The 50693-nt window shown below is 37.8% G+C and overlaps 5 protein-coding genes across 7 annotated transcripts; 1 reads left to right on the top strand and 4 right to left on the bottom strand.

The window, feature by feature from the left end:
- Positions 1-12095: 12095 nt before the first annotated feature.
- Positions 12096-15234, bottom strand: LOC110681951 (putative FBD-associated F-box protein At5g38570). Its single transcript, XM_021858137.1, is given in 7 exon segments — positions 12096-12428; positions 13099-13242; positions 13325-14001; positions 14098-14214; positions 14217-14328; positions 14439-14502; positions 15021-15234. Coding segments are annotated over 6 exon segments (1401 nt in total). The 5' UTR covers positions 14484-14502; positions 15021-15234; the 3' UTR covers positions 12096-12122.
- A 1574-nt stretch (positions 15235-16808) lies between these two features.
- Positions 16809-22062, bottom strand: LOC110681950 (choline-phosphate cytidylyltransferase 2-like). The gene is made up of 8 exons (XM_021858135.1): positions 21741-22062; positions 20889-21002; positions 20479-20574; positions 20264-20306; positions 20000-20155; positions 19800-19868; positions 17551-17661; positions 16809-17468 (listed from the first exon to the last, which is right to left on the bottom strand). The coding sequence occupies exons 1-8, from the start codon at positions 21875-21877 to the stop codon at positions 17166-17168; spliced, it is 1029 nt and encodes a 342-aa protein (XP_021713827.1). The 5' UTR covers positions 21878-22062; the 3' UTR covers positions 16809-17165.
- Positions 22063-24113: 2051 nt separating this feature from the next.
- Positions 24114-31309, bottom strand: LOC110681949 (protein SUPPRESSOR OF FRI 4-like). 2 transcript variants are annotated; one of them, XM_021858134.1, is made up of 7 exons: positions 30833-31309; positions 29069-29169; positions 28002-28125; positions 26050-26465; positions 25633-25784; positions 25471-25524; positions 24114-24748 (listed from the first exon to the last, which is right to left on the bottom strand). In XM_021858134.1, exons 1-7 carry the CDS (start codon positions 31024-31026, stop codon positions 24677-24679), a joined length of 1113 nt encoding a protein of 370 aa, XP_021713826.1. In that variant the 5' UTR covers positions 31027-31309; the 3' UTR covers positions 24114-24676. The 2 variants fall into 2 exon arrangements, with proteins under 2 accessions (XP_021713826.1, XP_021713825.1); XM_021858133.1 differs by having other exon boundaries at positions 24114-25524.
- Positions 31310-32583: 1274 nt separating this feature from the next.
- LOC110681947 (protein FAR-RED ELONGATED HYPOCOTYL 3-like) lies at positions 32584-38844 on the bottom strand. 2 transcript variants are annotated; one of them, XM_021858131.1, is made up of 8 exons: positions 38553-38844; positions 34720-36921; positions 34556-34612; positions 34317-34388; positions 34166-34234; positions 34014-34079; positions 33662-33712; positions 32584-33558 (listed from the first exon to the last, which is right to left on the bottom strand). In XM_021858131.1, the coding sequence occupies exons 2-8, from the start codon at positions 36889-36891 to the stop codon at positions 33502-33504; spliced, it is 2544 nt and encodes an 847-aa protein (XP_021713823.1). In that variant the 5' UTR covers positions 36892-36921; positions 38553-38844; the 3' UTR covers positions 32584-33501. The 2 variants fall into 2 exon arrangements, with proteins under 2 accessions (XP_021713823.1, XP_021713824.1); XM_021858132.1 differs by lacking the exon at positions 38553-38844 and adding an exon at positions 37030-38524.
- A 2965-nt stretch (positions 38845-41809) lies between these two features.
- On the top strand, positions 41810-49065 carry LOC110681942 (probable protein S-acyltransferase 19). The gene is made up of 9 exons (XM_021858124.1): positions 41810-42209; positions 43004-43117; positions 44316-44720; positions 45356-45424; positions 45526-45597; positions 45678-45806; positions 45923-46003; positions 46101-46307; positions 47458-49065. Exons 1-9 carry the CDS (start codon positions 42165-42167, stop codon positions 48523-48525), a joined length of 2190 nt encoding a protein of 729 aa, XP_021713816.1. The 5' UTR covers positions 41810-42164; the 3' UTR covers positions 48526-49065.
- The last annotated feature ends 1628 nt before the right edge of the window (positions 49066-50693 follow it).

Raw genomic sequence — 50693 nt, 5'->3', positions numbered from 1 at the left:
GAGAGGTTTCTCTGCTCCCGTCTGCATAACAACAAGTTTCAAGCTTCCGAGTGCTAGCAGTACATCCCCGGTTCACCGGCTGTAGCGGTTTTCAGATTTTTCAGAGTTAAAGCAAGGTAACCGCCTGTACCATTTTAGCTTTTCTCCCTTTCAATTTGCATACCATTTTTTCCGCCTGTATACCCGGCTTTCTTAAGAGAATATAAATGAGTTCCCAATCCACCCACTCGGCACTGCCTAGGACACTCAGCCGATCCCCCGGAACGGTTGAGTCTAGAACAGGGGGTGCCTCTTCTGGACTGTCGGAACCAATATGCTCATCTCCGAATTCCTCCCTCTCTGTGTCTGTGCAGGACACAATGGCCAGAACGAAACAGACGGTCAGGCGGTCTAAGAGCCGGCGCACTATGAGAGTGCCAGCCGACGAGGTTTTCCCAGAAGGGGAACAGAGGGATTGGGAGGAGAGCGGATCTGACGAAGAGGCTCCCTCTACCTCCGGGAGCTCAGGGGTAAGAGAGGTAGACGGCGAGGAAGCCGCCTCCTCTAATGAAGCCGGCGAAGCTGAGGCCGGCCAAGGATCAAGAGTCGAATCCTCCGGCTCCGACCAGGGTGATTTTGCGGCTGACTATTAGCAGCCGCCCAAGGTTGCTGACAATCCCAACCCCAAAAGGACCCGGATGCTGCCGAGTAACATTGCCCTTCTTAATAGCGGGTTCAGGGCCTTTAAAGAGAAACATCCATTTGGAAGGGGTTGGGAAGTTATTGTCCCTCCGGCTGATGCTGTGATGGCCTGGGGGACGACATTGACCATGCAGATGATTACTTCATCTGCTATGAGGCGGTTATCGAAGCCGGCCTCCGGTTCCCCCTCCACCCCGGGATTAGGAAAATCCTCAAGGGGTATGATCTGGGGGTTTGGCAGCTCACCCCTAACTCGTGGGTGAATATATTAAGTTACATCGCCGCCTGCGAGTTTCAGAACTTGAACCCCAATTTCTCTGCCTTCGCTCACATGCACTATTTGAGCAAGGCTCCAGGCGGCCATGGGGCATGGTATACGCTGACTACCTTGCCCCAATACTTAATGACTTTGGACAAAGTGTCCAAATGGTCCGGGTGGAAGGGCAAGTTTTATTTGATTTCCTCCCCCACCCTAAGACACAACCGGACACTGCGCCGGTACAATCCTGAACCGACTCTCCTTGGACGTAAATGCCCTCTCCCGGCACTATCTACTAAGGCCCGGGAGCAAATCATGGAGCCGGGATTCTTTGAAACAACAACTGAACCCATGGGGGATGGGACTCACATTATTGTACCCAAGAACTGGATCCCCCATCCGGACTTCTTCAAGGACGAGTGCTTCTTGTCCGCCTGCGGGCTAAGTACCATGTTTCCAAGGGGTATAATTCTTCTTCATCCGGAATGATTGTTATTTTATTTTAATTGCGTACTTGCCTTAATTCTCTCTAACTTTAAATTCTTGTTTTTCCAGACGAAGCCTTGAGGATGGTTGACCAGGAGAAAACTCCGGCTAAGTCCGCGGCGCTGCTGCGCAAGGAGGCGGCACTCGCCAAAAAGGCAGCCGTCGAGGCTAAGGACTCGAAGGAAGGCGGGGTAAGACCGCCTGACTTAATGTGTTTTTTTTTTATATATATATATATACCGGTTGGGTATACTTACATTTTGCTTATTTCTCAAGAGTCCGTCAAGAGGATTCCACGATCATTCTCCAAGCTGCTCAAAAGGCAAGGAGATGATCTGGAGAAGGCTCCGGCTGCCAAAGCCGCCAGGAAGGATTCCCCCCCAGAAACAAACATCTACCAATCCGGTCGTCCAACGACTGGGGGCAAATCCCCTGCTGTTCTGAAAAAACTCAGCGAAAGCTCAGAATAGCAGAAAGCGCCGGATGTCTCAACGACATCGAAGGGTGGCGAGCCACCTAAGGTTGCAGGCGGTGCGGCAACCACTGGGGAGGAGAATAAGCTGGAGACCCATCCGGAAGCTCAAGGTAAGGAACAAACTAAAATACCTTGGCCACTTGATTTTATGAGAATCAAGACCAAGGTTGATCCTTCAAAAGGGCCAGTCAGCAGCCGGCAACGGATGAATGCCGACTACGCTGCTTCTATCTCACAAAGCACTACTTTTGATGCAGATCTGACTTCTGACCAGCCGGATCTTGCAAGCTTCGCAAAGCGGATGGTGAGGACCCTCACCCGGTCTGAGAAGGCCTCCATACCTGATCTGCAGGTCGTGGACTTCGACCGGATAATGGGTTCTCTGGCTGAGGTAAATGATCCCTCTACCTTTATATCTTTAATCTTTTATTTGGCTAACTCATAAACCGGCTGTTATTGTCTCAGGCCATGGTGAGAGTGGACAGTCTCCGGGGCCCCTTCAGGCGGAAGCAAGAAGAGGTAAATGACGCCAAACGGAGGGCCCTAGAAAACCTCAACTTTGCTGAACATTCTGATTATATGTGTAATTTAAAGATTAAAGCAGTAGAGTTGAAACAGGAGGAGCTGATCCGGAGTTTGACAGCTGCAAACGATGAAGCTAACAGTCGGGCTGATGACCTTGACAAGAAGCTGAAAGATGCCAAATCAGATCTCAAGGCATTGGAAGATGCTGACAAGGAGAATGCCTAACTCCGGATAGACAATGACCGCCTGAAGGTGGAGCTCATGAATCTGCGCAACAAGCAGTCGGAAGAGCTGGCCCAGGAGCAGACCCGACTGACTGAGGAGAATGAACGGGACAACTTGGCCCGGCTGAAAATCACCTGGGGCCTCCTCTACCCAGAAATAGACTTTGAGGTCTATAAGCTGAGGTATGATTACGCCACTATGGTGTATGATGCCCAGCAACAGGGTGATGCTCCACCGCCTCGCTTCAAGGACTGGCTGCTGAGCAGGGCTATGAAGTCTCTGATGATGAGGAGCCAGAGGCGGATGATCATCACGAGGGCCAAGCCAGCCAGACTCAGCTGGAGAAGACTCCACCTCAGCATTAGGCGGGCCTCCCCAATCTCTGCGGCAGTATGCCAACCATATTATTTACCGGCTTGTATGCCGTGTTTTGTTGTATCTTTTACCAACCATGGGGTTGGATTAACATTTTATCTCTTTCTTTCTTCACCGGATGTGTCCGGTTAACACTTATTCTGGCCTTTGTGCCATTTTAAATATAAATGAAGTATTCCGACTCAGTCGGTGTTTATATATGTCTTTGTTTTGAGTTTTAGTAATTTGAATTTTGCATCTTTTTGCAATTCTTTAGTATTTTGCCTAACTTAAAAAAGCATGCGGCAATTTGCAATCCGGGTGCTCTTGCCCCTGGGTGGCTGTGTGGTTGGTTTAATGTCAAGCTGATTGATTGGCTTGAAAACACTTGATACTTGGAGAAGTATGGAGTGTTTTTAGGCCAATCAATCACAATAGTGATTGCCCCAAACCAAGTGCACAGCCGGCCATAAAAGCGGGTGCTTTAAGCTTCTTACCCAGGCGGTTATATTCCGTCCGGGGTTAACGCGTAGCCATTACACAATCTTTTGCCCCAATAGGGGAAGTGAGTGCTACTTTGGAATAAATAACCCAAGTAAGAATTTCAATCAATGACCGACTGATGCCTTAGGGCATCCGGTACTTGGTTACTTAATTGTTCTTCATAGATTATTCTGGTCAGACAACTATGATTTGACCAATTTGGTCGTTCAATTTTTGCAGTCTGCATGGATACGTAGAACCGACAAATAGTCTGTTCTCTGCGACGATTGCACCCGGAGGAGTGTCGCCGGACGCCCTTGTCCATGTTGGGACAGGCGATTTTATAAAATAAGCAACCATCCGTCCATATTGGCCTTTGGTCTTGTTTGAGACCGGTTGTATAGCTACTAAGAATTTTTGTGCTTAGTTTTTAATCGGATCATTTGGCCAAGCATAATTACAACATTGAATTTATACTAAATATCAAACTTAGTTTGTTGAACGAATACTCCGTCTGAGTATTACCTAGGCGGTCCAACAATTATTGAATTACATTATCAAACGTAGTTAAATAAATAAAGAGTCCGTCTAGGCTTTACCCAGGCGGTCAGGCAGTTATAATATCAAACTAAACTAAGTATCAAACTTAGTAGGTTAAACACAAGGTCCGTCTGGGCATTGCCCCGGCGGACGAACAATAAAAATGGCAAAATAATTCTGCAAACAAAGCCTGAATTTTCATTAATTGACTTACTGTTTACAAAAATTACACATTCTCAGAAGTAGTACTTTTTTAGATTGTCTACATTCCAAGTTCTAGGCAAGCGGCGTCCGACCTGAGTTTCCAGACGGTAGGTGTCGTTCCTGACTTCTTCATAAATCCGGTAGGGGCCTTCCCAATTAGGGGTTAGCTTCCCAGCCTCATTGGCCCTACCGGTTGCCTCCATTTTTCACAACACAAAGTCATCCACTTTCAGGGGACGATTGTGCACTCTCTTGTTATAGGCTCTGGTCATCCTCAGACGATATATCTCATGGCGCAGGGCAGCATTGCCCCTACGTTCCGGGAGGGAGTCCAATGCCAGCCGCATGGCCTCCCAATTCGCCTCTTCATCATAGAGCATAACTCTGAGAGTCGGCTCATAATGCTCAATAGGCAAGACGGCTTCAACACCGTATACCAAGAAATGGGGTTTCTCCGGTTGCCCCTTTAGCAGTAGTCCGGATGGTCCATAGGACATGAATTAATTCTTCTGCCCATAAACCACCGGCCCGTTCAATTTTCTTTTTTATGCCGTCTGAGATGAGTTTGTTGAAGGCTTCAACTTGGCCGTTTGCTTGGGGTCGGCCGACTGATGCAAAACAATGTGAGATACCCTGATCTCCCAACCAAGTCTCGAGCTAAGGGGTCTCAAACTGAGAGCCATTGTCAAACACCATAGACATAGGTACCCCAAACCGGGTGATGATGTTCTTCCAGATGAAGAAGATGACATCCTTTGTCTTGATGTTTTTAACCGGCTCAGCTTCTACCCATTTGGTGAAATAATCCACAACCACCAAAATGTAGCGCTTTCCGCCTGGAGCAGGCGTATAAGGACCCAAGATATCCATGCCCCATTTGGCAAATGGGATTGGGCTGTGGATTGCCGTCAGATCAGTAGCCGGGCGGCGAATCAATGGGCCAAACTTTTGGCACTTGTCACATCTTTTGACCAACTCTTTGGCGTCTGCTTTAAGAGTAGGCCAGAAGTATTGTCGCCTGGCTCTGACGGCTAAAGACCTGCCGCCTATATGAGAGGCGCAGTATCCGGCATGCAATTCTTCGAGAATTTCTTTTCCCTTTTCTAGGGTAACACACTTCAATAAAGGTTTGAGGATACCTGCCTTGAAGAGTTCTCCATTTTTCAACTCGAAGTTTGCTGCTCGCTTTTTCAGGACGGCTGCCTCCTGTGATGAATCAGGGAGCGTACCGTCTGCTAAATATGCCCGGATGCCATCCATCCAGGTAGAGCTTCGGTCAAAGGTTCCAATGGGCTCTTCATGTATGCTTCTCTTTTCAAGAACTTCCCAAAAGACCGACCGAGGAGTATCACAACAGGCGGATGAAGCCAATTTGGACAATGCATCCGCCTGGTTGTTATCTGACCTGGGCACTTGATTCAGACAAAATTCCTCAAGTGCCCCAGTCTCTTCTTTGATTGCCTGAAGGTATTTGATCATAGCCGGATGAGTTGCCTCATATGCTCCCTCATACTAGCTAACGACCAACTGTGAATCAGAATAGGCGTCAATTTTCGTTGCCCCTGCTGCCTTACACATGCGGATTCCGGCTAGCAGGGCTTCATATTCTGCCTCATTATTTGAGGCTTGAAACTTAAACCACAATGCATATTCAAATTTGTCTCCTTCAGGGGACTCATATATAATTCCTGCACCGCAACCGTTCTTTGTTGAGCTTCCGTCTACATACACTTTCCAAACCTGGTCAAGATTATCCGGTTGCACCGGTCGGGTCATTTCAACAATGAAGTCAGCAAACGCCTGACCTTTCACTGCTTTTCTAGGCTCAAAAGTGATTTCAAGACTTTGCATTTCAATAGCCCATTTCAACATTCTTCCGGATGATTCAAAGTAGACATTGGACGCTTGAGGGGCTGGTCGGTGTAGATTACCACCGGATGAGCCAGAAAGTATGGTTTTAATTTCTTGAAAGCCATATACAGAGCAAGGCCAAATTTTTCTACCATGGGGTACCGGAGCTCAGCATTTTTTAAGACATGGCTAATGAAATAGACCGGAAGCTGAACACCGTCTCTCTCAGCAAGGAGAACGGCACTGAGGGCATGATCTGAGACGGCTAAGTACATGTATAACGCCTCCCTAGGCAGTGGACTAACAAGTCTTGGCAAAGAGTGGAGGTGTTCTTTCAGCCGTTGAAAGGCCGCCTCAGCCTCATCCCCCCATTCAAATCTGGTCTTCTTCCTGATTGCTTGGAAGAAGTAAAGGCATTTGTCACCTGACCGGCTGAGGAATCTCCCTAGAGCAGCCAGGAAACCGGTTAGTCTTTGTGCTTCCTTGACAGTGCGGGGTGACTTCATGTCAATCACCGCCTGTATCTTCTCAGGGTTAGCCTCTATCCCCCTTTGATCAATCAGGAATCCGAGAAACTTCCCAGACTCAACACCAAAGACGCATTTCTTAGGATTTAACATGACCTTATGCCGCCTGAGTGTGGTGAAGGTTTCTCGGAGATCAGCAAAGTGATCCGCCTGCTGTTTGGATTTGACTATCATGTCATCAATGTATGCCTCTACATTCCTCCCAATTTGATTTATAAAGACAGTATTAATCATCCATTGGAACGTAGCCGGCGCATTTTTCAAGCCAAACGACATCACCGTGTAACAGAATAGCCCCTGATCAGTGACGAAGGCCGTCTTTTCTTGATCTTTCTTCCACAGGGGTATCTGATGGAAGTCGGAGTAGGCATCCATAAAACTCATCAAGGCATGCCCGGCTGTTGAATCGACCAGACTGTCGATCTTAGGAAGCGGGTAACTGTCCTTGGGACATACCTTGTTGAGATCCGTGTAATCAACACACATCCGCCAGGTACCATTCGGCTTTTTTACAAGCACAACATTCGCAACCCAGTCGGGTAAATTACATAGCCGAATGAACCCAGCATCCAACAGCTTTTTTACTTCGGCAGCTGTCGTCTGACTTCTTTCCTCGCCGTGATTTCTTTTCTTTTGCCGGATGGGCTTCTTTTTAGGATCCACGGCGAGTTTGTGGACAGCAAGATCCGGGCTGACGCCTGGCATCTCTTCCACTTCAAAGGCAAAAATGTCTTTGAATTCTTTCAGCAGAAGGTGCAAGTCTGCACCTAACTTAGCAAAGGCAACCGTCCCAACCTTCACAGTACGCTCCGGACGACTGTCGTCCAGAGGTATGTCAATATGCTCACCAGCCGGTTGGGGACGGAGCTCCTCTGACCGTTCACCGGTCAGTGATTGCTATTTTTACTCCTTCTTTACCTCCACCAGCGTAGGTGCCTTTCTTTTCTTTCCGGCTGCTGGTGGGGCAAGCGCTGGCTCAGCATCCTTGACATTGTCAAGGTCTATTGGTTCCTGGACGCCTGGGGTTACAGTGTCTCTGACGGCTGAGAGATAGCACTCTCGGGCCGTCTTCTGATCCCCATTCGGGGAACCAACAGTGCCGTCATCCCTCTCATACTTGATGAGCATGAGAGAAGGGATGATTACTGCCTTGGCTACGTTGAGGGTTGGCCTGCCAAGGATAATGTTGTAGGCGGTCAACTCCTCAACGACCAAGAATCTGACGACAATATGTCGTCCTTGGCCCTTCTCTCCCAGCCGGATGGGTAAGTCAATTCTTTCGGCTGGGTGGACCATCCCACCCCCAAAACCAACCAAGGGGTGGGTGACCGGATGCATGCTGCTGATATTGTATTTCAGCTTTTGCAAGCACCGGAGGCTGATGATGTCTGATGAACTGCCGGTGTCAATAAGGATTCTTCCAACCAGTTGGTTGGCAACCTTACATTCAATGACGACCGGGTCATCATGCGGACGGCGGACGCTGCCCCTGTCCTTCTCAGTGATCAAGACGTCTGGGAAGGAGGTACTTGCAGTCGTCTGCTCATCATCATCCTTGTCCATCTTTCGAAGATGGCTCTTGGTGCCCCGGATGGTAGGGCCACCGCATGAGAACCCGCCTGCTATTGTGTAGACTGGCTCCTTGTCGGTATCCGAGCTACTAGCAGGCTGGGGGGTAGTCTTGGAGGACTGACCCTTATTCTTCTTCTTAGCCCCGGCTGGGGACTTAGAAATATAGGACTTCAGCATCCCCTTGTCAGCCAGACGGTCCAACGTCCGTTGAAGGCTGAAGCAGTCGTTGGTGTCATGGCCAACTTCCTCATGGTATTGACAAAATTTATTTTTGTTCCTTGATTGAATGGAACTTTTCATTGGATTCGGCTTCTCTAGGGACAGCCGGTCCTTAATCTCATGAGGATGGAGTTGCAGTCCTTGTTAAACTCGTAATTTGGGACGTACGGTTTAAATTCTTTCTTCTTCTTCTGGGACGGCTGGTCAGAGTCACTTACCGCCCAGATTTCTTTTCTTTTCTTGCTCTCTTCTTTCTTTTTAGCCGGCTGAGAAGGCCGGTTGTCTTTCTGCTTGTCAGAATTCTTAGAGTCCGACTGGCTACCAGGCGAGCAGAGGTCGGTAGCTTGAATGTAGCTTTCCGCCTCCCTCAGGGCCGCCTGCAGGGTGAAAGCCCCTTTTCTGACTAGGTCGAACTTAAAGGTCGACCCGTCTCTCAGACCTTTGAAAAAGTCTGTAAAAGCTACCTCATCAGACAGTCCCTGAATCTGAATTCTGATCAGATTGAACCGCCTGACATATGAGCGCAGCCCTTCTCTCTCTCCCTGCTTAACAGTACTCAAATCAAGGCTTGTTTTCTTAGAAGGGATGTTCATTGAGAAGTTGGAAGCAAACAGGAAGGCAAGATTCCTGAAACTATCGATGGACCCGGCTGGCAGATTACCAAACCATTGTTGGGCAATGCCCTTCAATGTAGCCGGGAAGCATCGACACCAAGTGGCATCATCCAACCCCTGCAAATACATGAGGTTGGTGTAAGCCATGAGGTGGTCTTCCGGATTGGTGGTACCATCATAGGTACCAACCAACACATTCTTAACCTTGGCCGGCTGGGCCGCCTCGGTTATCTCCCGGGTGAACGCGGAAGACTGTTCACCCAGGCGCAGCAGACGAAGCTTCCAGTCCAATGGCTGGACATTTGGATATGTCGCCTGACCCCCAAAGAAGGCCGGCTGCATGAAGTGAGGGGGATATTGTCCGTAAGCCTGAGTAGGCACATACGGTACAACTCCAATCATGTGAGGGCCGGAATGGACGGTATTACCGCCTGTCTGACTCTCATGCAAGGAGGGTGCACTCCCTGCAGAAATGTTGTTGAAGCTGTCTGGAAAGTTCGACGTTGAAGCCGACTCAGACAGCGATTGGTTTCTCTTCCGGTTGATGATCTCCCGGGCATCAAGAGTTGATTTTTTGCTTCCCACCGGCTGTTGAGTCCGGCGGGTGTTGTTGTTGTTCCTCTTAGGAAGGAAATTTTTTTACCAATCAATGGTCCCGACTGCCTTCTCCTTTGGATGAGGAGTGGGCTGCCGGTCTCTGACTGACTTCCCCTTCTTGGAAAACTCTTCTTCGCCGATTGACCTTTACTTAGGCCAGCCCGGCTTTTGGTGATCAGCTCTTTAATTTCACCCTTGAAACTTGTCATGAATCTCATGAGTTCGTCTCGAGTGACAGGGGCTGATCCAGCGGTCGTTTGGGTTTCCCCTTCCGGCAGAGTGTCTCTAGGCCGGATGCGCTTGGTTCTGATAGAGCCATCTTCGGCTGTAAAGGTTTCAACCTGAAGATCTTCATCCTCATGGTCTGTAAAGACTTCTGGGTCTTCGCCCAGACGGTTAGGAGGTGGTACAGACTCTAGAACCATCTTCGAGGTACTCTCCCCACAGACGGCTCCAAATGTTTTGGGGTGTTTTTTGTCCTTTGGGAGAGTTACGTCACGAAGTCTGATCCGGCTGAGCTGTACCTACAAAATAACGGAGACTCCGGGTGGTCGGAGCTCCGCCTCCGACGGTCAAGTTAGTAACTTGAAACGGAATAAAGAGAACGGAAATTTAGGTGGGTATCTGCTCGGATTCCAAGCTCAGGTCTTTCTCTGATGTAAGAGAATAAGGGTGTAATAAATGATTGAATGTGTCCTCAAAATGGGGAAATATCTCCCTATTTATAGGGTCGTTGGAGAATGTGCCCCTACCTAGGTCACTTGACCTAGATTTTAGTGGGCTGCGCCGTTTTATGGCGCTCCTAGGAATTTTGGCCCTTGAAGGCCGCCATTTCAAAGGCATATCTGAGGGCGCCAAGTGTCAAGAGGATGTTGAGCCACATGGGTCATCTTGAGCTCGACACATGGCGGCCTCTCATTGGTCCACGTTTCTAGGGTAAAAATACCCTAAACAGGTACTGTACAGTTACTAACTGTACCACGGGGTTACAGTGTAGAATTTCTCAAAAGGGTGGGCACACCTTAGAAAACCCAATACCACAGGATTACTATGTAGAAAAACCCAAAAAGAAAATATTAGGGATAAAGTAATATTAATTACACCAATTTACGCGTGATTTTGTCATGAATTCCCAACTTGATTTTATTTTAGGAAGTATATTAAATGCTTATATATAGCCCTAAGGTAAGGGCTACATATATCATTACCCTATATTAAAAGACAATCCTAATAACGTCCATGTGTCAATGATCAAATTAAAATGTTATTATATGCTAAATTAAATATGCTCAATGATCAAATTATGTTCATTAATTTCCTCCATTTGCTCAATTTCAGTACAATTAAAATCTGTTTAATAACCAAAAATGAGATTATGTTCATTAATTACCTCAGTTTGCTTTTTGCTAATCATGATCAATTTTGATGTATATCAATTTTGATGAATGAAAAAGATCAACTTAATCATGATCAATTGATGCTCATATAAATATAGATTACTGCATCAATTCGCTCAAATTAACAACTAATATTGATAAATTCACAAAAAAATTGCTGAGATTGATCTTCGATTGTTTGTATTGGAGTTGGTATTGGAGTTGCAATCAATTATGCCATTATTGCTGTGAATTTTCGAGTAAATTGTCTGCAAATTTATGAAGAAGAAAATTATGAAATTGAGTGTCGAAATTAGGAAGAAGAAAGGAAGCTCCGGGTATCATGTGTAAGAGACATGCTTTTTTGTGAATTCACCAAAATGTCCCCGGGGTACCTAGAGGAAGGTACACCCGGGTGTACAAAATAGGAGTTGTGAACATAGAACCTTTACAGATTGTTCGGATAAAGAAAAGGGAAAGAAAAGAAGGGGAGGGAGGAGAAGAGGAGGGAAGGGGAGAAAAAAATGATGAGTTTTCCTTCCAAATCTCTCCATTGTTGGAGGGATCAATTTCCTACAATTTAATCCTTCCATTCCCCTCCCTTCCAACTCCCTCCCTTCCTCCCGTTAGTTCTACAAACAAGTGTCTTACCACCAAAATATTAATATGTAGCAAATGACAGTATGAACAACAAATTTAATTACAAGTAAATTAAATCATAAAAACATTTATTAATTTTATGTAAATATGTAATCACACGGAAAGTAGCCATTATTGCTTCTGCTTGATGGCTATTTTCTATTAAAGAAAAAAAAAAACTTGTTTGGTTGGTATGAAAGAAGTTCCAAAACTAGAATAGAAAATTAAAGAGAAAAAAAAAAAAAAAAAAAAAAAAAAAAAAAAAAAAATATGTCTATGCTTACTATTGCTTCTGCTATGAATAGAAAATAGCCATCAAGCTAAAATAAATAAATAAAGGCACACTTAATCCCTAAATCTAGTGAAAATTTAGGTGTTGTTTGGTTGCAATGGTAATTTTACTTCCCATAGGAATCTACATCAAATTCCTAGTAATTGTTAAAACTTGTTTGGTTGTCATGAAAGAAGTTGCAAATCATAGGAATTTTAATTTATCTATGGGGACTGGGTAATCAACTTTGTCCGGAAGCCATTGTAGGTGATTCCTTGGGGCAAAGTATTTTTAAACTCCTTAATACGCCTTTTTGTAGATTTTCTAGCTCTTTCAGGCACCCATAATTTTGAAAAAAATACATCTTTCAGCATGATGGAATTCTCAACTACATAGGTAGCAAACTCAATGTCAATTGGTAATCCCAGAGAGCCAATGTGCTCCAATGTCTTCAAGCTTTTTAGAGGACGCCCTTTTCGTTTAACTATATCTCTCCTATAGTCAGTACTCATGTAATATGATAACGAGAACTGCAATGCAAGATGAGAAAAACCACAATCATCATTAAGCAAAACACTACATATAGGATTGAGATCCGTGAAAATGGGTATTTACATGAGAATCCTATCTTATGTGAGAATTGTTGCTTGGGGAAAGGATTTAATGAGAACAGGTCCATATGTGAAAACTCATACCTACATTATAACTGATATAAAATTTAGAACATGTGAGTAATTATTTAGAACATACGAGTAAAGATTTAGAACATGTGAGTAATTATTTAGAACATATGAGTACAAATTTAGAAAATCTACTTTATGAAATTTAGAACATGAGTAAAATTTAGAACATTTGATTTAATATTTAGAACATGTGAATAAATTTTTTTTAACACTTGGTATAAAATATAGAAAAATGTGAGTAAAAATTTAAAACATCCAAAAAAAAATTTAAAACATATGGCTTTAATTTCTAGAACATATGAATAGATATCATAGACAAACATTTTAAAATTCAAAACATATAAGATTAAATTTTGGAACAACTTATTTAAAATTTATAACACATAACTTAACTATATATGATTAAAACATGTGAGTATTAGTATAGAGCATTTGTTAGAACACCTGAAAAATATTTAAAACATTAGATTTAAAATTTAGAACATATTAGATATGTGAAGAACTGAGGGTATCTTGCCTGCATAGTGAGTTTCTCCAGGAATGGAGATGCCTCAATAAAATCAGCCCATCCAAGTAGGCTTTCATTACCCCTTGCTGTAACATGGAATTCCATATGTTTGAGGTTTGTCATGCAAGGTGGGTTATTGATCCCCATATTCACCTGCATAAGCAAATGATAATTACAAAATAAAACAATAAAGCAAACGGAGTAGCATTTATTCACATGGCATCTATTGAAATACCTTGACAAGGTTGCCACCAAATTGGGGATCCAACAGCAAGTCCCAACTCATGAACTTAACATTCGAGAAGCACGTTGAAAGGGAGCTAAGAGCATGGTCCACAATCTCTCCCTGAAACTCACCATTACCGATTGATACCTTAGAAAGCAACGACGAACCTCTAATATGGAGGTCTATAGGCCGCCCATGAAGAGTAAATGACACAAGTTTTGGGGCCCTAATGTCAATGCACATCAAACGGGGACAATTTGATACCTCTAAATGCTTCAATTGTAGGGATAAATCCGGAAGATTTATATGTGTTAAATAGATTGACCCATTAACAATGCAAAGATCCTCCAGGGCATAACACACACACAGAAGACACTCAATGTCTTTTCCAGTTATATTGACATATTTAAGACACAAAGATCTTAAGAAAGCCATATTAGCATGCAGAGCAAGAGATGACATACGACATTCAAGGGGCCAAGTATAGCAATCAATCAAGGAAATACTTCTGTTGTAGAATGGTGTGAAGTCCAATTCAAGGTGTTTGACTTGTTTTGATAATGCAAAAACCACCCATTTATCGATATCAGATTCTAATTTGACATCTAAGTCAAAAATCACCCTTAGCTCATCAATAACAGGACCAAGATGGGCTCCCACGACACTGTTAACCCAACCTGTAAAACCTGATAGACAAGTTCAAATCAATACCTGGTAAGAATAACATAGTAATTTATAAGCGAGCTTATATACCATACATCCAATACAAGAATTTATCAAACCTGATCTTTGTTGGGTAAGTAGGAGTTTATCATTTTCAATTGTAGAAGGATCAACTTTGAAGAACAAGACAGGTAAACATCGCCACAAGTAATACCATGTGCGTGAAAGAACACTAATTTTCCAGCTTCCTTCATTGTTAAAAGGGACATGATTGCCATCAAAACATCAAGTGGCAACTGACTCAATCGATCATTCGTATCAATGAACTCACAGCCTTTTGCTTCAGAACACTGAAGTAATTAATTATCATAGATATAACGTAAATTAGCGTGACAAATTTTGTAGCAAATTCAAGCAATAGAGTATATTAATAATGGACAAAAATAAATAATACACCAACCTGATGCTTGCAAGATTTTAGTATAGGCCATGTCGTTTTCTCCATATTGATCACAAAATACAAACTACAAGGTTCAACAATACCAATCAAATACTTATTTAAATCCAAAAATCACTCAATTATATCTGGGGCAAGGATTTACAGAGAAAAAGAGGGCGCTAAGCAACAAAGATAGCACCTTTAACAAGCAAATTTTGATTCAATTATCAAATTAAGCTCGAAAAATCACAGAATTTTAAGAGGGGAGTACGATATCGGAGTTCCATCCTAACTTTAAAGACAAATTAGATTCAATTATCAAATTAGGCTCGAAAAATCACATGATTTTAGGGGGAAAAGTCCAATATCTTAGTTCCATAATTTGATTCAATTATCAAACTAGCTCATAATTTTCTTCTCTAGAATCGCGACTTCCAGAACCTTACTAAGTTCAATAATCCGAATCCCAATTAAATTAAATTATCGTAAAACACTAGATTAATATTCAATAATACGAACCCCAATTAAAATAAAATTAAATCATCGTAAAACCCTAGATTGTCAAATTGATATTGAATTATTACATAAATAACAACATCATACCTCAAAAGCGGTTTCTATGGAGGATAGAAATACCAGATGACGTAAATTGCGCTTCAATTGGAAGTTGAAACAAAGAGAACGGAAGAGAGAGGAGGTGTTTTTTTTTTGCAGGTTTTACCAGGTATTTAGCTGTTGATCGGACTATTATCATTGTGTTAACATGAGGAATTGGAACTATAACTGCCGATGATTTTCTCTGTAATAAGTAATTGTCATTTTTGTCCCATTTAGTTGCATATGAGAATTAAATACCTATAAAAAGTTACAATACATGGAAAGTTTTATTGCCAAGAAAATACTAACGGCTTGTTTGGTTAACATATTGCCAAGAAAATACTAACTGCTTTTTTGGTTAACATAGGAATTTTAATTTATATTTCATGGGAATTTATTTCCTTCAAAAAATTTCTAGAAAATGGTATTAACTTGTTTGGTTGTCATAAGTGAATTTTGAGTGACCAAGGGAGAAGTAAGTAATTAACTTCTCATGTTTTATGGGATAATTAAATTTCCATGAATTTTCAATTCTTCCATTTTCACTTTTTGAGCTCGTTTGGTAGAATATAGGAATTGCAAATTCCTTGAAAGATTGATTTCCCATGAAATTGCAAATTAGCACACGATCTTAGGCTCTTAGTTCAAAACATCTTAAGCGATTTTAAATTAAAACATGCAACACACATTCACACTCTATGGATACATAATCTGGTCATGCAATTTTAATCTTAACACGCTATAAGTTGAATTTTGTAGTCTAACCTATTTTGTAGTAATGCTTTTGTTTATTGAATAACAATAGGTAATTCTTTTGTTGTATAACTCTAAATTTGAAGTTAAATTTTTATACATCGTACCACCCAAATTAGCTAAGGTAATATATATATATATATATATATATATATATATATATATATATTTGATAATTTTTACTGATTAAAGTAAAAAAGTGCATGGTTAAAGATACAAAAATAGATGAAGTTAATTAAAAAAAAAAAAAATAGGAAATTAGGAATGGAGGCAGGGTATTATCTTTGTTTCTAGAATGTCTGTAAAAAAGAACTCCCCAATTTCACCGTTATTTCCAGGAAACTACGGTTTAATGGATGACGTCATGCTTTTACTGCGGATGACGTAATCTCTTACCCTGTCATATTATCTTCTACTTGTTCCTCAATCCTCAGTGGGGTTTTAACATAATCCATAGACCATGTAGTTGCATAGTGTATCTATAATCTATTCATTGACCAATAATGACTAATGAGTAGTCCACCAACATCAATATTAAATCCAACTTACACGATCCATCGGTAAAATTTGGTTATCTATAATGTATTTGGGAACGCTATTGGTCGAAAGAGTTATTGAACAAATCTCGTCTGTAATTTAGTCATTATTTTATGCGTAGTACTCAATATAAGTATCTCAAGGAACAGAAATAAATGTTCATTTTATCTTAATTGTGACAAATACGGACGGAGTATAAGAACAAGATCAAGATTGAGTATGAAAAGGGTTCGAGATAATATGACAATCAAAGAGAAAAATTGATTTAGATAATGGAGATTTGAATGACAGTATGAATGATATCTACCCTTGAGTAATCTTTAAGCTAATGGGTGATTAGTTTTGATGGGATTGGAGTGTTGGACGAACTTTACACGAATTATGATTTACTTGGGATCATCTTTTTTGAAACGTCAAAATAAAGATATAATCATCTATCTACCATATGTCCATATTTGAAGATGATCCATCTTTCAAAAGTTAATAGCTGAAATTATAAAACAATTAGGCTATATACCAAAAGCTTTTTAGTCCACATAAACAGTATATTCCTACAAGATCAAAACATGAGAAGATTCAACAACCCAACCCGCCCTCGGGTTTGTTGTTCATCTTCTTCAATCTTTACATTTGTCCTTCAAGCTAAAAAAACGAGAGTGGGGAGGGGGTGTAAGTGCGGTAGCAATTAAATCTTTTAAACTAATCAACAACTTGGGTCCTGCAAACCTGTACTATCTCCGTAATAGCTACAAATACAATGGAAAACACGCTACTATGTCTGTCACACTTTACATAGACCCCTTGAAAATCATCTCTGATAGTACGTATCAACCTATAGTGACGAGCAAAACTCCCAACTGTCTAATTTTTTTCTTCTATTTTCTCAGGTTCGTTCTTTTTCTCATCAGTATTTTCCTGTTTCTTCGATTTCTCATCATTTTTTTCCTGTTTGTTTGTATCCTTGTCTTGCTTATCCTTTTCTTCATCCTCTTCATTATCATAGTACTCATCTTCATCATAATAGTACTCATCTTCATCATCATAGTAAGGATCATCGTCAAAGTATTCTTCACTTTCTCCATCATCTACCATTCCATTAGGCAGCAAACCTCTAGACTGCTGCCCCATCAAACTCTCTTGAATTCGGTCCCTAATAGCTGTTCCCTGATGAATGTCGACAATGTAGGAATTAGTATAGTTGTAGTTGTTTTCAAATGTAAAAGTTCCAACTTATAAGCATGTATACCATTTTATGACATCCTTCCTCAAACATCTCAAGGAATCCAGCTACCCAGCGATCAGCATTTTCCACCCATTCATTACGAGTCATTTCAGCGGTTTTAGCCACCGTTTGGATCTGCAATCAAGTAATGTTGTGCCTGTTAGTAAAGGTAACAAGACTAGGTAATATGTACAAACAATCACTATCCTCACATCCATAATAACACTAAAGAAACTAGGAAACAATGACTACCCATTCGTTATGAGTCAAACAATCACTATTCCCACATCCACATACATCAACCGTACACAGTGATACCTGTGTCAGCATAAAGCCATAAACTGCACTATTATAAGAGCTTGTAGTAGCCTTGTACACATATCTATTAAGAGTTGTGGGCATTTTAATACAATTTAAGGGTAGGTGCAAAGGTAATTTCAGAAGCCATGAAAAAAGTAGGGCTAAGTTTTAAGGAGAAAAAGGGGTGAGACAGACGATAGATGATAACCTAACAGAATTGCCAAGATTTGGATGCCTTGAACTAAGGACTGACACTTGAAATGCGTTGAGTAATCTTTTGATTGGTCATAACATTAACTTGCCCAATCAACAGAACTTCATAAAAGCAAGACTTCCCTACAGCAAATACTAGTATCACCAAAATTCTCGAAGGCCTAAGCCAACCATGTCCATAACAGCAGATAATTAGTAATGAATCGACTTCCGCCTGGCACTGAAAACAGAGTGCTCCATTTGCCAGCTCTATTTTCAGGGCTTTGTATAACAGTCATCACATCATTATCACTAGCTGCTACTTTCAAAATTCAAGAAACAAAAAGTGTGTGCTAACTAGTTAGTTAGTTACTACACCCGTTCTGAATAAGGCTACAGTTACAATAGCAATAGAAACCAAGGGGAGGAAAAAAGAATGTAGAAAGTAGGGCAAGTGTAAGAAAGTAAGAGAGATATAAGCTGTATAAATGTAAGATTTAGTTAAAAAAAAAGGGTAGGATTATGAGTGGGGTTTGGGTAAGACAATGTCTGCCAAAATATTCACATAACCTCTACAACTTGCCAATCAAAATATCCAAGATGCCAATGAGAGTGTAATGGACATGTTACATATAATTTGAATAAATACCACCTATATTAGTGATCAGACTTCAGAACCCTCAACCTTCTCAGAAGTCAAAAGAGCATTCCCAAAATATCTTAGCACTCCTTCCCCAAAGAAAAATATTCATGTTAACTCAATCAACTTGCCAATCATAATCTCCAAGATCGGCAAGATGCCCATGGTTGTTTTAGGTGGCAGTTTTCTAAAACAGCACATAATACATACTTGGGCAATTTCAAGTTTAAACTGTGAATTGATTTTATAAAATACTCCGCACATCAACAATATAAGGTATTATAATCAACTCTTCTCATATAAACATTGTCAGATGCTTAAACACACTGAAACAAAGTACTCCTGCTATCCTGAATTGACGATCTCATATCAACATTGATGAGTCTATGTCAATCTTTGACAAATTGTAAATTATAACTAACGTAATCTAACTGCTTAAATATAAATACCATGTGTCCAAATACCACTTTCAAAGATGAATAACACGAGTATATGTAAATGTACAGTTTATATCAACATAGTGTTCAAATTATCAAGCATTCATTCATTTTACCCACTCGATGCATACCAAATCGGCAGTGGGAAATTAAATATAAAGAGGGGGGGGGGGGGAAGGTGATTCTAAAACTCCTAAATACAGCCTTAATTAACATATATTTCTGAACACGAAGTTGAACCACTCAGCCCACCAAAAATCCTCTTCATCAAGAAAAAGGGTAACACGCATGCAAGGCCTCAAGGGAATTGACTTTGGTAACACTTTCCCTTATCTTAAGCATTCTACTGATGTGATAAGCAGAAGCAAGAGGTAGATGGTGCATATAAACCATTATGTATAAACAGTAAAGTTAAAAAGGGTGTCTGCCAGGCCGCCAGGATAGAGGCATCCCACAAGACACAAGCTATAACCTCGTTGACCATAATAACAAGTAAAAAACTAATCTCCACATAAAAGAGAACTATTCCTTAGAAGCTCTGACCATGATAACAACCAGGTAAGCTTGAGTTTAGGCACAAAAATGTAACTATGTTCAAGTGGATAAATTACATTGGAAAGAAAGTCAAAGTGATACATCATACAGGAAGAATAATAGATAAAAGCAGCTATAAAGCATGGAAAATAAATTAACCTCCTCTTTACCTTTTCTTGCTGCTCCTTGACTTTCTCATGGAGTTTCTTTAACCTCATATTGACTCTTAAACGTTTCTCCTGTAACAACAAAACGTACAAACATGTGAGAATACTGATATATAAATCAAGGGTCATACACCAAAACCACCTCAAGTCCTCAAAAGCATCATAATTTGACATGAAAAAAGTAATAAGGGAAGAGTTTACACCTTCACATAGCTAAGATTTAGCTCCTTTCTCGTATATCCACGATCCAAGTTACGCATCACATATTGATTGTAGTCTTTAACAATTCTCATAATGATGTCTGAAGTAGAAATACCATCTGTCCGTTGGGTTTCCTTAAACTTTCCAGCAAGTTTGACCTGCCACAAAGAAACTAACTTACCAAAAAATATCCAATAGCTATTGCTAAGGTATAGCAAAATTAATTTTATAGCAGCTAATCTAAAAGATGTTTAAAACAAACTCACAAATTCATAGACATCGTTGCAAGATCCACTGGTATCAGCATAACTGTAAGAAATCAAGGATAATTTGACTAGTTATGCATTGACACATGAAAAGTTCAAAATAGATTAGATAGAAAAGTGAAGAACTGAAATCAACAAAAAGAGAGTACAGCAAACGTCCACATCTAAAAACCATAGTTTCCAATGTTAGGTACAAAGGTTCATATTACACTTACGGAAGAGCATCATGGGCAACATAATCTATCTTATGCGCGTCAAGAAATTCTTGATCTACCACCCAAGGTGCATCAGGAATAACTTCATCAACCCATCTGCACAAGATTATCATAAAATCTGATAAAAGGGGAAACCACATGATCTTCCAATAAAATAAAATTAGTTGAACATGACAAAACTCATGGAAAAAGACTTGACCAAGAGACACCAAACTTCACAGATCCGTTGTCACGAGATATGACCAACTCATGACAATAAGACTCAAAACTTAACACTAAGTACTTTGTAACTAGGATTAAAGCTATTTTCTATAAGCATCCAATAACCATATTTGCCAAATATCTATACGACTAAAACAAATAACCAATATGCATTCCTGCTATAATTTAAAAGAGGAAAGAAAGCATACTTGCAATGACGAAGAGATTCGTAGCGCTCAGCTTCATTCATAACAGTTTTCCCCTTGTATTTATGGGTTATTGCATCACTGCAGCATCCCACCAGCAAATATGTGTTTGGAAATCTATATAGAACATCCAAAATTAGAAAGAAATTCAACCGAAAACGGTATCCCGGGTTCATATGCATAACAACAAAGACAACTTTCAGAGTACATAATAAACCACATATATATGAATCATAATCAGACAAATCAAAGAATGCAGAGGCAAAACCCCATTAATTGACAAACCATACAAAGTATAATCACAATATGATGCCACAATATATAACCATATAATATGAATAGATTCATAAACCTCTGTAATTTTTAAAACAGAATCATGTAAATATACATTAAACTCACTTAGAAAACACGATTTACAAACCGCCTATAGAAAACAATAGGAAGAAATTACATTAGAGAAACCTCATTAATAATGATCCAATCAACTTACATCTAAAGAGCATTAAATTCCCACCAAAAACTACTATATGATAAAATTAAAATCAACAGAATATAAAATACCCAGAAAACCCACATCATATTCAAATACAAACACACAATTCCTGAACCGCCAATAACATATAATCTAAGGAAATACCCAGAAAAAACCCATCATTCAAATTAACTTCATTTTGTTACAATTCAGTGATTTACCTATAATACAACATCAAAATCCCACAAAATCGACAAACAAAGATCTCACATTCAAAACCATATTACATAAATAAAATCACTAATAAACTACAAAAATTAAGAATTCAAACAATACCCAGAAAAATTCAAAGATCAAAAAGATGAAAAAGTTGAAAATCGTACGATTTTTTGGCTTGTTCAAGGGATCGAGCATGACCAAAATGAAAGAGATCGTAAATTCCGTCGGCATAAACACGAACAGGGCGGTCAGTAGGAGGGTCAGCACACCAAGTAGATTTGGGGTTTGTAGAATTTGACATTTTTGTTGAATAAAATTTGATTTGGGAAAATAAATTTGGAAAGTGTAAAGATTATGATGATTGATGTATTTGATACTATGCTTGTTGTATCGATCTCTCTCGATTTGCCATATTTCTCTCTCAATTGCAAAAACTGGTGCTACGTTTTCTTCTCTACCCCTCGTTAAGCGCAAAGAGGGGCCCTTTTCCTCTTTTAAAGAATATCCGGTTTATATGTTATTACTCCATTCGTCCGCTTTTGATAGTCACTTATTGGCATTTTTCAATAGAATTAATAAACACAAGAATAGTTAAAACACATTGAAAAAGTAAATTGATATTGTGTATGCAAAAAAGTAGAAAGAGAAAGTAATAAAAGTACATGAGAAAACAAAATTTACATAGAACAGTTAAATTTGCACAAATATTGCCGTAAATTGGAGGAAATTTTGGTAAAAAATTAATATTAATAGTTGTTGGAAAAGGCAAATGGGGCGAACATTTTGGGACTAAAATTTGTCCATAAGTGATTATTAAAAGGGGACGGAAGGAGTATAACGGATCGATGCAAATGGAACGATTTGGGAAGTCAACCTCAACACAAGGTAAAATAAATAGCAAAAACACGATAATAAAAAAGACAAGTGTTTATGAGGAAATTTTTGTAATAAGCCTAAATCCTCTTATATATGCTAACCTAGAAACACACATCAACTAGGATATTTTACTTATTCCCCAAAATAAGTAAAAGGTAAGTTTAGTTTATTTCCTAACATATGTCTCTCAAGTAACCGTCTTACATTAGTTTATCGGATGTTGTTATAATTTATAAAATAAATCACTTTAGTAACCTGATACGATAAAGTGTACAAAATATATCGTAAACCTATGAAAAATGTTATAGTATGATATTTATCATAATCTTAAAGGGACTAAACATCAACTAATTTAATTATAAAAAAGTTAACAAACGTTATTTAATCTTAATTAGATCTCATAATAAGTTAATACTAGAGATTGATGCACACGAGATGTTATTGGGGATTAATTAGACATTTTATTGTGTATTTGTGTGGTTACAAATTCATAAAGGGACAAGGTGGAATAGACTCCTTCTTTGTGTAGTTTAATTATTGTCACGTCACTTCATACTTGTATTTTTTATGAGCTAAACATTCTATGATTGTTGTCAATAATGCAAGGGTGACAAGAGATAAAAGGGTCAAACATTAAGCCTACCCAATACATAAGTAATCCAATCCAAATTTTGGCTTGTATGGACATTATGATTTAGCATGATTTAAATTTGATCTGACTTTACCTAATCCGACTCAATTATCTGAATTGACAAATCATAAAATCAAATATATATATATATTTCTATTTGTTTCCCAATAGACATGTTTAATTTTGAAGATGTTGCAAGAAAGCTTAATAAATCAAAAATATACTATTTCGTTGACCACCCCTTAAATTTGTTTAATTTAAAAATGTTTTTAAACTCTTCTAATATGGTTGAGTTTTTAAACTCCTCTTCTAATATTGTTGAATTTTTCAAGGCCGAGTATAATTTAGGGCTTGTTCACTTTAGCTTAATTTCAATTTAGTTTCCTTCTATTATAAAATAATCATTTCAGTTCAGCTCAATTCCAATCAGTTTAGTAAATGTGAACAGACCTTTAATATGATAAACTCGATCTTTAATATTGTATTTTCCCATCATCGACGTTATGTACACTAGGCTAAGATAATTTAAGACTAATAATAATATTGTGAAAATATTAGATTTAAAAACTTATAAAAAAAAATAGCAAAATAAACTTGAAATATTAGAAATTTCTAAAAATAAACTAAAAATTTAACTTTATATATTAGTTATATGATAAAGATTCAATCTAAAATTTTCTTATCAGTTTGACAAAATTTTTAAACAATAATGAGTACTATAAATACCATATCAATAATTTCTTAATAGCAAGTGAAGAAAACAAAACCTAAGTCTCGAATATTAGCCTGTGAGTGATGAGACACTCAACTTCTCCGGTCTCAACTCTCATTACCCAAGGATTTGTAAGCATCAATTATTAACATAATTTACATAAACATGACACTCAATAAACCTCCAAAAGATAATTTTTTTGCAGAACTCTGTATACTACCAGATATTCTGTATATTCAATTGTTGATCTTCACACATACCAATACTGTCAGTAAACAACATTTGCATAATCAGGAAACACTCTGAGTACCTTACACATAACCCGAACAAAAATAAAAAAGATTACTTCACTAAAAAATAGGAAGACATTCAAAACATTTCAGCATAATACAAGGGACAAAACCATCAAAAGAATATAATTTACTCTTTTAAACTGAAACTAACAGCAGTTACATTTGACCAGCAGCTCCTGAATCTCTAGATGAAATGGTTCTCCAGTTGATGCCTTAAATCGAGCAGGCCGAAGGGTTAAAAATGTCATTTGGTCTTGAAAAATTGTCATTGTCAGACAAGTGAACTACATAAATGACTAGTTGTAATAATCAGATAGTATTACACTGAAGGAATCCTCTGCCTAAAGAATCTAGTATCTGTCCTGCTAATCTACGGCACAATTCCGGCAAAAGAAAGCTTTCATTTCTGACCCGATTTATATCTACTTCAGATAATTCGACCAGTTTTGTGCTGGAGATTGTATTGAATGTGCTATACTCAAAAACAAACGACAGGATCAATGGAAAGACCATCCACTTGCGACCTCAATCCCACTCAAAAAGCAAGCTTCCACTGCATGTAAATGTAGTTACTCCTTTTATTCAAGCCTAAAAAGCCATTCTACCCGCGAGTCTGCTCTCAGATATTCTTCTATCAATGGCAGCATCTATTGAGTTCATCTGAAAATTCAAAAGAAAAAAATAGCTTAAAACTCATGCCAGCAAAAGCTTCTGAATAGGGGGATAAGCTTCTACACAATACATTGATAACCAAAAATTAGACAGAAGCTGACCTGGAAAGCACTGCAAAGTCATAAAAGATAATAAGAAACGATACAAATGGCAAAAGCCTGTTGGCATGCTCACCTTCCACTCAAAAGTCAAAACCCCATATTTCGCAGTCAAGCATGGGGGAAAATAATTAACAGGTAGCAAATTCAAATCTAAACCAGCAAAATACATACACTTTTAGTGTGGAAGGCTGGTGCAAGATGCAGGTAACCTTGAACCGCTCACAACATGCTTGTCAGATTTTACATAACTAACCATTCAATAGTAGAGCACATTTAAATACCTACTTGGACCTTTTTGATGCCCACAAAAGCAGCAGAATTTCCGTGGAAACTGGATAATGGCACTTAGAAATAGTGCTAAGTCGAAGCTATTGGCAATAAAATGTTACAATATTTCACACTGTATTTGAAATCAAGCACATTCAAAACTTGACCAGTTGACCTCACTTAGTCTCTCCATAAAATATAAACCAAGATGGCAATAAAACAAAAGTGTTACCTTTATGCCAAATACATAGGGAAGAGTTGTATCAAGTCCCAGATAACCATCAAAAAACCAGACTGAAATCTCAGAAGAACATGGAAAAGAACAGGGTAGTTCCAACTTACCTGGCTGGTTTCGTCGTGAACCTGATGCTTTGGCAACGATGCCCTTCTCTCCTCCTGCAAACATTTACATGCCAGTCATAAAGTGCTCTACAATGAAGGTTCTGAAAATTTACAACAGTTGACTTAACAGTTGAAGAAGCAAAATCATCAACAGAAGCCTACCATTGACATGGCTTCGTCATCCCACACCAAGTAAACCTCGTTACCGGCTGGCTGGTTTGCTGGAGCTTTATTAGCGATGACAGGAGGAGGACCAATTGACGGACCACCAGTGTTTGGGCCAGATGCATATGAATGTGAATTAATTGCTGCTCCTATAATCACAAAAATGAGCAAAGAGAAACTTAATTTTACTTTTGACTTCACCAAAACAAAGTACAAACCTAAAATGAGTCTCACATTTGATGAAATCTAGCATCTCAAGCATAAGAAGCAACGAACAGTTTCCTGCCATCCATGACTATACTACCCTACTATTCTGACTATCCCAAATACAGTGGAAAAAATCACTGCCGCTGGAGGAAGCATAGAGCTGGATACAGCAAACTTCTAAAGGTATTGAAAGACTAGGATACATACCTTGACCATTTGGTAAATGGTAATTGTTTACCACATTAGGAGGTGCATTAGAATATGTGGCTGCAGAAGCTTTCATGTCTGTGGACATAGATGGAAGAAGTCCTGGAGCAGGAACTGCTGAAGTTTGATTTGGCATATTGGCGGTAGCTCCAACAGGAAATAGAGGCTGTGAAACAGGGATAGGAGCCGGAGAAGAATGGACACCAGGTGGATAAGGAGGTTGAGACACAGGAGCTACAGTAGAAGACAGTTGTGGAGCGATGCTTTGAACAGGAAAAAGAGGCTGCTGTGGAGGAACGGAAGCTCCTGGAGGTACTGAAACTGCAGGAGGCATTGACATCGCCATAGGCGGTGGATACCATGCCGGTGGACGGGGAAGTTGCCAACCAAGGGGTCCTGGAACAGCTGGGTTGTACCTGCCTCCAGCAAATCCAGAGATAGAAGTAAATTAGAATCAGCATGTTCAGTAAGGCATAAATTAGGAAGAAAAATGAAGCCAAGTCTATAAAATCAGCATAAGAAAGGCAATTCTAGGAAACTACAAAACATAGTTTAAGACATCACACCATCAACTCAGATTCTAGCAAAAAGGTTTAGTAAGGCAGGATGCAGGGGGTAGAATCCAGATATTTGAATGTTACACCATTCTCCTTATTTTTAATTGCTCCACTTCGACTTGTGCACCATTTATAAAACCCAGTTTGACCATATTTTTATTAAAAATGTTTTTTAAAAAAGTTAGTACTACATAAAATGTTGTTAGATTTGTCTCGAAATATATTTTCAAAATATCAACTTTAATTTTATATACATCCATTTCTTTAAAATTGCAAAACTTCAACTATTGCATTATTCATAACTTTGACCACATTTTTAAAAATGATATACAATAAGTTATTGTGTACAATGTTGTCCAAAAATTTCAATAAGAAAAACAAAGTAAATAACGATATTGATGGCCAAATCAGCTTGTAAGAGTAATGCAATTTTTAAGGATACAAAAGGAAGTCCAAGATATTGATGGTCAAAGTTGGTGTTGTGAAAAGTGAGTCAGTGTTACAACCAAAATGGAGGAATTGTAGCCAAGAGAAAATTGACTAATGCCACATGTAATAAAAAAAAAATAGAGAAGAGTCACTAAAACATCTGACAAGAACTATTATGCCCTGCTTCACAATTAAATTCCAACAACATTGAAGACCTAAAGATTTCAAGGTGGACCAGAATTTGGTGCAGAGGAATTGTATTCCAAAATAATACATGAATTAGCTTAAAAATTGATAAGAAACCAATAGGTCATTTATTAACAACCTTTTATCATACAGTTTTGATACTGACCATGACACTTCTGAAAGGCCATATCAGGACATATATAGGAATTATAGGTAGACTTCTTTTACTCCCAAGAAAAGGAAACAAACTTGATCTCACTCCTACTGTCCTACACAGCTACACCAACCCTTACCCTTCTCATCACCAGCTCCCTGCTGCTTAGGAAGCTCTTGATGGTGACTAACAAAAGGCAAAGCCAGTGTGGATTTCACTGGTTTCCAATGATGGCTTGTTAAGGACTGACAACCTTGCAACAGACCTCCAACACTATCTCTTGTGCTTCTCTCTTAACTGGGCTACAAACCTCATCATCACTTATATCAGGTATGCCCAAGTCCACATTACCATATTCACCAAACAAGACAGATTTTTTTTCCAGGTGCCCATCAATGCCCCAAATTTCACTTGCCTCTCCCTCCCTAATAACCTCCTTTCCTCCCTCACAGATACAACAAGGCTAACAATCTACCTAAATAGATTGGGAATGCAGCACTTTTGTTCGGGGTAAATGAAAGCAAAAATTTGGTACAAATTCATGCCATAGGCAGCAAAAAAAATTAAAAAAAAAATCAACTAAGGTAATATAAACTTAACATAGAAACGAAGTTCAAAATACACACATGGGTCGCTGCATCATTCCATAAGTTCCAGGTGGAGCAAAACCAACTGCTCCTGGCATCATACCACCAACAATATTTGTAGTCGGAAAATCAACTTTTGCAGATTTTGAAGGTGTATCATCCTCTGCACGAAAATACAAAGAAAAATACTTTTAAAAGTGCACAGATAACAGACCAAGTCAATCACCAGATATTAGTACATTTAACAAGCTTGCCAAAAAAAGAAAAAAAAAAATTATAAATGTGGGTACATGATAATATTTAATACTATATATTAATATAAATTATGGTCAAAGTGAGATTTGAGAATAGTGTAGTACATAACTTTGGCTTTCCTTAGCATATAATATTGCTTTGTTGATATTCTACTAATCTGTATTTAATGCATAATAGTATTGAGTGGGCCAGCTTGAGAAAATACACATAATCACTCACCATACCTTCCCACAGATTTTCCTCAAATATCACAGTGTTTGACCATTACGGGTAGTCAGGTAAAAGTACAAAAGTATCCTAATTTAATGGCCAACCCTCCAAAACCTTCACTGGACTTTCTGTGTTGCATACTTGCTTAAGCTTCAATTATCCTGCTCTTATGTTAATTAAAAGACAGTTCTTGGCAAGAAAGACAACCCCTTTTCTAGCTCTTATGCACAACTCACTCTACTCTTCATCTAAAAGTGAGAACACACAGTCACACTACTGCAAGTTCACCACTGATACAATCAAACACAATTGAGCTGTTTGATCAACCGAGTTACAGTTGGATAACCCCCTTCCCCCTTGACCAGTCTTTAAAACGATATAAAAGCAAAGAATTATGCAATTCCTTAGGATGATCATTTCATAAATCAAACAGCATTGTAAAGAACCTTCTAAATATCACACTTAATTATAAATCACCATAAAAATTAGCTTAAAATCACAATAAAAAAAAAAGTTCCAATTTTATGACCAGTCCTTATGTATCCTACAACTTGTATATATGCTCAATATTTGCAATCTAGCTGCAGTTATTATAAAAAAGTTCTGAGGAAGTACAAGCAAAAAAAACAAGACAATACTACCTTGCTCCCCGTAATGAGCAGCCAAAACATCAGGCGGGATCCCTTGCATTCCATATATTTCAATATCAGTTGCTTCCCTTTCAGGTTTTGCATTAGGCACCCTGCAAAAATTACAAAAAAATGAAATCATAAATAAAGTTCTTAACATGATACCAATATGTTCAAGATAAAGCAGTTGAACAAGGATTGCATACGGATCTAATTCAATGCCAAACTAGGATACTATCTATGCATTTAGTAAATAAGCTAATTAAAAATTACAACTCACTATACTCTATGCTTCATAAACAACTCAAGACCTTGGTGGCCCAAAGAGGAGATGGTAATAATTGCGGGTAATGGGAAGAAAAGTGAACCTTTTCCAGGCTGTATCCTCCTAATGCTCATTGTCACCCAGCAACACCACTCAAGTGATAATAAATAGTGATGAATATTGTGATGAAGAAAAACAGACTTGGGGTGAGCTAGCATTACTATGGGCATTGCCATAAGAATTTCCATACCAACTTACAAACAATTGCATTGTCATTACCATTTATTACCCCCACCAGGACACCATAAGGTCCATGAATGTAAATTATACAGGAGTTTATATTGTCCAATCAGAGCATCTCAGAAGAATTTTCCAAAACTTTATAGTAACATAGCTTTATACACTAGGGTGTGGGATATTCATGGTAAAACTTTTTACATGGCCCTTGTAAATGGAATGAGTAGTAATGCACGTGTAAAATTGTATTAATATGAGATGCTCGATGTAATAGTCCATGACGATACGCATCCACAGCAAAGTATAACGCAAAAATTGTGCCTTTATTCATAATTATTAACAATCAAGAATCAAGATTAACCTTTTAAATGGAAGTGATAGAAAAAGGTAATACATAAAAAAGCCAATGGGTGGAGATGCATTGCCCTAGATAATCACACAAGACATTATGAATTCACCCTGTCTTAATTTTTTTACCTTGTACAAAGAAACCATATATGTCTAACCAAGACTGATCTGCCACACTACCAACAATTCGAGGAACACCACATACAAGAATCTAACAGCACCTTCCAAATAGACAAGATTCACAAGTTTTTGGCCCTAATAAGTTAATGTTGACCCCTCCACTATCGGCAAACCAACACTCTCCCCAACTCCCTGATCCATACCTAGCGTGCTGGAAACATAACATAAATACCGCTGAGACCCATTCCTATTTGGTTTCGCCAACATAGCTAAAACCAATTAGTTCCAAATTGCGTCCAAAGACCATAATAGTCCCTCATAAATTGCTTCCAAAGACCATAATATTCCCTCATAAATTGCTTCCAAAGACCATAATATTCAAGTAAAGATCGCAAGTTTCAGCATACAAGTATAAACCCTAATTCACAAATTATTACCCTTTCCCCAAAATTACTACCAAAAAAAAAAAAAAAAAACACACATCAACTATATTCCCTTAAAAACAAGCTCCACGCTCCATTAATCAAATCAAACCTAACCCTTGAAAATAACAAAAATAAAACACCTTTTCCCTCAAGTATCACAACACTAATTAAACCCAGTAGAAACAGAATCTAAATTTCCAATTCTAATTCTAATACACCACAAAGCAGTAGAATCAACGAAACAAGAACCACTAAAAACGGAAAATTAATTACAACGATCTGATGAAAACGACATAGAAAGTCAAAAACCTAATCAATGCAAAAATATCGGAAAAATCAAAATTAAATGAAAAGAAAGGGATGAAGAGAGAGAAAATATACTTGGTGACATTCTCCTTATGAACTTGAAGAACATGTATAACCATACCACCAGCAGTAGAAAGCTTCTTGTTACAAACATGGCATTTAAAATGCTTAGCTTTTTGATGTTGCAACAATATCTTCTCATCATCAAATTCTCTGTCACAATAGTAGCAGAATACCTTATCAATTTGTCTCTTCTTCTTCTTCCCCATTAATTCTTCTCAAAAAAAAAAAACACAGAAAATTCGCTCTTTTTCTTTGTTGTTTTCAACAATTGGATCAATTCGATGAAATTGCAGAAAACTGGGAATTAAAAAAGAGGAGAAATTGAAGAAGGAATTGAATTGAATTTGTTGTGATGAAGCAAATTTCTGGAGAAAAACCTCAAATTTGGGGGAGAAGAAGGAGGAAGGTAGGAGGAGAGCGTGAGAAGAAACTTCGGTTATTGGTGGAATTTTGGGTTTCTATTTCTTCCTTGATTTGATGAGATAGTCCAAATATCTTTATACTAGCGATGTTCGGCCCGTTTTGTCATTACTAACGTAACTCGTGATCTATACGAATGTACTTATAGGATCCCTACTTGTCTATCTGATCGGTTAGGTCGGGTCGGGTCGGGTTAGGTCGCTTTGATGTGGTTATGATATAAAGGGTAATAATGATTTGGAAATGATAATTATGCTTACTACATTACTCTATGCTACACTAATTAATGGCTTTATAATAAATCTTATAACACATTACTCACATCGTTCACAAATAATCTTTCTGTTAGGTTTGGATATATATTAAGATTCGAGAAGGTTGTTTATAGAGAGAGGTAGTACTAAATCAATCATTTTAGATACTTAAATTTTTCTAAACAGTGTCTTCACGTTTCCTAAATAAATAGTCTCAAGTCTGTCATGAACTCATCTACATAGAAGTATAGGACTAGCCTAGTACGAAGAATTTTTAGTCGGACGAACCTAATACGAAGAGGTCCCCCAAGATGTAACTTCTATGGAAGCAGAGACCTCTATTTCTACCGCAGTTAAGTTCCTTTGTGGATTGGAGCGACAGGTAGTGCCCACTTCAGAGTTCCAGTTGGCTCCCATTTCCCAGTCCATGTGTGCTTCGGTTTTGCATTCATATCCGAAGGAGGTGATCACCTCTATCACGATGGAAGTCTCCCACGATGTGAAGCAAAGTGTAGAAGGGTCATCTACCTTACCTTCACTAAATGTATCCTGTGATGAGGAGCGGTAGACGGTGCCCATTCCAGAGTCTCAGCCGATTCCCATTTTGCAGCAGTCCTTAGGTTCTCCAATGGTGCACAACAGTTCGGAGTGCATGACTGCCGCCCTTTCTGATGATAATAGTAATATGGGAGGAATGAGTTCACAGGAGATTGTGGGAAAAGTTTGTGATTTCAGCTGTCCATTTTGCATTCCAATGCCAGGTCGTTGGGTCATCCAATTCGCCGTCACAATGCTATTTTTCATCCTCGGTTTAGGAAGAAAGGTTCTTAAGTGGATTGCCCTAAATCAGTTGCAGGTTGCCAAATGGTTCGTATAGGTGCAAAGCGTGATCGCAGGCCTAGTGTGGACTTCAAGTTCTCCAACTTGGCTCGAATAAAGTTTGCTCGTGATCTCTTTGTTGTTTTTGTGAGTGTAGTTGGTTATTTTTGTTTGTTTTCTTTAATAGTACTCTTTGTCAAAAAAAAAAAAAAAAAAAAAAAAAAAAAAAAAAAAAAAAAAAAAAAAAAAAACCCTAGTACGAAGAAGAAAGAAATAAATTGAAGGTAGTATTTTATATTATCACAAAGTACCAATGTTTTTTTTTTATCCCCCATGGGAACATTTAGAACGAAAAGAGAAGTACAATTCTTCCCTTTCCATAAGGCTCATCTCTAGTTCTCTTCCATTACTTCTCCCCTAAATATACACCGTACGAATCAAGCACTTGGGATATATTCAGTTCACCACAAGCCTGGTGCAATTTTAGTTTCGCAGAGTTGAGACTTAAACACGTTCATAATGGAGTAGCCCGATGTAGACTTCATACAAAAAGACACTTGAAGTGAGTACAGTATTTTCTAGCGATGGAAACTAGATAGATGGGTGATTGATTATCCCGTACAGTTATCCTTCAATATCAAGGGGCCTTTTAGCAACTGTCCTTGCAGCACAACGTGTCAACGTGTCCACACTCTTGGACAACTGATTATGAATATCGGAGTTGTGACGCCTCGATCACTTCAGGATCAGTCTACAACATTGCAGATGGAAGCAACCTGATCCAATGCCTTTACTAAGAAAACAGCACCAATAGAAAAGCATGAAACCTTACTTTGCTTTCAAAAATCATAATGGCTGCAAATTACACTTATTATAAATACATGCATGTATAAATTATACAAGTTACAACAGGTTGAACATTTAAAATCTAATGCTAGAATGATATGAGTGATTGCAAAGCCCCAAGTCTACTTTCACATGAAACTAAAGCAATATCATTGTCTCCCATATTTCACAGACATCAGGAAGGAGCACGCCATTTCTGTGCATCTTTCAAATTGCACAACATCAAGAGGAGCTTCAATCTTCAATTCCAGATAAGCACATTTTCCAATTTCCATAAGTCCCTTCATGCTCCAATCACCAGAATGAGCTATTTTGATAGGGCGAAAGGGTAAAGGATATCTTTTAAGAATGTCTAGCTCCATCGTCATGCAATTGTGCAGGCCTGACATTGGCCTCTTCCTGAAAAAAAAAAAAAAAAAAAAAAAACAAATAAATGTAAATAAAGCTGCCATAGGAGCTACCTTCAGAATTTCAGATATTTGTGTCATACAGGTGAACTAACCCGAATACCATAAGGGAAACCAGTTGGTGTGCGGAAGAAATCCATCTGCCCCTGCAACACAGAAGGCCTAAATATTATAATTTCGAAAGGTGATCCAACTTTTATGAATGAAAGAACAGGTAGTGGAATGAAATCATCCAGCACGATTTACAAGCATGATAATCAGTAAACCTAGATTTGAACCCAGAACTTGTCAATTCTGCTGAGATTTATTAAATCGTAGGCGGTCTTTTGCAGCAACAAAGCAACCTTTCAAGCAAAATGATATGAACGTATTGCTGCCAGAAATTCCAGTATTTCAAGCAGCACTTAAGTAATTGTTATATAAAATGTGCATCAGTTTCAAACATACCAGCCCATGCATGCTTTGTTGACCATAGTAACCCTCATGGCTAGGTGCTATTGAGTTCAATTGTCCCTAGAAAGAAGAGAAAAATAAACATTAAAGACTTCAACAGTTATGCTTTGAGAACAAATGGAAAATCATAGTTCAATCTAACTTACAAGTCCTTGAATAGCAGCTGGATTTCCATAGTAATTCTCACGTGTTGGAGCCATCAAATTCAGTTGCACCTTCAAGAAGCAAGAACAAAGGCAAAATTTTACCATCTACTGAGATGAAGTCAACATGTTCTGATAACATTGCATTTCTTACCATTCCTTGCACACCCGGCTGTGTGCCATAGAATCCATCAAGAGTGGTAACTGGTCTGGAGCCTAACTTATCCTGCAAGTGCCAGAAACCACTTAGAATATACATTACAAAAAGTTTAGGCAGGCCTCATATATGGTTTATTATTCAATGTCATTACATCCAAGTAAAAGCAGCTGAAGGCTATCCACTCAATATTTAAATTAATAACTTGCAAGGGAAACAAAGAGCGAGAACTACACCATTTGTTGCAAGCCATCCTGTGACCCAATAGCCATAGCCTCTGCTTCAGTGTTCATCTGTTACACAAGACAAATACAGCTTAGCATGACAAACGAATAACAGAAGAAAGCAAATCACGACTATACAATAATACCATCCTACTAAAGACTATACTCCAATATACCTTCCGTTTTTTGGTCGGATTCTTCTTTTTTGTGGCCTTGCTAAAACTTCTGCTAGGACTGCCATCCTCAATGCTGAGAAGCCCATGAGTAGCTGATGTTCCAACTTCCATATGTGTCTTGCAAGCATCATTCACACCAATGCAATTGGTATATGCTTCATCTAGAGCACGGAGGGCGAGATTGTAACTCTCTTGGGATAATGACCCTTCTTCACTTAATTTCATTGCCCGATTACACAAGTGATTATACCGTTGGACTCGAGATGGTACTTGTTCCATCACTTCTCCCATCAAATGCCTCTCTTTGGCATCTTTTGTCCACCGCTTCAATATGTATTGAGGTGGAATCATGGAAAGTCCACAGATTTGGAGAACAATCATTGCATGTCTACAAAGGAAACCTTTGTACTCAAACAAATGGCATATGCAAGAAACTTCTGATTTCATTTCATTCCATGTAACCACAAAGTCTTGATTCTTTTCAAAATCTTGAACCTTGAAAGTTATGATCAGCTCATCTTGTCTTTCTCTCTTAGGATGACAGGCAACAGCACCCAATACCTCAACTTGAAATTTCTTGAACATTGCATGTGTATATAAAGTTGACATATGCTTCTCAAACGGAGATGGAGATTTTAAAGCTGGCTGTTTATTCAATGTATCAGAATCTGCTCTGGCTTCCTCTTCATACCTATCTTGAATGATGGTGTCATATTGCTTTATAAAATCTGACACCGTAGTCTTTTTATGTACATACTTGTCAAAATAAGAATTAACACTCTCGGATCGCTGGACAACTGACATGCCAGCTAAAAAGGAATCCTTCATGTACGTTGGAACCCATAATTTACGGTCATCATAAAGTGAGCGAATCCACTCATCATCCTTATTGAGTTCAAATCTTACAACAAGCTTCTCCCACCTCTTCTCAAATTCTTCATCACTCCATGACCTATAAATACATTTGTCAAACTTAGCCATAAAATTCTCATGCTTCTTAATAATATGACCAAGATTCTCTGAAACCTTTCCCAGAATATGCCACAAATGAAAGCAATGGCGAGTATTTGGAAAAATTTCAGAAACAGCTGATTTAATAGCATCATCTTGATCAGTAATGATTACTTTGGGAGCTTGTCCACCCATTGCTTTCAACCAAGTCTGCATTATCCATGAATATGTTGCTGGGGTTTCATCAGAAACAATAGCACATCCAAGCAGCATGAACTGATAGTGTTGATTGACCCCAACAAAAAGAGCAAGAGGCATTTTATACTTGTTTCTAATGTAGGTTGTATCAAAGGAGACCACATCACTAAAACTTACGTAATCATGCCTACTTTTGGCATCAATCCATAATAAACTCTTCAATCGCAAATCATCACTCAGCTCAACAGCATAAAAGAAGTTAGAATTCACATTTTGCATCTGGGTGAAGAAGTCAAGCAACAGCTTAGCATCCCCTGCTTCTAGTAACAAATTGCGGTTCTTATCAAAGGGGATCTTTGCGTCATTTTTTAGCCCAACCACATTTTTATATTCGGCGTAGTTTCTAGCCATAGCAGCGTACATCTTTCTCGTTTGCTCACTGACCGCTTGAGCAGGTAAAAGTTCATGGTTGTGCTCCTTGATAAAACTATGAATCACCCACCTTCCATCTGGCCTCCTTTTTACATGCATGCTTGCTTTGCAGTTCGTCTTACCACATGATCGACGGCCAGTAGCACTTTCAGGTTCTTGCTTATTACATTGTCGAATACGGGGCCGATTGCCTTTGTCATACTCCCTTTTGGTCCCATACCTAGAACATGCAAATTTTGCATCTATGAACTCTCTTGATGTCTTTGAACGACGACTATTTTGAATGGCTGTGTTAAATCCCATTGACCTGGCATATTCCTGGTAAAAAGCATATGCTTCCTGATGAGATACAAATTCCATACCATGTAGAGGCTCTAGATTCACATCTTCCTTATATTCAACCAGATCTGGTGTGATAGAATTCAGAGCTAGTTCCTCTTCAGCATGCACATCTGGAACAACAAGAACAGTCTCTGCATCCCCGCTGTTATCTAATCTGTCTTCTCTGTCCAACAAATTACTATCAGTGGTTAGATCTTCATCTTGCCGATCTTCTTCTTCCCCAGATGGTAGCCTAAGATCTATATCCATGACACCAAACTGCTTCCAACAATAAGCTTCCTGCAATTGCATCAATAGGTAAAAGGCCAAGCCAAAAGGATACAACTTGAACTGCTGAATGTTGACGAATAAAATGAGAATTAAAGAGTAAACCCAATCCAACCCTACCTCCAAAAATAAGGATGTGAGACCCCCAACACAAACAGTGCATTAAAATATAAAGGGGAAGTGAGGGACATAGAGAGAGAAATGAGCTTATGTTTTCTCTTCAAATCTTTTGAGCTTTGCAACATTTGGTTTAGTAAAAGGCAAAGGTTATTGGCTCTCTCCATTTCCCTTCCCCTCTCTTCACCAATTCATATCCAGATATAGTAATATGAATCCATTACTTTCCCTCCCTTTTGTCTCCCTTATAATTCTCTCACCCAAACACATTGCAAGGGTATCCAAAAGGCATTAAGTTAGCATGAAAGCATCTGTTAACAGCGAAATAGGGTCACAGATAGCTTGCAGTTCACAACAGATTGGTAAGACAGTTCAAATAATCATTCAAAATTTTATCACAACTTGCTGCAGTGGGAAGGGATAACTTGCTAGATACCCTCGGAACACCATAGCTAAGACACCATACATATTCGGACTCTCTTACACATGTCAGCGGATCAAAGATTAAAAGCCAGAAATTGCATTGGGAAGGAGGGTGTTCAACCAAAATCAATCAAGCAGACACCATAAAAAGACTATCAAAAAAGCATGTCCTCTACAAAAAGTGATAGAATTACACCATCACTATAGATAAAAACTAACAGATTCAGATACAAAATTGACATAAGTACACCATTACTACAGATAAAATCAAACAAATTCAGCTGGGCAATTGGGCATACGTTCAAATTTCATTGTCGAATCATACATTCATGAATCAAAATGGCATACTAACTGCATGAAGCCTCCATAAACAAATTAAAGCTCATAAATGCACCAACATGATAAAGATTTCACACAAATACATGTTCATCATTAGATTCTTCGAAGCTATTTTCCGGATTAAAATCATCTCATCACTACAAAACAATTACTACTACCGAAATTTCTCCTACCAGAACCTCCAACGTACACACGATTTCATTTTCAGATGATCCAAAACACAAGCATAACAATACAATGAAATGTCAAATGTTAACGACTTGTCAATTTAGTCTCAAATTTTATAAATGTGAATGTCAACTAACTTAATCGTATGAATGCCAACTAATAGTTAAATACTAAAATTCGTCCAAAATATTGAGATCGAATCCCGTCTACATCAACACTATTATACTCATAGCTCATTTCGTAGTTACATCAGTTTGTTCAGTCAGTAGTAATTCCAGTTTAGTAATACTTCAATCGAATCCCCAAAATCACAATTAACAACATTACAAACATCAAATCACGAACAAATTCAACAATTAGGTTAACCTTAGTTCAAAAATTCCTGATCAAAAACCAAAACCAAACCAATCAAAATCCAAAAAATAACACAATTCCTCAAATCAAAATCACCATTATAATCAGAATCTAACAATCAAAACACAAATAAGTTGTAATTAATCAGCAAAATTAGAAGAGAGAGAAAGAGGAGAGAGAAAATTAAAAAGAAAGTACTCAGAAAAAAGAGGGATTTTTGAAAGGAAAAAAGAAAAGAGTACCTGAAAAAATTAAAGAGTGAGAAGTGATCTTCTGAAACGGAGTCACGCGAGGGGAGGGAGCGAGTGGAGAGAGAAAATGATTCTGGGAAGTATTTGTTTTTCAGAGCAAAAAAAAATTGGGGTTTTAGGGTTTCCTTAACACGCTCTCTAAAATTTCTGAGTTTTGAGGGGAATGAATGAATGATTAGCGCGTGGTCGGTGTATTTGTTGAAGAAGAATTTGCCTTGCTTTTGCGGTGCTGCTCACGGTTTGCTTCTTACGTGTGATTTTTTATGGCGCGTGTTTTACCTTTTTTTTTTTTTTTTTTTTGAAGGGTTTTACTTTCTTCTTTTCTTTTCTCTTTATTATAAAATTAACAAAAAAAAAAAGAAGTTTTAAAAAATTAAAAAAGAGTAGTTCTTTTGAAAACTTTTATCTATTTATGGGAATTTTTTTTTTAACAACGGTGTAAAAAGGAGATTAGCTTCCAATTGACTTGAATGTACAAATAGAACAAGGAGAGAGTTTAGCTCTCTTAGCTACACTAACATAAGACTTAAAGTGGGGATTGCGGGTACAATAAACACGGTTTACTTGATAATGCAAAACAGAAGAATGACAATCATGAACATGAATCATAAGATGCTCCAAACTTGATCTTTTGCGCTTCTTTGACCTGCAAAAATGGAAATTGAGATATGGTTTACCTTTCTTTTTCTTCACCCTTGGCCTGTGCGACATTCCTTGCAATTTAGTTTAGCTCCAATCAGTTCAGTTTCTAATTTCCTTCTTTCACAAACAATTCATTTCAGCTTTATTCAGCTCAATTCAACCCTAATAAATTCACTTCATCAGATGTTTTTAGTAAATCGGAATAGGCCCTAAGTCTGACATGAATTAATGTAATCACGACCACATGTAGCAAGGTTTTTTCTGTTTTTGAAAGATTTTCTTCTTTTATCTCTACTACGGCAGTCAACGCGCGCGTTGCGCGCGGAATGGCTAGCCTTTGTAACTTAATTTTACTTGTCTTGTGTTTGCACTTCACATGGAGAAATAAAAGACCGGCAAAGCATATACTACCTCTGGTTCAATTTACTCGCAACAAAGGAATATTTTATGTCTCACAAATAATACCCCTTTGTTGCGATTAAATTGAATCAGAGGTAGTATTTCTATTGCTTAGGCGTTGTTTGTTTGTAGTTGTGCTAAGTTGAATGTTATGTGTGAAATATCTCGTATATTGAAAAAAATCTTTATTTTATTATTTGTATATGGTGATTCTTTTAATTGAAATACTATGTAGAGTCACTGTAGAATATAATTCATAGATTTTCAATGATAATGCAGAAAAGGAACAAATGTTAGAATTGTTGTTTGTTTATTTTCGCAATGTTGATATTAGTATTATTTAATTGTGGTGGTACAATACGAAATAGAGAAAGAATCATCAATGACAAAACCGAAACGACCAATTCCTAATCCACCACAAAGGCTAACAATATTAAACAGCTGCTATATATTGGTATTGTCAATTTTTTTTTGCCACAATTTGATTTGGAAATTTTGGGAAGGTGGTGAACAAAGATGTGAAATTTAGTACTTGGAAATGGCAATGATAGTGTGGGGAGAGAAAGGTAAAAGCTTTCAAGAGATAGAGTCATTGAGAGGAGGAGAGAAAGCTCAAATGTGTAAGGAAATGTAGACGGGTAAGAACTATTTGAAGTTGGACACTATTGGAGTACAAAATTACAAATAAGAGTACAAAGGTAAAACACATTTTGAAAAGTAAATAGGGGTACAAAGGTAAAATAATATTTTGAAGGGTATAAAATTCCGTGCACTATTCATAAGAACAACTTTCTACTTTTTATAAGGTTTTATAAGGTAGGGATTTTGTCTCCATCTCCGCCTTCTTTTTTCTCTTTGTCTCGGTTGTGAATATTTGTATGGGCTTCCACTAGTGTTTTTATTACTGGTAAACCCCAATAACATTTTAATTGCTTTCAATAAGTAGATCGATCTCATCTTTATGATGATGATTTTTCTGTTGTACTTATTTCCTTTTTCTTTTATACTGCGATAATCGAAAATCCTGGGTATCATAATCTACATAATAATTTAGTGGACCATATAAGTATTTTCACTCAAACGATCATGTATAAGCAAATTTCAAGCCGATTCACTACTAACTCACATATTTTATTGATTCAAAAAAATGAAGTTTTTAATTAAAGTGATTGTTGATCAAATCTGCGATGTATTTAGTTTTAAGGTATTTATGTACTTGTACTGGAATTCTTGATTTCTTAGGAATTATATGTAAGTGTCGTTTGGATATATTATACTTCCTCCGTTTTTTTTTTACTTGACCCGTTTCTTTATCATGTTTGCTAGTGCAAAACTTTAATGATCAATAACTTTAATTCTCCATAAGTAAAAATTATAAAAGTTATATATTATGATGGTACTTATTGAGACGAGTTCAAAAAGATCCCACACGAATATTTTTTTATTACAAATTATTCACAAAAGAGGAGTCATGAATAGTGTAAAAGTCAAATCGGGTCAAGTAAAAAAGAATGGATAAAGTATTAATGAAATATTTTTTCCTCATGTCCAAAAAAAAAAAAAATTGTATTTCTTTCTCACAATATGATAATTGTCAATAGACTTAAAGTCGGCATAACTTGTATTCGAAAAAAAATTCCTTACTTAAACCCAATTCGTACTCCATGCACCCAACTCAACCTGTACCCAGCACAAAATCTCATCATGAGTCTAAGGCCCTATTCTCTTCAGATTATTTTCAGTTGAGTTCAGTTTTTAACTTCTTTCTCTCATAAAACATTCAGTTCAGTTCAGTCAATTAGAACATAACTTAACTACATCTGAATAACTCATTTATCACTTTTTTTTTCTCAATCCAATGAATAAAATGGGTATATGTAACAAAAAAATGGTACTGTACTTAAAACATAATTTTTCTTTGATGTTAAATAATAAACCTACACGAAATCATTACATTTTAAGAAATGATACAGAATTAACTTATTGAGGCCTTGTTCCATCACCTTGTGTTTGACGATTATCTATTGTAGTTTTTCTTTATTATTTCTTATTTTTACTAAATTGAAATTATTTTTACTAGACTAAATATTTTTTTTAAAAAAAATAAATATAACTGAAAAACAATATTTCTAAACACTTTTTACATCCAACCAAATGAAACGGGTCAATCAACATCGACTCCAAGTGGACCATAAATTTAATGGTCAACCGACCATGGGGTGACCCTTAAAAAACAAACCAAATTAGCATCATCTCCATAAAGAGTCAACCTCCAATATACATCTTCCACATACAACTACAACACAAGTTCTTTCCACTCGAGAAAATACCATTAATTTTGGTTGCCTTTGCCTTTCTGTCAATTCTAAATTATTACTCCCATCACTTTATATATATATTTTTTTGATACTTTACTTGTTTACTTTCCCACTAATCCTTTTGTCACTATTGATTTTTCCAGCTAGCTTGCTTGCTTTCCTCTCCATTTTCTCTCTCCTAGGGTTATGAATTTTCTTCTTCTCAGTTTTTGCTGCTAATTCAGCTCTTTTTTAGCTGACAATTATGGTCAGAAAGCATGGATTTCAGTTACCAGCTCATACTTATCAGGTTTGTCTTTTTCTAATTTTGTCCATATTTTTTTTTTTTTTCTGTTTTTTAGTTGTTGTAATTTTAGTTTAATTTTAATTTTTTTTAGCTAATTTCGATGTAATTTTGTCTGATTTTGAAGTTGTTGCTTGAATTTGCTCGAATTTTGTGCTTAATTATGTCTGCATTTCCTTTGTTTAGCGTAATTTAATACTGAAAATTTGAGAGTAGTGAATGTTACTTAATTTGTTTATTTTTTTGTTTGAACGCAAAATTGTTGATCATGTTTAAGTAGTTTGGAGCTGGAATTTATGGATAATCATTGTTTTCGATGTTCCGAGCGCGATACTGACACTACTGCTAGTGCTAACTCAAACAAGTAGACATGGTGGTCTTGAGGAAAATGTGATTATGGACTGTTTAGCTGCTTGAGGACTGTTAATTCTTGCTTAAAATCAATGGAATTATGGAAAACATAGTTGTTTGAGTGATTGAATGTGCAAAAGGAATTGTAGAGAGGTTGTGACTAATCATTAATCTAATGGTTGAGATATTTGTGATGACTCGCGGAATACTAGTTAAAGTATTTGTTGTTGCTGCAAACGCTTAGGTGAGACGGAACTTGAGTTCTAGACAGGATAATATGATTGATTAGAACGACGGATTGATCTTGGCGAAGTTTATTAAGATGCATTTGTTATCCATTGAGTTTTCTAAGTTGAATTTGTGCAGGATGTTTTATAGACTGCTTGCATATGTGCTTTATAATCTATTGTATAGTGATTTGGTTTTTTTTTTTTTTTTTTGTTGGACAGGTTGTTGCAATTACTGTATTCTGCTTGCTAGTTGTTGAATTCTATGCTTTCCTTGCACCTTTCCTTGGAGGCCGAATATGGGAGTATGTTTTGATTGCTACATATTCTCCAGTGGTATGTCTTTTTATAGCTTTTCTGCAGTCCTATATTATCGTGTTAATTTTCCATTTCTCCTCTTATTACAGTGCTCTGCAACTTCTTTACTTATGTCTTTAAACTCTTGATGCTTTTGTCAGAAAAAAACATAGGAACTTAGAACTTATGATGCTTGTTTTATAGAAACTATTTAAAATTTCTATAATATATATGTTGGTGGAACTGGTCGTTGGTTTGGAGCACTGCAACGAGGTTGATAGAATATATTCAAGGGATGCATATTGTTGGTGAGAGGAGATCCTTTGGCCATACTTAGTTACAATACTAACATCTGATGTTGTTGACTTTACTGGATAAGAAAAGCTATGATGTTCGGAGGTAGAAGCATCAGGTCTTTTAATGGGTTTGACCTACATGAATGGCTAGTCTCCTGGATCAGGGCATGCAGTAATGTGCAGAAGTTATTATTAAGTATAGATCTTTTGTTCCCCAACCAGGATGCTAGAATCTAAAACCCATTTTCCTGGACTCCTTAGGTAGAAAAGTTGTTGCTATGGGATCTGTATCTCCCCATGGCACAACTCATTAGGTCATCCTACTTACCATCTTACCTCACTATTTGGGGATAAACTTGTGCTGTTTCATATGGGGATATGGGAAATGAAGTTCAGAAACCCTGGGTTATAATTACAGATTTACTTTTGGGCGTCTTCTTTTAGCCATTGGTCAATGGTCTCTAGTTTTGTGTTAGAACTGATTTGTTTTCATTCCTTTTATTAGTTTTTTTCCCCTTTTCTAGTTTCCATTTCTGTAAAAATAAGAAAATAGATGTAGTGGGTATATGGGCCTAGAATCCTAGATTGCTTGATAATTAAGCCAGACTGTGCAATGTCGAGGCGTATTATCTGACAGATGATTTTTGAGCATATATAAGAGTAGCACTTACACCACCATTCCTTAAGGAATCCCTAAATTTCAATTTGTAATGAGACCATAAACAAGTTAGGATTCAGGAGACATTTTAACTAATTCCTTATATCATAGAATGATATTATCAATTTTTTTATTATTATTCAAGGCACGCTGATTGTTATATCTCTGTAATTTGAGCTTGCTTAACTTACTATTTTATAATTTACTTCTATTCTGTATGGCCATGTGTATGATACCTCTGTCCTTTCGCTCACCTTATGCTTCTAAATCTGTCAATGTGTAGGCACTCATTGTTTTCATTCTTTACGTGAGGTGCACTGCTATAAATCCTGCAGACCCAGGAATAATGTATAAATTTGATAATCAACCCAACAATCATCTCAATGGAGAGTCAAACAAAGATGTACATAATAGATTTGATGAAAATGGTACAGATGGTCACTCCTCGCCGTATTCAGTGTCCAGGAGCTCGACAATGGCAAGCAACTTGAGTAAGATTGGTTCAGCAAAGGAAATTCCTAAGTCTAGTGATCCTGTACAGCGAGGAAAGAAAAGATCTTCTTGTAGTGGCATTGGAGGAATCTTCTGTTTATTGTTTGTCCATGAAGATTGTCGTAAAGAGGAGGATATTGAGGAACAACAAGGCAACGGAGAAGATGCTTTATTTTGCACACTATGCAATGCTGAGGTATTTTGTCTATGAAATCATGGCTTTATTGGTTCTACTTGTCTACATAGCTTCTACTTTGGCATTTGTATAAGTTGTATCGGCCCATAGTAGAATTATTTATTTATCTTTTTTTCCGGTCTCCAACAAATTTAAAGAACTTTTGTGCTTTATAGTCTGTACAACTCGTGCATTTCTGAAATCTATTGGGGTTGAAGAAATCCAGTTTGTATACAGGTTTTGAATTCATTTTGTGTAATCAATAATTAGAATACTAAGTTTTATGTCTTGTATAGTCATATGATATCTAACACTTGAATTCTGTCTTGTTTGAGTGTGTTGCTTTTCCAGAAATGATATTGTGATCAGGAATCTTTGGTCCTATTTTTTTTTATATGTTATATAATTTTTTGAAAGGATGCTAGATAATGGGCATATTCAATGATCTGATTCATGTGCAATTGAGATCTCAAATAAGTGCTTTGAAGGGCATTAAACACTCCAGTCCTATGGGTTGTAGTTGCACACTTGCATGCATATTTTGACGTTCTATGTTAGTTGTACTGTGAATTTTCAAACTCCCGATGTAGTGAGTTGGTAAACAATCCATACTGTGTACTCTTGGCCTTTCCTCATTAACTAGGGCCTCCATTCAGGTGCGCAAGTTCAGCAAGCATTGTAGAAGCTGTGATAAATGTGTGGATGGGTTTGATCATCACTGCCGGGTATATTTCTTGGGTCATTGATACTGTCAAATGTTTATGTTCACTAGCCTCTTTTTTCTAGCTGAAAATTTTACATCAACTTATGTTTTGGTTTATGTCAGTGGCTCAATAATTGCGTGGGAAGGAAGAATTACATGACTTTCATCTCTCTGATGGCCTCAAGTCTTATTTGGGTATGTTTTGAAGCATATGTTCCCTTTAAGGTGCTTTGTTTTTCAATTTATTATATTGACTATGCTGTTTGTTAGTTCAGCTTGTTATTGAAGCAGGAATTGGTATTGCTGTGTTTGTACGTTTCTTTATAAATAGAAGAGGTATGGAGGCTGAAATTATTGACAGACTTGGGAATGGTTTCACTCCTGTCCCCTTTCCAACAGTGGTGGTATGTTGAACCAAAATGGGGTACATTGTAGACCAAATGTAATATTTTACTTTTTATAAATAATGTGGATGGGTTTGTGTTCCTTTCACCTCATCAAAATATTTTTTTGAATGCAGGCTTTCTTCTCGGTAGTTTCCATTATAGCTTGTATACCTTTGGGCGAACTGTTCTTTTTCCACATAATACTGATGAGAAAGGTAGGCGCCTTAGCATTATCTTTCTTATGATGCTGGTTAGAATGGGAGTGATTTTAACATGGAACTTAATTTGGGGCTGCAACACTTGTGGCTTTAGGGTCTTACGACATATGAGTATGTTGTGGCTATGAGGGCTATGAGTGAGGCACCACCAGGAGCAGCGTCTGACAATGATGAATTACCAAATGAGCTGTATTCACCAAGTGGGTCTGCAACAACTGGTTTCAGCGGTGGCAGTTCTCTAGGCCTCCAGTACAAGGGTGCTTGGTCGTGTACCCCTCCCAGAGTATTTGTGGATTATCAGGTATTGTCTATAATATAGTTTGGTGATCTTGCTTCACATGACAATTGTTTAAATTGATAGCCTGTTTAGGTACCGTGTCTTCTTGGTATATCCCGTGTTACTCTCCTGCAAGGCACCGTGTATGAAACTTAAATACTTTGGAGATTTAAATTAGTTTCCACGTTATATATTATTCTGCAAGAACACTGTGTTGATAGCATATCAATTACATCATCTTTAATCGCATGCCTAAGGATGATTAGGGGTCAATTTAATTTAAATTTAGTATTTTGTTATGCTGGTTGGTTATGCTGATTGTCTGAATAATGTGCATTGTATTTTGTTAGTTGATGCTTGTTTACTTTTTGTGAGCTGGATTTGTCATCTATAACTGTATAAGATTGCAAGGAAGTAATATAATACATGGTTGTTCAGCAGCCAGAGCAGATAGAGTTGTTATGATTCTTATGAATAGGAAAATTGCTTTCTTTAGACTAAAATTTGACCTTGCATGGCTTTTATCTTACTCATCTTTCCTCAAGAATATATAGCGTGATATTGAAGCATTGTGGCAAGTATGTTTCCTAGACTTTCTCAGCTTTGACCTTGCCAGTAGGAGAATCCTAATTTGCTGGTTGTTGTTGGTGATGGTTTGAGCCTATGGCACTCGAAATTGTGTAGATGGAGGAGGATTGTCGACGACTACTGGAGATGGAATCTTTGGTTCATGCCGCCAACCTCATCCTATTGGGATTAAGGATGTGACATTGTTGTTGGTAGTGATGGTTGTGTGGTGTTTCTTAGCTTTCTTGGAAGGGGTTGGGGGAGGAGGGTTGTATGGTTCGGACCCTCTTGGCCTGCTCCCATTCCTCACACAATACTTGGTAACCACTGAATAGGTGCCACTGTGCCAAGTATTTCTATTTGAAAGGAAACTTGAAAGAGAGATTGGGATGTTTATAAAGTTGTATAAACATCCACATGTATTGTGTATTACTATTCATTACCTTATCAAGTGTACACTTTTACTTGTTCAAACATCGCATATTATCCAATGCATAAAACTTCCAAAGCTAGTGCTTTGTTTCATCTTTCTGCAATATTTGTCAATATGTGATCATTCAAAGTTGTGTTATCTCTATACTTTGCTCATAAAACTGTGGTGTAACAGGAAGAAGTTGTCCCTCATTTGCAGCCTGGAATGGTCCCATCAACCACTGATCCAGATGCAACAGGACGAAGCAAGGCACCTAGAAAGCCAGTCAAGCGCAGTGCATTAAGGCTTGCAAAGTTGGATCCCAATGAAGTCATGAAAGCTGCAGCAAAAGCCAGAGCTTCATCATCTGTGATGCGACCAGTTGACCGTCAACGACAAGCTATTGACTATAGTTCCAGCGAAAACATAAGCATCCAAAGTAGTGTGAGTACAGATATGGGTGCAAACAAAGATTTTAAAGGCGACTTTAGAATCTCTTCTATGAGAAATTCTGTTGCTCCTAGTCAAGGAAGCAGAGATGAATATGAAACTGGGACCCACAGCATGAGTAGCTTCAGCAGTCCTAGTCATGTACACGAATCAGTAACGCTAAGTCCTCTCCCACGAGCTCATGGATCAAACCATTTCAATGCAGCTGGCTCTATTCCTGGTTTGAACGCAGCTCAGCCTTCTACTTCTAAGGGAACCTTCCATGGCGTTGATCCAGTATCTAGTTTTCCATCACTACTCGACGAGAAGAAGTTTCAGAAGGAAAGTAGTACAGATCCATTATTGCTCTCAGCTTCAACCGCTCTTCTTAGAGATGTCAAAAGGACATCTGTAATTTGGGACCAAGAAGCTGGGAGATATGTATCAGTCGCTGCTACAACAGATGCTAGAAATAAATCTTTACAACAAATTGCAACATCAAAAGCTAGTGTAGATGCTAATAGTTACAGTAGAAGACCAATGCCAATGCCAGCAGCTCAACCAGAAGAGTCATTTTCCTCAAGAGCTCAACTCCAGCAATCAGATAAGTTGATGTACACCGGGGAAAGCATTTTCTTTGGTGGGCCAAGTATTCCTGGAAAAGATGCTGCTAAAACTGATAATAATTCAATATTCAGGCGGGGTCAGGAGCGGTTGTTCCCAAATACATCCCGGGAATCAAGATTTAAAAGGGATACTGCATCAAACCAGCTTCCTGTTTTTGTTCCAGGGGGATTTGCACAGAATCCTCAGTCGTCTTCTGGTGTGAGATAATTGTTCGTCTTGATATTCATACATGGCAGTATTTTCAGGTGGCCTAATTTTTTGACCCAGCTAAAGCATTTGAGATCAGAATTGAGATTCTAGTGAAGCTTTTATGCGGCCACACCATGCTCAAATCTGGAAAGTGGAGCTGCGCTACTCGCAAATGTTCTTTTCCTGCTGCCAAGTTACAAACGCGATATACTCCAACATGGACATTACTAATTCATCACATGATCTCAGGTGTGGGCTTCTCTTGGCAGCTTCAATACTGGGTTCCTTTCTCACACGGTCAAGGATCACTTTTATCTCTTAAGGTCTCTCTATTACTTTCTCCATCCTCTAGCTCGTTATGGTCTCGTTCGTTATGGTTGGTATTATCATATTGAATTATGTTTCTCGGTGGTGGAAGCTCCCAGAATACCGCCATGCCAATCTTGTGTTGATATATGTGTAGATGATTTCCTTAAAATTCATTCAAAACTTCAAAGGTGTTAATATTTAAAATTTTGTATCATCAATGAATGAGTTGTCTTTGCAATGAAGTGCGACTGTTAACTGTATCTCCTTGCAAATTTGGATGTACAATTAGGGGTGGCAAAAACTGACCCGACCCGAAAACCCGACCCGAACCCGACCCGAAAATAGCGGGTTAGGGTTGAGAATTTCGACACGAAAACTTAAATGGGTTGACACGAACCCGACCCGAAATTAAATGGGTTAGGTTAAGGTTGAAAATTTCAACCCGAAAATGACCCACATAACCCGAAAATAATTTTCGGGTCAAAATCAGGTCGGGTCAACCCGAACCCGACCTTATAACCCGAATAAAAAAGTCTTAAAAAAAAAATCATTTTAATGGCTAATGGCCCAAGCCCAATTTAAAGTTCTAAACCTAAAAAAACCCTAAATGTGACTAACCCTCACCAACCGTTTTTGTCTCCTATTTTCTCATTTTGCCCTCTCTTTCTCTCTCTCTCTCTCTCTCTCTCTCTCTCTCTCTCTCTCTCTCTCTCTCTCTCTCTCTCTCTCTCTCTAAACTTCTCTGGTTCTCATTTTCTCAACAATCTCAAGTTCTCAGACACTCCACACTCACTCTTTCCTTCTAGTTCTTTCTCACTCTTTCGTTCTCAACTTTTCCCTCTTCTCACTCGTTCTCACTCCTCAACGCCTGAAAGGTAATGGTTATTAATTGTTTTTTATTTCGTTTCGTTTTTGTTTTGAATTTCAAGTTCTGATTCTGAATTTTCCATTCTTGTTTTTTTTTTTTCAAATCTTCATCTCCTTCAAGCCGTCAAACTCAAACTCTCAAAGGTAATTCTTTTTTAATTTTTGTTGTTTTTGTTTCGATTTTTGTTGTTTTCGTTTCTGTTTTGTTGTTTTCGTTTCGGTTTTTTTCTTGATTTTTGATGTTTTTTTTTCGTTTCAATTTTTTTGTTTTCGTTTCGAGTTTGGTTGTTTTCGTTTTGGTTTTGTTGTTTTCGTTAGTTTTGTTCTTGATTTTTGTTGTTTTTGTTTCCGTTCCATTTTTGGTTGTTTTCGTTTCGAGTTTGGTTGTTTTCATTTCATTTTGGTTGTTTTCGTTTGGTTTGTTCTTGATTTTTGGTTTTTTTGTTTCTGTTTCAATACAGATTTGTATTTGATTATTGTTGTTGTTCTTGCATGATAATAGTATTAAGTTTATATAACGTATGATGGGTTGCTTTGTAAATTTCTAGCACAATAATCCAATTCCTGATCTAATTTACAGCAAGAATATATCTTTGACATGCATGTGATTTTTTTTTTTTTTAATTTTAGGTCTGATTTAGATTATATCTCTAGCTTGTTGTTGTTGACTTGTTGTTTATTTTATATTGTTGTTCTTGTCCAAATAATTTCTGATTTTTTGCGGTAATTATGGATGTTGATGTTTAGATTATATCTCTAGAAAGAATAGATCAGTTTTTGTCTCTTGTTTTAAAATAAATGTTTTATTTTGTTATAATTTTTGCAGTAATTATGGATGCCGATGTTCATCAACTTTCTTCCGAGGAAGAGGAGATTGACTTGACAACACAAGACAAAGGAAATGGTAAAAACCAGAAAACTTCTTCTGGTAAACCTCGTGTGATTCTTACTGGTAAGAAACGTCAACGTCGGCTTTCTTCTGGTGTTTGGGTGAATTTTGATTTTTTAGA

This window comes from Chenopodium quinoa, unplaced genomic scaffold (assembly GCF_001683475.1).
Source record: "Chenopodium quinoa cultivar QQ74 unplaced genomic scaffold, ASM168347v1, whole genome shotgun sequence".
NCBI lineage: Eukaryota > Viridiplantae > Streptophyta > Magnoliopsida > Caryophyllales > Amaranthaceae > Chenopodium > Chenopodium quinoa.
This window is presented reverse-complemented; position numbering and strand designations above follow the sequence as displayed.

Excerpts from the sequence above, each read along its gene's own strand:
- LOC110681950 (XM_021858135.1), bottom strand. The coding sequence starts at position 21,877 with ATGTCAAATTCTACAAACCCCAAATCTACTTGGTGTGCTGACCCTCCT. Across the intron at positions 20,575-20,888 it reads GAATCTCTTCGTCATTGCAA|ATGGGTTGATGAAGTTATTC; the intron begins GTATGCTTTCTT and ends AATCTTGTGCAG. Across the intron at positions 20,307-20,478 it reads GTTGCCCATGATGCTCTTCC|TTATGCTGATACCAGTGGAT; the intron begins GTAAGTGTAATA and ends GATTTCTTACAG.
- LOC110681949 (XM_021858133.1), bottom strand. The coding sequence starts at position 31,026 with ATGGGGAAGAAGAAGAAGAGACAAATTGATAAGGTATTCTGCTACTAT. Across the intron at positions 26,466-28,001 it reads GGAATGATGCAGCGACCCAT|GTACAACCCAGCTGTTCCAG; the intron begins GTGTGTATTTTG and ends TGCTGGAGGCAG. Across the intron at positions 25,785-26,049 it reads CCATTTACCAAATGGTCAAG|GAGCAGCAATTAATTCACAT; the intron begins GTATGTATCCTA and ends TTGTGATTATAG.
- LOC110681947 (XM_021858131.1), bottom strand. The coding sequence starts at position 36,891 with ATGGATATAGATCTTAGGCTACCATCTGGGGAAGAAGAAGATCGGCAA. Across the intron at positions 34,389-34,555 it reads AGGATGGCTTGCAACAAATG|GATAAGTTAGGCTCCAGACC; the intron begins GTGTAGTTCTCG and ends TGGCACTTGCAG. Across the intron at positions 33,713-34,013 it reads AACAAAGCATGCATGGGCTG|GGGCAGATGGATTTCTTCCG; the intron begins GTATGTTTGAAA and ends TCTGTGTTGCAG.
- LOC110681942 (XM_021858124.1), top strand. The coding sequence starts at position 42,165 with ATGGTCAGAAAGCATGGATTTCAGTTACCAGCTCATACTTATCAG. Across the intron at positions 42,210-43,003 it reads TACCAGCTCATACTTATCAG|GTTGTTGCAATTACTGTATT; the intron begins GTTTGTCTTTTT and ends TTTGTTGGACAG. Across the intron at positions 45,425-45,525 it reads GGTTTGATCATCACTGCCGG|TGGCTCAATAATTGCGTGGG; the intron begins GTATATTTCTTG and ends GGTTTATGTCAG.